We start from the raw sequence: 63,391 nt of genomic DNA on the forward strand, positions 1-63,391 counted from the left end.
ATTGGCTAACAATTAATTAATGGAAGGTTCGTTTTATCAATCAAACCTCAGGGCCTAAGAGTATCATTTTAGAAAAAGACTCAGCAATATTACTGGACATTATATAATTTTATTATATTTTATTTGAATCCAAATCTGATTCCAAGTTCCAGTACTATCACAAACATGGGGTCAGAAAATGAGTACTTTGAGGATTCCTTCCTGCCAAAGTAACAAGATGCAAGGTGCTAAACAAGGTAGGGAGACTTCAAAAGGCGACTTATTTTTCTTTCATTCCAGTAATGAATTTACATGTATATCCAATCGTAAAATAAGTCTATTGGCACATCAATTCCTACTTGCGCAGTTTTAGCAATCAAACGTAGTGTCAACTGTCAAGTCGCCTAGCTATACAACGCAATTCAGCGTGCTGGTTTCATATTGATGATCTGCCATAGGTTTCGCTGCTTCTCATGGTACCAATAATTAAAATCCTCTTTGTTCTTTGACAGCTGATTATTCTCAAACCCTTCACTCTGATAGTGAGATTCAAGCCTTGCCCAAAAATCAAAACAAACAAACAAATAATAACAATTGTTCAGTATGCAGAATGATGAACAGATGCTGCCAATTCTGCTAGCTGTTTCCGGCCAAGATTGGATACAAGATCCATGGACAGAAAGAGCTTTGGCAGATTGGTAAACTCCTCCTCAAAACTCCAAATCGCCTGAAGTTTCTTTCCTTCATATTCTGCTGCTTCAGCCTCTGCAAGGAGAAGATTAGCTTCTTCCAGGTCACCCAAATCAAAAGCAGCAGATCTTTCAGAGGAAGCAGCACCAGCAATTAATCGTAGCCTCTGGAATCTAGCCATTGCCACCTCCTTTTCCTTTGATGAAATCAATCCTTCAGTTTTCTGCAGTCTGCTAATAGTGTCTCTAATGTTTTCCTCTAGCTTCGCAAGCTCAGATGTGGCTCCTTCCATTTTACTCAGCACACCTTCTTTTTCAACACACAATGTCTTCGCCTCTGCAGATATCCGTGCTGCTTCTTTGAAGTTTCTTGCAGCAGCAGCAACTTTCTTCTCTGCTTCCAGCTCTGGAACTCTTTTATCAATGAAGAAAATTCTATGCTTGACAGACGCGATTTCTTGCTGAATGCTTGACTTTGTTGATGATAGTTCCTAAACACAGTATGAAAAAAATATTAAATAAAAACTTGTCACACCATTAATGGTCGTGAAGATAGTCAATTGGAAGATGTTAAAGTTTCAGCAACTTGCATTGGTAATAAAACAATGAAATACAAGATACAAATATGAACGGACATAAATGACACAAAAGGGAAGGCCCTCTGTCCCTCGGATTAGTTGGGCCCCTAAAGGGACCTGGATTCCACTGGTTAATGAAAAAACAATTACACAATGTCAATAAAAGAAGAGATTCAATAAATGTTTTAAAAAGTCAAGGCGTAAAGTGAGGCGTTTTAACCTAAGCATCAGGGCATAAGCCTTTTGAGAATTTGTTTTCTAGATAAAAATATGAAATTAATTATATATTTTAAAAACAAGAAAAAATTAAGAAAATAAAAAATATAATGTAAATAATAAAAATCATATATATTTCGCATACTACTTGTTGGCCATTCAAAAATTGCTAACTTGAATGCATGACATAAACCATGACGAGACAGCTATACCATTACAAAGTTCAAACTATTTTCATGATCTAAGAATCTAAGATATATTTTGGAAAGGACGAGGCTCAAAAGTTTTAGAAATAAATTCATATTACGACATTCCTTTTATACAAACAATTAGTTAAAATTTTCAAAATCAATTCTAACTTGAGAATCACACACCCAAAATGCATAACATGATTTTAAATCATGGTAGCAGGTAATGTAACATAATGAAAACGAGTGTAGCAGGAAGTGGGAGTGGCAGATGTTGCATAATGGGAAGCAGTGTAATGGCCGTAAATTTTTTTCAAACACACACAACCATATGCATATTAGTGTATTGCATGTCTTAAACTTTTAACCCTTCTTAGAAAGAGTTTTAGTGCATTTAAAATCCTTTAGTTCAACTATTTATGTTTGGCAAGGGCAAGAAATTTACCTTTGTTTTAAACCATCACTGGCAGAAAAATTAAGTGTGTCTGTGTGTATTTATACTATTTCATTATTCTTATGAGTGATAAATTCTTATGTGTGATAAATTAAGTAATAAAACAAAATACATTCATTAATCTATTAAATACATAAAATATATAAATTATAGAAATATACAATAACTAGAAAAGAAAAGAAGGCTGAAGTTGAAAAATATAGATAAATATTAAATCGCTTATATTATCAAAATAAAATATTTTATTAACAAGTTAGTTTTATTAAATTGTTAATTAATGCATCTCTTGTGAGTATTTAAAAAAATAGTAAATTTGCATCATTACCAATCCCCATTATAAGTTTTCCCCTTATCTCCACATAGTATATTGAGAATGATTTATGAAAGGGGGGAAAAACAAAAGTGAGAAGAAAAAAATATAAAACAAAATAATAATAATAATAATATTATTATTATTATCATAACAGTCCTGTAGTGGTTATCTATGCCGCTACAGCTGTGATTTTCCTTCCCACCAACTTCGTTGTGTGTAACAGTAGTGGGAACCAAAAAACCCGTGACATAACAACATACATAATGGTCGTGGCCACTACTTAAAATCATGATGCGAAGCCTCAACTAGAAAGGCATGCCTTTTGTAAAAATGCACGTCTTAGTACATAATGCATTAGCTTTTTTGGAATTTGGTATTTCAGATTGAACCTCAAGGCATTTTAGGCTTGCATTTGCCTTCAGGCGAGCCTCGATTGAGCCTTTTAAAACACCACATTAAATTCATAATGCAATAATGTGGCCATTAATTGACAGTTCACTCATTTTTATGACAGACATTGGCAACATGATGGCACTGACGGTTGTCTATAATTTTGGTGATTGCATTGATGGTCTAAAATGTGGTTACTTTTAGGAGCTCCATGATAGTTTCTTTGACAACCAGTAGGAATTTGTCACAAAACAAAAAATTTCTTAGAAAAGGAAATCTGGGATACATGGTCTTTCCAAGAATCAAAGAATTGGGACAAGAACGGAAGCCCACATAAGGTATCAGGTTGAAAGATCCTGCTAGTGGTTTATGAGATGTATGTTTTAGGATGATATGTGTATTACTATGTGAATGACCATAAACATCAAATTAAATTCCAACTGTTTCCACTTTTCAAGTGGCACCAAAATTTTAGAAGTAGAAATATATAAAAATAAGGAAATGAAACATTACATGTTAGAATCCATTGAGTGATAAATTTACTGAATACACACACTGCAAAGACTTCACCTTCTGAAGGACTGAGAAGACAGCAACAAAACAATCCAGCTCATTGAGCCTTAACTTGCCATGCTTTCTATAGTCAGCTAAACTTGTACATCAGAGATGTGATGGCTTAAATTTTCATAAGATAACGTTCTGTGTTAGAATTTCTATATATTGATCTGAGGGAGCTCCCCACGTAATTTAAGGCGAGGAGCTCAGTGTTCGGATGGGTTTGTCCAGGTGGTGAGGATTTGACAATCCTTGGTAAGAGAGGGAGAAACATACTCAAGATATGTGTCAAAACACTCATGAATGCACTAGGAGCATTACACAACCCAAAGGTAATCACTCATGTAATCCACCATTTTAAAGGCAGTTCCACTCATTCCTAGGTCTAATATGTATTAGATGATACCTCCTATGCAAATCAGTCTTAGAGAAGCATTTGAGAGCCACCTATCTGATCTAGCACGCCTCAAGCTTGTATATAAGGAACCTATACTTGATTATAATTTTGTTGAAAGCATGACAGTTTATGCACATCCCCCACAAACCAACCTTTTTTTGACATCAACAAAGCAAGGATGCACATAGACTGAGACCATCTCTAATGAGCCCTTCTTTCAAGAGACCCTCTGCTCTCATTCATCTCAGCTTGGCCCCCTGGGATTCATCCTTTAACAAGGCTGGGCAATGGTGATACCGTGACTAAATCTATAGCATGTCGGATCTCTCTCATAGGTGGTAAAGCATCAAACAATTCCTCATTTACCATCATACTACATGATGGAATTCATCTCACAAGTTGTGGAACTGAGAGGAAAGTGCAACCAAAGGGCATAATTGTGCGAGTCAATAAGGGAAGTTGGTTCAACCACCACAGCTAATAACAACTGAGATTCTAGAACATCTCACTCAAAATCCTTCCTTGTCGCAAGGGTAAGAAAGAGCTGACTAGGAGGCAAAGTTTTAGGTGCAATGGTTTGTCTTATTCCTCAAAGTTTTTAGCACAATAATCTTGCCCTTGTACCTAAAATCATACATGTTTTCCTTTCCATGATTAGTAGCGTCCATGTCATCAATCTAAATCTAGGGACAGCCAAGCGACACGAGCAACATCCCTTGGAAAAACATCCTCATAAATGCCTAGTTGGATGGGGACCAAGCATCTCTGTATCACAAACAACAAGGTCTTATCCAGCCAAGCTATCCTATATGATTTGGATGCAGGGCATGTTCCAATTTCATTTGAGGAACTGCATACTTGGACATATTCAAGGAACAGTTTTACCCCCACATAGGGCTGCAAAGAAGCTGAGTTGACCCAAGCTTCACCATGTTCAAGCTTGTTCATTAAATTTTTAACTAAGATCAAGCTTGAGCTTGAGTAGAGCCAAGATTTGTTATGCCCAAGCAGATCTGAGTTTTACTATGCTCAAGCCTATCCATTAATTTTTTAATAAAACAATGGAGGTCAAGTTGGGCTTAAACTAAGCTTCCTATGCTTGCTGCCAAGCTTTGGTAATTTGAATTTAAAGTAAGCTTATTTGATAAATATGTAAAATGAAGCACATAAACACAAACATGGAGTCGTGTAGTGACGCTAACATGTCGATGTGTCCTATCATAACTACCATAGCAGCTTCTTGAGGGTGAACAAGGTTGCAACTTATGTCTCTTAATTCTTGGAACTCAAAGTAGAGAGCTAGGGCTAGGTTTATCGAATTGGAAATTTAGGGATGGGGAGATAATTAAAAATGAAAACCAAAAGAGATTTAATTTAAGTGGCTTGTGAATTGACATGTTTATTTTCACTTCTATTTGGGCCTTTAAATGATCAATGAGTTCTTTTACTTTTTTTTTTTTTTTTTTTTCCTTTCTAATTTTTTAATGTTCTCACATTTTTACATATTTTTTGGAAGGTTTTGGGTTTAAAATTATATTTGGGTAAGAGTGGGATTGCTACTAGTAATCTTAGTAGTGTTAGGTCTTTGCAATTAGTGCCCTTAGCTGGGTGTGGCATTCTTGAGTGGCTGTTGCCTTATTTAGGAGTTTCTTTGGGGTGTAATCTTGGGTCAATTGGATTATAGGATCTGGTATGGACAGGGTGTCTAAGCGTTTAGATGGGTGGAAAGGTGCATTATTTTCTCTACATGGCCGTATCACTCTTATCCAAGCTCTCTAGTATCTCTCTTTATTTTTTGTCCATTTTAAAAATTCCAATTGGGGTGGAATTGAGAAATTGATGAGGGATTTCCTTTGGTCAGGGGCATGGTCTTAAATTTCCACGAAATTGTCGAAATTTCCAATTTCCGTCACCCTCAAAATCGAAATGACAATCGATTTCCGTCTTGCATAATTTCCGTTGAAATCTCAACGAATCATCCGAAATTTATCGAAATCTCAAAATTTTAGCAAAACTTGTCTAAATTTTAACTATACGATGAAATTTCGTCATATTCAATGAGGAATTTAGGAGTGAAGTGAAATTTCTATCTTAATTTATTTTATCGAAACAAAAGATTATTACAAGTGCTTCTGAAATTATATGAAAAAATAAATTTACGGTAACATTTTATTTAACCATTCATGTCTATATTATCATTATTTGTACAATAAAAAATATTTAAATGATTTATGAATTTCATTTGTATAAACTGAATATATTTAATGTACATTATCTTACAAATATGTTTGATATACATACTATTTTACAACTTTTCCACCTCATACAAAACATAGACGTATTTAATTTGTAAAATATTAGTTCTAAAACTTATATTATTATGTTTGTTAACCATTTCTAAAGTTTCACAAAGAATTCCATGTTTTATTACAAATTTACGTTATTTTTTCAAATCGAAATCAAAATCGACATCAAAATCAAAATTTCCGTCGATGGAGCTTCGAAATTTGAGTCAAAATCAAAATTTAAGACCTTGGTTAGGGGTAGGGGAGAAAAGAGAACATTTTGTTAGTTGGGAGGATGCGTGTCGTTCTAAGGTGGATGGTGGTTTGGTTATTGGAAATTTGGTGTCTAAAAACAATGCCTTATTGGGTTAATGGCTGTGGTGTTTTCCCTTAAAAGAAGAATTCTATTTGGCACCAAGTTATAAATGTAAATTTGGCTTTCATTCCAATGTGTGGGATACTAGTTGGGGTTTAAGATGTTCTATGGGAATCCTTGGAAAAGTATTGCTCAGATTTATCCTTCGATTATTTCTTACATAAAATATGTTGTGGGCAATGAGTCTCAGATACCCTTTTGCGAACATGTTTGGGTGGGGAATTACGTGCTTTCCAATTCATTCCCTTGTTTATATAGTCTTCCTTTAGCACATAATAATGTCACTACTTTAATTCTACTACTTCTTGGGATTTTCATTTTCATAGGCCTTTTAAGTGATAAGGAGTTGGGAGGAACCATCTTCTCTGTTGGTTCTCTTGGAGAGCTGCCATTTCTTATATGAGAGGGGCAATAGGAGTTGGGGTTTGTATTCCTCAAGTTCTATTCTTAAAAATCTTTCTTTGAGCATTTGACCAAATCTTTTAAATCCTTTCCCTTTCATCATTTTATATGGAAAGCTAAAGTCCCTTCTAAGATCATGGGATTTCGTTGGTTGTTCTCAATAGAGTTACCCCCATCAATCTGTTGCAGAGTAGGAGGCCTTTTAAAGTGTAATCTCCGGATGTTTGTTTCTCATGTTTCGGTAGCACAGCATCTGCTTGGCATCTATTTTACGTTGTCTTTTCTTTTGGGGGATCTAGAATAAGCTATTTTCTGTTTTCCGGAGACTTGGATTTGCTAGGTTTCAGTGGAGAAATATCTCTCTCTCTCTTTTACAGGTTATGGAAAGTGTGGTGAGAGGTTAGTCTAGTGGGCTTGTGGCATCTTTGCAGTTTTATTGGGAAATTGGATGGAAATGAATGCATGTATCTTTTTTGGAAATACGAACTCTGGTACTTTGCTTTGGGATAGGATTCAGTACTTGGCTTCTCTGTGGCATTTTGCAACTGGCAGTTTTAAAGGGGTGCCTTTCTTCTATCTTCAAAGAGACTGGAAGGCGGCTTTATTTTGATTATTTTCTGGTCTAATCTTTTTCTCCTATTTGAACATTCTTTTTCCCCTTCAATGAATATATCTTCTCTCTCTCTCTCTCTCTCTCTCTCTATATATATATATATATATATATATCTTGTACGAAGAAATAAGACAGAATATATGAAATGTAATTTCAGTAATAATAAGAGGAATATTGGAGACAAACTTAAACTTGATAATGAAGAAATAAATAGCACTTGTAGATTTCAATACCTTGGATCTATTATGCAAGCTGAAGGAGAAATTGAAGATGATATAATGCATAGAGTTAAAGTAGGTTGGGTAAAATGAAGAAGTGCTTCAAGTGTGCTCTGTGATCGTAGAATACCCTTAAAATTGAAAGGAAAGTTTTATAGGATAGCTATAAGACCAGCTATGCTATATGGATCGGAATGTTGGGCGAGAAAGAAACATAATATCCAAAAAGTAAAAGTTGTCAAGATGAGATTCATGAGAATGCTTAAATGAATGAGTGGTATAACATTCAAAGATAAATTAAGGAATGAACATATTCGCGGCAAGTTAGGTGTAGCTCCTGCCTCCTATAGAAGATAAGAAAAGAGAGGGACGACTTAGATGGTATGGACACTTGCAACGTAAGCTACATAGTGCACTAGTGAGGAAGAGTAAGTTAGTTACTTTGGAGGGCAATAGAAGGAGTAGGGGTAGACCTAAAATAACTTGGGAGGAGATAGTGAGTAAGAATTTAATATCCTTAAATCTCTCAAAATAAATGGTCCATGGTCGCATAAATTGGCGGAAAAGGATTCATATAGCCGACCCCACCTAGTGGGACTTAAGGCTTGGTTTTTTTTTTGTTGTTGCTGTTGTTGTTGTATACTGTACGAAGAATGTGAGTATGGAAGGTATCATAGAAGGGCAGGAGGTTCTCTTTCTCCCTAGTTCCTGGCAGATGTGGGACAAGGGAGCTTCCGTGGATTGTAGTGGTGCCAGCACAAGCACAAAACAATCACATATTCAGCAGCCCTTCGTGTGCGCATTTCAATGCCTTGTCCCACATCAATTATTTTGTAGGTGGGAATCCTTCCCCTTTCCTATAAAAATCAAAGTTCTCCCCTCACTTCTCTTGCAACAACCAAGTGAGCCCATCGTCACTATCAGCTTGGGCCTTCAATGTTGGGCGCAAACAACAGTAAAATTTTTTTTAATGATCTATCCAAGGTCAATCAAGCCTAGAAACCAATAATAAAAAATAGACGAACCTTAAAAAATATCGGTTCCTTCCCTTCCTTCCCCAGCTTTACAATTCAATATTGGTTTTTAAAAGAGAACCATTTTATTTGATTCGGTGCTCAGTTTATAATTAAACCAAAATGAATTGAACTAATTACGCCTCTAGTAGGGTTTGACCAGGGCATTAGGAAGCAATGTGGTTGTTTTTTCTGACAGCTATCACATACAATGCAAACACACCTGATCAGGTTGCAAAAGAAGGTCCACTAATCCTACTAGTCATAGGATGCTGATCAACTCCAGCACTACTAATCCTACATTTGGTTTGTAGAATGTTTATTTCTAGAAATAGATTAATTATAATAGGTTAGCTACAATTAGTTATACAAAAATTTAGGTTTACTATAAAGCAAATAACAAAGCGAAACAATTTATGAGTCCATAACAAGGAATAGACAAGGAATAACTATTCTCACATTTCACCATGAGAATGTCTATTCCTTTCTTTTTACGTGTTGAATGAAATAATAAGCAACACATGAGGAATAGATATTACCAACATTTCCGAAATTTTCAATATATTCCATCTTGTTCGAAGGAATAACTATTCCGTGAACCAAACTAGCTGTAAAAGTGAAAGGAGCAGATCTGCACCATCTTGCTAGACATAGAGTGACACTGATAATACTATGATTATATTATTTGGGATATCACACATCTAACCTTCGTTTAGTTGTTGGAATTAACCCAGGAATGGAAGTATAACAGAAATGGAACTGATGGTGGAATGACTACCAAAATGGAATGAAAAATAAATCCATTCTAGACATACCCCTAAATCCATAACTTCTGCCCTATTTTTCCATTGCTAAAAAATTTATAGATTAAAAAGAATTACAAATTAGCTTCAAGCCCTAATGACAAGATCCATTTTTTTAACAAACCGTTCCCATGGCAGGTCTCACAAAAAAAAATCCAGTTGCCATGTCTTTGTATCTAAGAACTTGGGAATAAACATTCTACCATGATTAACTGTAATGATAAACTTGGGTACAAGTATATTTTGCCTCTTAATTTTTCCTATATTTTCTTGTATTTTAACAAAGGGGTTTTGAAGTTCAATTCTTCTGTGAAATAGTAACTAGGGTATAGAGTTTCAGCAATTTGAATAGAATGGAGGGCGCAACTACTTCAACCCTAATTGGGTTCCTCATCATAATCTATTCTTTAACATAGAGAACAGAAAGCCCCAATTACAGATTTTTTTTTTTTAAGGCACAATTTAAGAATTTCTTGTTCTTTAAATGAATATCTTCTGGTTTTCATGGGACTTGTGAAATTCTCCTCCTTTAATTTCATTCTGGCAACTAGTAGAATAGGAAACTCATGTTATAGCAGATCAGAATAGATGGAATTGCTACAATTTACACTCTTCTCACATAACTATCTAAAAAATAAAAATAAAAATAAAATGAAATATTTGGTTGCTTCACAAACTGCCTCTTCTTCTTGCGTATAAGCGCTTGAGAGCCTTTGGCTAAGGGCCTAAGGCATGGGGGAGTTGAACGAGGTTCAGAGGAAGGCATGGATTTCTTAAAGGTAGGTTTAGAATTATATCAATTTTACTAGACGTTATGTTGGTCTTGTGAAAAAAAATCTAGAATGGGTCAGGATTCCCATGGGTAAGTGGTCAAATCACAATTCCCACAAATGGGAGAATAAACATTCTATCTAGAATGTGATTCTGGTCACTAGGATGTTCACAAACTGCCAACCCATTCTGCCCAGCCCAACCTGATCCAAATCATCCGCAAAGAAACAATTTTGGAAGTGTTTGGGTTGGGTAGTAAATTGGAATTCTGCATAAACTGAACACTGGGGTAGGGTGATGGGTCTAGTGTGCACAACTAAAATGAATGAAAGAAAGAAGGCTGGAAGCTGCATATTGCAGCTGCTACTCGTAAGGCCAAGGTGCCTTAGCAAAACTCTTTCCATTTGTCATGCTTATTTTCAAGCTGGATGAGATCAAATTAGAAATAGTCATTGCATGCCCAGTAGCATTAGCTTTGTCAACATGCATAGGCCAAATTTCACTTCCTATTTCCCATTGATCTTGCTCATGTTTTGCAAAATCTCAATCTCACTCATACTCTTCCATGTTGTTTGTTCCTTCAAAAGAATAAAGCTATACTGCCAGCCCGACCCAGCCCACTGAAGTACCAACACAATCCAACCAGAATTTGATTTTTATTTGGTTTTTTTCTCAAACCATCCTACTCGATTTGGTTGGAAGCTTGAGCTAAACCTGAACCAAGAACAGCTTTTCACATTCACGTGACATTTGGTTCACAAAATCAGGGCCAGAGAAATCAAAATGCAGATAAGTCATTTTGTTCCCTAAATCCCCATTGAGCACCCCATTTGATAGCATTGTAGTTGTCTATTTACCCGTAGGAGCCTCATTCCATCTCGGCTTATTTTTTCACAAGACCAACTCAACATCTTATTAACTGAAAATTCCAAATCCACCCTTACGAAATCCCCATTCCTTCCTCTCAATTCTCACAACTCCCTCACTCCCTAGTAACCAAACACGCTCAAGAAGAAAAAGAAGAGAAGAGGTAGTTTTCATGGTGACCACAAATTCTTTTTTTGGAGATCTGCTACAGGAACAACTTGTAAATTGGGGAAATTCCATTTAGTCCAATCTGCTATGATAATTAAGATCAGTTGCAAACTGGTTAATGAACCACAAGAAATTCTGAAAAAACAAGATGAAAATCCTAACAGAGCAATTTATTTTTCTTTTTAATATGGAATTGGGGCCTTTTAGTTCTCCATGTGAAAGAAGAAGATAAGGAACCCAACACAAATTGAAGTTGTTATGGAATTCAAACTCGGCACGTGCCTTCTATTGTATTCTAACTATTAGAAATTTCCTAGGGAATCACCCTAGTTACTATTTCCTATATTCACAAAATAACATAAGTTGTTCATTTTCAACCACTTGTGAAAAAGCACTTTTTTAAGAAAAGTACTTATCTAAATAAGTATTTATAATAATTACTAAACAGGAAAGTTGAGTCATAAATATTGTTTGGTTGTGTAAAAATAAGTACTAATCATAAATACTCATAAATAAGTGGTGTTTGGTTAGTTACTTTTATTATAAATGTCGTATGAATTTAATAATATTATAATTAAAACTCAACAAAAATATATTATAGTCAAAAAAATAATATATGGTCATGAAATTATGCTAATAATATTATTATTAAATAAAATAATATTTTATTAAAATTTTAACTATTTTCTAATTAACAAGTTAGTTAATATTTATGTTACTAAACACTTTAGTATTTTCTAATTAATATTTTAACTAACATTTTAAGCATTGTATAATTAAAAATTAAATAAAATTTTGATTAAAAAAATTCTAATTAGCATCAGAAGTATAACTAACAATATTGTTAACCAAAAACGTAACATAAATTAAAAGTAATTAACAATAACTAAACCTAAAATGTTAATATTTGTTATTTTTTATATTTTTTTATAGCAAAAGAAAATTTCATTAATAGGAAAAGAATTTATAGGAGGGGAAATAACATATCTCTCGATAAAAATCTGGGACAAACAAATTGTTATGGGAACCAAATGACAGAATGTCAATTAAGACCTAAATTTTGATTTCAACCATCTACAATTTTGCAAACTAAATGCCAAACTTAGGGCTGTGCAAAAGTCGGTTCAAAAAGACTAAACTGAACGAACCGAATTACTTTGGTCTAAACAGTTTGGTTTTGAATGTAAAACAGCTCAGTTAGGTGTTATTTTTTTTAACCAAGTATTATTCAGTCTGGTGGTTGGTTTTGGTTTTCAGAAAACCAAACTAACCGAAACCGTATAAAATCAGCAGAGTGGTTCTTAGTCCGACAGTCCAGTACCTTTCTCCTTCCTCAACCTTGGCTCCTCATCGGCTCATTCAGCTTAGTCAGTCTTGGATAATGCCAAATTGCTCAACCTAGTTTGAACCATATTCACAGGTAATAATTATCTTACAACATTTTGTGGTATCATGTTTTGTTATATGATTCTTTATAAAGCAAGATCATGTTTTGTTTGTTTTCTAGTTAAATAAGATGGTCTTAACAAGTAATAATGCATGCTTGACACTTGGCACTTGCAATTCATGTTCATCATTGCTGGAAATTTGGCACTTGCAGCTATAGGAGTCGTAGTGCTAGCATTGCAGGGAAACTTGGTCAGTACGGTTTTTAACACCACCGAACTGACTAGTTCAGTTGGTTTGATGATTGATTTTTAAAGCAATTTGGTTTGCTTCGGTTTTCTCCCCTACAAAACGAAAAAAATTTCAGTTCTTAAATTTTTTTTACCAAACCGACTGATTGCACAACCCTAGCCAAACTAGTGTTAGGAAGCCGAAGGAACCTCTCATTCTCTACATCTTTGTCATAGGCTACCTCAAAAGCTAAATCCAAGCTCTACCTTTGGATTCCAAGCTCAAAGATGTTTATGAATTTTGTAATAATGAAAGCTTTTCACCCTCAAATATGACATCTTCAAAAGAGCTTATGAAATTTTTCCACATGATTGAGTCAGTAAAGGTAAATTGCTTTACCAGCCCAACAAGTGTTGCCTGAAGTAAGGAGGGAGACACTTCTCTTTCAACTTAAGCTTCCTTTCAGTCCTAGAAGTAACTGGATATCTGCATAGCAGCTTTAAATTTCTTTGGATTCATTGCCAATACCTCTTGGCAGATGAGGTACAGGTGAGGTACTATAAGTTGACATGAAGTGGAAGCATGCTAAATGAGGAGCCTAATGGGGACTCAATAATAAGAAAGACATTACAATTTAGATGCCAAACCAAGGATAATGATAATGACAATTCACTTGCTGAGTTGGCATAGCAAGATTTATGTTGCAAGTCACAACCATCTTATTAGCAAACTGTCTTGCCCAAAACTCTCAGAATAAATTTTTCCATAAAAAATAAAATGATAATGAAAAGCAGCTATTCTAACCCCCTCCACAGCTCCACGCCCCTTCCCCAATAAATAAATACCAGAAAAAACGCCAATCTCAGAATTTTTTGAACATTTGATTAGTTATGTAAGACTATTAGACTGCATATTTCAAGCAACTTGTGTGATGTGTTCGAAGAATAGTGATGTGTTCGAAGAATAGTGTCAGACAGTCAGTCTTCAAATTCGATCAGCAAAAACCATGGATTGTAACCCATGGAGCTGCAGGCTTCTTAAAGTGCCAAATCTGACATATTTTCGTGGTTCTAAGATTACAGAAGGAAAATAGTCTGCAAGAAATATTTGAGCAACTCTTTTATCTCGCAAGTGTTTAAAGAAGTGAATGCAAGTCTTCAACAACGTTGTATAGCAGGGCTAACCTGTAGAGAAGATCTTTCAGCAGAAACCTCCTGTCTGAGCAGTTGAACATCCTCGGAAAGCCTCTCCTCAGTTTTCAAAAGCCTCACATTATCCTCCCTCGACTTCAGAATAGATAAAAGAAGACTCCTCCTTAGCTCAACAACTTCTTGGTATTCTTTTGCTTCATCTGCAGAAACCCTGGCAAGTTCCCTAAGCATTGCCCTTCTATCTTCTTCCTTAGAAAGCAAGTCATCAATCTCACTCTTTTTCATTAACAAAGAGACACTCTCCAGCTCCATCTGAGAAAGGCATGATTGCAACTTATCATACTCTGCATCAATGCTCAACTGTGTCCCCTGAAATCCAGAGAGAACATCCACAATCCTATTCTCAACAGCTTTAATGTTAGAATCATTTTGAGCTATCTCCTCTTCCTTCTCTTTCACTAAAGCAAGTAATTTGTTCAATTCATCTGTCAGTGTATCTTTTTTCTTAAGAAGATATTCTGTCTTTCTCCTGTCATCCTTGATTGAATGCTCAATGGAATCATTCAATACTGAGCGTGCTTCATTTATTAATTGTGATTCAATTTCCAATTCCATCTTCTTGAGCTCCACGGCTTCAGTTGATGAAAGCCATTTGTCTAATCCTCTTGAAGACACTGTTTCTGCTTCTTTCAAGATTAAATCCGCATCTTTTGCTGCATCCTGAAAAATTGAGACAAAGTTATCTCTGATTAAGCTAAGGCCATGGTAGTAAAGGATCTAAATTACATAAAGATACTTATGTGATAGAGAAGCATAATGTATAAATTTTAGAAACAGATGTCAGTACAGTGAGCAGGCAAAATATTGCTGAATATGACCAAATTCTTTTTTTTATTATTATTTTTATCTTCATGATATAGAGGATTGCTTGGATGAAAGGAGGTCCAGTGGTTACCTTTTGCCCCTAAACTGCAATTTATGATTAGATGGTAGCCAAATCCAATAAAAATGGTGCTTCTAGTACAGGATTATCATATGTTTATCATCTCCCCGTGAGTCAATTAGAAGTATAGAATAATAGAACAGTGTATTTACAGGTTTAAAAAAAAAAAAACTCCCATAATTCTTAGATAGTTGCAATGTAACCCTTTTATTTTAAATTCGAGCAATGCCCCACCCTTTTATGTATATCCTTCGTGCAATGTCCACCCCTTTCTCCAAGATAAAGACAAGTGGCCAAAACTTCTCACCAGCATATCTGATGTCTGCAACAAGGTACTAAAGCATTTGAAAAGACAACTGTATCCTTATTTACAAATAGTATAAGAGAAAAAAACAGATTTTTAGGTCTGCACAATTCATGGGATTGTTGTTAGTTATGAAAACACCATTTCCTTTCTTGAAAGTTGACCATATAAATAGTACAAGTAGAGAACTTGATGAAAACTTGTATTCGTCACAAAAACCTACATAACCATAAATGCATAATACTACATGCAGCATTTAATTGCATAATAGCCTCAAATTGCATCTTTCTTCACGTGTCTCTCTCTCCCCATACTCCGCACCCTCACTTAGCTACAGAGACAACAGCCTGGATTTAATCCTGTATCAAAAAAAGCTTCAGAAAGCAATCTGGAGGGCTTTCTCCAGGGATTAAGGAACTCAAGGGACTGCATAGTGGTAGCGAACTATTCAAGAAGCAGGTCTCTGGCTGTGTACTTCACAAAGTCAAGATGGTTAGAAAGGCTATTGGGGTGGTGTCTCTTGATGGATTTGAGGATAAAGCAATGTGTCCTTTTTAGGACAAAAAAAATGAAGGGAAACATAAATATTAAAAGAGTCTTGGGCAGTAGTAAGAAGTAAACAAACAGAGAACTGAAAGGGCTGGAATTCTCGGTTAATGAGGACAAGAATGGAGTTAGTTAATTCTCTCTTAAATACAAAAGAGAAATGGACTTGAGTACTGGGGAGTTGGTCACTGATGTTAGAAACATAGCAGAAGAGGCTACTGATTTCTCTTAAAATCTGTATAGTGAGGAAGATTAGGAAAGGCTAATGATTGAGGGATTGGAGCGAATCCCTATTTCGGATACACAAATGGTTGGTGAGGTTTTTTGAGGAGGTTAGGGTGGTAGTGTTTAACTTGGAGAAAGGCCTTGAAGAAGTGGAATAGGGGGGCTTTTGGAGATACTAGAATTATGAGCTGAAGGATTTGGTTTTTAAGGAAGTTAGCAGTTGGATGCAATAGTGAGCCTTGGATCAACAGTAAGGTTGCTCCTGTGTGACCAGTTGGTCACGAGTTTTAGTCCAAGGAAACAACCTCTCTAGATAAAAGGAGGGGTAAGGCTGCATTCATTGTGACGACCCTCCCCCTACTAGCAAAGTGGGGAGCCTTGTGGTCCAAGAACACTTTTTCCTAGGAGTCAAGGGCAAAAAACTAAATTTAAATGGGTTAAAGAGGGGGATCCTCGTTCCAATTTTTTTCACAGGTTCGTGAATAGGAAGATGAGAAAGAACTTGATTACAGAACTGGATTTGGGAAGGGTGAGGTTATTTCAGATCCTTGACTGATTGTGTCTGATATCACTAATTTTTCCTCTCTTTTTTTCAAAACTTTTACACTTAGGAGAATGCTTGCAGGCCTATGATCGATGGGTTAGATTGAAACCCCATTTCCGGGGATCAAATGTTTTGGTTGGAAAGACACAAAAGAATGGATAGCTGTTTTTGGGATGGAGAGAGATAAGGCTTCAGGTTTGGATTTTAATATGGTTTTTTACCAAAATTGTTGGAATGTGATTAAGGGTGATTTGCTGAAGGTGTTTAATGAATTTTAATGGAATGGGTTTTTAAGTAAGAATATTAATTCCACTTTCATCACTTTGGTTCTAAAAAGAGTCGATCTATGAAGATTGCTGACTTTAGACCTATTAGGTTAGTGTCTAGTGTGCATATGATAATTGCTAGCTAACAGGTTGATTGTTGTGCTTGATAATACTCTTTCAAAGGCTCAAAGTAAGCTTGTGAGGAGTAGCCAGACCGTGGATGCTACTTCGGTTGCTAATGAGGTAGTGGAAGAGGAGGAATGAGAGGAAGATTATTTTTAAATTGGACTTTGAAAAACCTTATGATATGGTTAGTTAGAATTTTTTGGATAAGATTTTTGTTAAGAAGGGGTTCTAGGATAGGTGGCATTCTTGTATGAGGGGTCTACTTGTCAAATGTTTTCTTTTCTGCATAGTGAATGGTGAACCCAAGTCTTGGTTTGGTGCGTTAACGGGTGTAAAACAAGGGGATCCCCCAATCTCCTTTTTTGTCCCATCTTAAGCTTTTTGAAGATACTGTGTTCTTTTTAGGTGATTATTACTCATCTTTTTTTGAAGATCTAAGATACAACTTGGAAGTGACAAATGAAGATAAGATTAAAAATAGGAGACTTATTCGCAAAATTAGAGTCCTTGAAGTTACAATGACATTAAAAAAGATGAAAAGTGGGAAATCTATATGACCGGATAAAATACCAATTGAAGTTTGGAAATGCTTAGGGATAAAGGAATTATTTGGTTAACTAATCTATTCAATAATATAATAAAAACCAAGAAAATGCTAGAAGAATGGAGGAAAAGTACATTAGTACATTTCTATAAAAACAAAGCGATATTCAAAACTGTAATAACTATCATGGAATTAAGATTATGAATCATAAGGTGAAATTATAAGAAAGGATTATTGAACATAGAATAAGATTAGAAACGAAGATTTCAGAAAATCAATTTGGTTTTATGCCTGGGAGATCAACAATAGAAGCTATTTGTCTTTTAAGAAGTTTAATGGAAAAGTTTAGGGAAAAGAAGAAGGACTCGCATACGGTTTTTATTGACCTAGAGAAAGCTTATGATAAAGTTCCTAGGGAAGTGCTTTGGTGGGTATTAGAAAAGAAGGAAGTTTGCAGTGGATATTCAGAGGTCATTAAGGATATGTATGATAGAGTAGTGACTAGCATTAGGACCGTATGAGGAGATTCTAGAGAGTTTCCAATCACAATAGGTGTACACCAAGGTTCTACTTTGAGTCCTTACCTTTTTATTTTAGTAATTGATGAAATCACTAGGAATATCCAAAACGAGATCCCTTGGAGTATGTTGTTTGCAGATGATATTGTGTTGATTGATGATAGTAGGAGTGGGGAGGAATCTAAGTTAGAACCTTGAAGAGCCACATTAGAGTCTCAAGGGTTTAGGATAAGTAGGAATAAGACAAAATATATAAAATGTAATTTCAATAATGTAAGGAGTAGCAACAGAGAGAATATTAAACTGGATAATCAAGAGATTAATAGCACTGATAGATTTAGAAATCTTGGATTTATTATGTAAGGGTGTGAAGGGGAAATTGAAGAAAATGTAGTGCATTGAAATATTGAATTAAAACAGGTTGGGTGAAATGGAGGAGTGCGTAAGGTGTGTAGTGTGATCGTAGAATGCCCTTAAAATTAAAAGAAAAGTTTTATAAGACGGCTACGAGAGTAGTTATGCTATATAATTAAGAATATTGGGCAACGAATATTGGGCAACTAAGAAACAACATGTACAAAAAATGAAAGTTGTTGAGACGCGTGTGTTAAGGTGGATGAGTGGTTTTACTTTAAAATTTAGGTATAGCAACGATTGAAAACAAGATAAGGGAAGGGCAAATTTGATGATTTGGGCATTTGAAACAGAGGCCTAGTAGAGCACCAGTGAGGAGGAGTGAATTAGCTATGGCTTCTAGCATGAGAAGGGGTAGGGTTAGGCCTAAAATAATAACTTGGAAGGAGGTAGTGAGGAAGGATTTAATAACCCTTAATCCAATAGAGGAAAATGCTTTGGATCGGATGAATTGGTGAAAAAGAATTCATGTAGCCAACCCCACTTAGTGGGACTTAAGGCTTGTTGTTGTTATTGTTTATAGCTCTTCTTTTTTGAATACCTTTAATTTGTTTTTTTTTTTAAATCTTTAGGCCGGTTTATAGGCTTAAAATAAACTTGGGTAAGAGTAGTATTGTTGCTTTTAGTATGAATAACAACCAATGTTTTAAAAGGCAAAAGCATCAGGCAAGACATTTTAAACTTTAAGAAGCAAAACATAAGCTTTTCAAGAATTTTATTTTTAGAAAAAAAATACGTAAACAAATTACAAGAAAAATTAAGAAAATCATAAATATAATGTTAAAAAAAATCAAACTGAATTTGCAAACTGCTTGTTGGCTAATCAAAAACTGCTAAGTTGAATTCATTATGTAAATCATGACGAGATAGCTATAACATTACAATGTTCAAATTATTTTCAAAATCTAAAATACAACTATTGATTATTTAGGAAGGTTGAAATTCAAGAGTTTTAGGAATCAACTCATATTATGGCATTCCTTTTGTACAAACATGGAGTTAAAATTTCTAACCAACTCTAACTTGAGAATCACACACCCGAAATGGAAAGGCACAAAAGGTGTGCCTTTTGTACAAATGCGTAAGCCTCAACATGTAATGCATTAGTATTTTTGGGATTTGGTATGTGAGATCAAGCCTCAAGGCGTTTTAAGCATGCCTTGCCTTGAGGCAGACCCGTAATAAAACCAATTGTTGCTAATACCTTCTTCCCAGTTCCTTTTCTCCTTCTTCCATAACCAGAGCTTGGAGAAGGAAGAGATGCAAGGGCCCTCTGGAAAATGTGCTCAAAAATCCAAAATAGAATCCAACCATAACGGCCGAATTGATTATCTTCATGCCTAAGGATACTAAATTATCTAGTAAAAAAGATTTAAAAATCATCACAAACAAAATAGGAAAACTCTATTTTGAAGACTCCATCAAAGATTTAAATTTTTTCTTTATTTTATTCCTCCGTTCATTCATATTTTATATGTTCCCATTTCAGATAGGGAGTTGGGTAAATTTTCATGTGATTCCATAAGCAGAATATAAAAATTCCATAATTAATCCAACTTTTTCAATAAATGGGAAATTTAAAATGCTTTGGGATGGAAATGGGGGAATATCTACAATAGTTGGGTTTAAGTTGCAAGGTAAATTGATTATACATTCATTCACTGCTCTTGGATTAGAAGCCTCTCAAATGTCCTGGTTGGCCAGTTATGTGTTACTGCTATGACAATGGGAGATGAGTTTTGGCTTGGAGAGGCATTTTCTCAAGCAAAGAAAGAAAGTGGGAAGAAGAAGGCCTTAACTTGATCCCTTTTATCATTTTTTGATTGCATGGATTGAAAGAAACAGAAGAACTTTCTAAGGATCAGCTACAACGCTGTCAATTCTCAAAGATAGATGGCTTGCCATTGTCACTAGCTGGTTTAGTGGACTGTACATGTGGGTTGATTTTTTGGGCACTTTGTATGGTATGCCTTTCTTCTTTTATTATTCTTTTTTGCAAATGGATGGCAACCCCTTGTGTTACAAGCCAAGCTTGTTTAGGACATTATGCTTGCCTGTGAAGGTGTGATGTGATCACTTGTCTTGTGTGCATAGGAAAGGTTACCACCATGTAACTAGTATATGTTTCGTCAATTAAGGGTGTCAATGCCTTAATGTAGAAAGGGAGTATGACTCCTTGAACATTTTGATGTTTCTAAGTACGACACAGCTCTTCACAAGGTGTGAAGTGTTCGGTCCATGACACCTCAGTTTCTTTTAATGAATTGTTTATTTTGCCAATTAGACAGGATCAGTTGTTTCATATGGCCAACTTCAAAAAATAAAATAAAAATAAAAATGGAAAGCAGGTTTTTATCAGGTATGGTTGATGAAGATTAAACAAATAAAATTGCAACTATCTCGAGAATCAAGAGGGACCTCTCCATCAGAGTCACTTTTTATTGTACTATTTTGCAAGCTTAAAAAGGTGACAAAATTGTCTTCTCCAAAGATTTTATAATTAAACACACAACATAAGCAATTCTGGCAACTTTTCCAGCTAGATGTTGCTCCTGTAAGAACAAAAAACCAGGGCGCTGCTCAAATTCTGAAATGAGGGGTTTGCAACCATCTCAACAATTAAGGGATATTTTTTTGGTGGGGCAAAACCCTCCTTATTTAGAAATAGAAAGGTATTGTGTATTAGCAGGCAGCTCACAGCAGCAGTTAGTTGTATTAGCTGTTAGCAGCAGCAGCATTCCAGTTGGCACAGCAGCAGCATTACAGTTAGTTGTTAGCAGCAGCAAAGCAGAGCAGCAGCAGTTAGCTCACAGTTGTAGCTTAGTTATGGATTTGTTAATTTAATTCTTGAGTTGTTAGTTCAGTTGTTAAATTAGGTTATTGAATTGTTGTATATATACCCTGTTGTAAGCTACTCTTTGTATATGAATAAAACAGGAGTACTTTAATAATTTTGATATGGTATCAGAGAAGATCTAGATTCCTTCCGTATTCCTTCTGCATCTTCCTTCTTGAAGCTTTCTTGAAGCTTTCATGGCTTCCACCAATTCATCTTCTTCCTCTTCTACTTCCTCAAATTCATCTGCTGTGGATGATTTTGTTAATCCCTATTTTCTGCATCACGGAGATAGCCCTGGTGTTGTTCATGTTACCACACCACTCACTGAAACTAACTACCATACATGGAGTCGCTCCATGATTACCTCTCTTCGTGCTAAAAATAAGCTTCCATTCATTGATGGTTCTCTTCCACAGCCTGCCATCAATGGTCCTCTTCGGTTCGCATGGGGACGCTGCAATTCAATGGTCATTGCATGGATCACCAATTCACTGTCTAAGGACATTGCATCCAGCGTTCTTTTTTCCGATAATGCAAGAAATATATGGCTTGATCTGCAACAACGATTTTCCAGAAGCAGTGCACCATGCGTCTATCAACTGAAGAAATCAATTTCAAATCTTTCTCAAGGGCAATTATCCATCACTCGGTATTACAGTCAATTGAAGCCTCTCTGGGATGCGCTTCAGACTTACCGCCCTCCTCCCTGCTACTCTTGTTCACCATCTTGTTCCTGTGGAGCACTTCAGAAAGTGTTCGATCGTGAGCAGTTCAACCATATTATTCAATTTCTTATGGGATTGAATGATTCCTTTTTGGCTATACGAGGACAACTGTTAATGATGGATCCCCTTCCTACCATTAACAAGGCCTTTTCTCTGCTCCTTCAAGATGAAGGTCAACGCCAGCTTACATCGGCTTTTGCTCCGATTTTTGACTCTACTGCCATGGTTACAACTGCTTCACCATCATCAACTGTTTCAAAGTCTTCCAAGAAAGACAAGCCTGTATGTTCTAATTGTGGAATTTCAGGCCATACTGTTGATAAATGTTACCAAATTCATGGTTTTCCGCCCGGATTTAAATTCACTAAATCCAAGAAAGAAAATCCTTCTGCAAATCAAGTTGTCTCAGATGTTCCTTCCTTACTTTTTACTCAAGAACAGTGCACTCAGTTGTTGGCTCTTCTTCAACCTTCACCTCCGCCATCTTCAGCTTTGGTTGCTTCCACTGTTCCCACTGGTAGTTCTTCCCTAACCTCAATGTATATGACAAGTATATCTTCTTCAACTTCACCTTCTATCTTTGTTTCCAAATGTTCTTCTTTGACTTCTTGGATCATACACGGGAACAACTGACCATGTGGTTAGTGACGTTCACTTCTTAACTTCCATTACTTCTTCAGTTCAATCCTTTGTTAATTTGCCAAATGGAACTCGTGTTGCTATGACTCATATTGGAACTGTTTATCTTTCATCTTCTTTAGTTTTACATGATGTTCTTTGCATTCCTTCTTTCAAATTTAATCTCATTTCTGCCAGTAAACTATCATCCTCATTAACATGTTGTCTCATTTTTTCTTCATCTTTTTGTTTCATTTAGGACTTGCAGCCGTGGAGGATGACTGGACTGGGCTGACTATCTAATGGCCTCTATTATCTACTTCCTTTCTCAAATGGGAGTCATTCTACTGCATCTATTGTCAATTCTTCTTATTCAAATAATGCACACCAATCGTTTGATCTTTGGCATCAACGACCAGGTCATCTCTCTTCTGATTGGTTACATTTGCTATGTGATTGTATTTCATTTTCTACTTCAAATAATCATAATACTTGTAATGTTTGTCCACTTGCAAAACAACATAGACTTCCATTTCAACATAGTCAATTTGTATCCACTTTTATTTTTCAATTGATTCATGCGGACATTTGGGGTCCATTTGCAACTCCTTCATTACAAGGTTTTCACTATTTTCTGTCTATCGTTGATTATTCCCGATGCACATGGATTTTTCTTATGAAATCTAAATATGAGACTCGTATGTTACTTCATTCATTTTTTGCTTTAGTTAACAATCAATTTCAGACCACTGTTAAGATCCTTAGAACTGATAATGGTCCAGAATTTAATATGTCTGATTTCTATCACTCAAATGGTATTATCCATCAAAAATCTGTGTTGCTACTCCTCAACAAAACTCTGTTGTGGAGTGAAAACACCAACATCTGCTTAATGTTGCAAGATCAATTCGCTTTCAAGCTCATCTGCCATTACCTTTTTGGTCTAACTGCATTTTAGCAGCTGCCTATATTATAAATCGCACACCTACCCCTCTCTTATCAAATAAAACTCCTTCTTATTCTCACATGAGGGTTATTGGTGCACTTTGTTTTGCTTCTACTCTTCCTTCCAATCGTCATAAATGTGATGCTCGTTCTCATCGTTGTATATTTCTTGGCTATCCATTCGGCATCAAAGGTTACAAACTGTTTGATTTACAAACCCATCAAATCTTTGTTTCTCACAACGTTATTTTCCATGAGCATGAGTTTCCTTTTGCTTCTTTACCTTCTGATTTTCTTACAAAACCATCACTTACTAATGTTGTTTTGCCCACTCCTCCAACGGATGCTTCTTTTGATCTTTCCTATTTTTTCATCAAACACTCCACCTTCATCAAACTGTTTGCCCTCATCTTCCCCTACCTCATCTGATTTTCCTTCTGACTCTAATTCTCTTCCTCTTTGACGTTCAACATGCATAAGACAGCCACCTTCTTATCTTCGTGACTACCACTGTTCTCTGGCTAGCAATTTTAACTCAGTCCTTTCTCATCTGATGGGGACCAGCAGCCCTTACCCTTGTCCTTCGCCGACATGGTGACACGTGGACGGCCACCCGATGTCAACATTGGGTTATAATTCTTGCAGGTATACATGGAGTATCTTGAAAATTTTCAGCATGAGAAGACCAGAGTTGTTATGCCGACACAAGTCCGAGTTCAAGACCCATGTGGGCCCCAACAGTCATGTGGGCCCCACACAGCTCCATTGGGCCCCACGCAAAATTGGGCCTACTTTTGTTTTATATTTAATTTTTAAACATGCAAGACAACTTGCTTGCATGTGCTTGTCCTTAGTTGTGTGTTAGTAAGTTGTGCTTAGTATTTAATATGTCTTGTATGTTGGAGTGTTGTAAGTTGTGTGAGTATTTATTATGTCTAGTAAGTCGGTGTCTTTATTATGTGTCTCTCATGCTTGTGTGGGAATTGTTAGTCGTTTAATGTCTTTGTCCCCCCATGTTAGCTATATATACCCCTTCATTGTAAGAACTATGTAGAGATTAAAGTGATGATATTGAAAGGATTTTCCTTTGCTGAAGCTTGTTATAGCTTTGTCCCATCCTTGTGATTGTGTAGTGAGAGGTTACGTCGTTCTCTCTGAAGATCAGGTGGTGAGAGACCACTAACCTATCCAGCAACTCCATCTCCATATCCTCCCTCCCTCACTCTCACGGCCACCACCAAAGTTACATCCACACGGCCAGCACTTTCATATATACCATACGAACACCATCAATCACATGAACTTGCTTCTCACCACTCTAGGGAAACAAACAATACTCCAAGAGAAAAGACACCACCCTTAGAACGACCTCCCATTCATCCTCCACCAAGACCACATGCTTCTAGAAGATTTCAGCGTCATGACCCTTATGTTCCACATTGGAATGAAGAGGATTATGATGAAGAGGAATTCCAACCTAGGAGACCTTTTCGTAGGGACAATCATGATCCAGAAATGGATGTCATGAAGAGAGTAAAAATTGAAGCCCCTACATATGATGGTCAAATGGATCCAAAGATTTTTTAGGATTGATTAGCTGAAATGGATTTATACTTTGACTAATAAGGTGCATGATCCACACCGAGTGAGGTTTGCAAAAATGAGACTAATCGGGAAAGCTAAGCTTCATTGGGTAAATGTCGAAAGACAAGAAACTCGCCTAGGTCATAGGCCTATAGAACATAGGGACTTGATGAAAGAGAGATTGACAGAAAAATATGTCCCAATTTCTTATAGGGAACACCTCATGGATCAGCTCTATAGAAGACAAGGTAGTATGAGTGTGATTGAGTACATGAGCAAGTTTGATGAGCTATCCATTAGATGTGGGGTAGAAGAGAGCATTAACCAACAGATTTCTGGGATTAGGATTGACCTGAAACCTGAACTTAAAAAAGAGCTGTTCCCCCATCACATTGACTCCCTTGAGCATGCCTTTAACTTGGCACATGATTATGAGTAGGTAAGTAAAGCTCAATTGGGTAGGAAATTTGGAAACACCTCCAATGACACTAACCAAAGAAAAGCCACATCTTATGAGAAGACTAGACCTACCAACACGGGTCAAGTTACTTCAAGAGGTAGCAATCCCACTGTCCAGCAGCCCTTGGACAAAGGAAAGGCTCCTACGAATGGGTCCTCCAAACAAATGTCTGGAAGTGATGTGTGCTACAAGTGTCATAAAAAAGGCCATTTTGCCAAGCAATGCCCCACTAGGAACTTAGCCATTGAAAGAGAGGAAGAAGAAGAAGATTTAGGAGTAGAACACCCTTACATTCCCGAAGAGGATGCTAGTGAGGATGAGTTATCCATAGAAGAAGAAGAAAATGTTACTGTGAATGTTATGCGATCTATCATGGTGACACCTCGAGAACAAAAGGATTGGCACCGAACTTCTATTTTTCATACTTATATCAAGTGTGGAAATAAGAGTTGCAAAATGATCATCGATGGTGGAAGTTGTATGAATGTGATATCAAAAACAGTTTCAGAAAAATTGGGATTGAAAGTTGAACCCCATCCCAATACATATAAAGTTGCTTGGGTGAATGCAGCAACCATGCCCGTAAGTCATAGGTGTCTAGTCCCTATCAAGATTGCGGACTATGAAGACGAAATATGATGTGACATCCTTCCCATGGATGTTGCCCATATTTTATTAGGAAGACCTTGGCTGTATGATTTTGATGTATCACACAGTGGTAGAGCCAACACCTATACTTTTAGGTGCAATGGAAAGAAGATTGTCTCGAGTCCTCTAGAGCCCAAGAAGGACAAACAAAACAAGGAAAAGAAAAGTTTGAAAAGAAAAGAGAAAGTTGGAACTTCTTTGCATGTTCTAAGCAAGAAGCAATTTGAGCAAGAGAGTAAGGAGACACAGGTTGTCTATGTTGTGGTAACCAAGGAAAATGACTCCTCTACTCTAGAACATGAGACACCACAAGAAGTGTCACCTATACTTGCTGAATTTGATGATGTTATCTCTGAACCTCCAAATGAGTTACCCCCGATGAGAGATATTCAGCATGATATAGATCTTGTTCCAGGTTCATCCTTACCCAATTTGCCTCACTATCGAATGAATCCTAGAGAACATGAATAATTGAAGAGGCAAGTTGAAGAATTGAGAAGGGATTTATTCAGGAAAGCAGGAACCCATGTGCATTGACAGTAGAGCCATTAACAAAATCACAGTCAAATATAGGTTTCCTATACCCAGGTTAGATGATATGTTGGATCCAATGGTTGGTTCCAAGATCTTTTCCAAAATTGACCTTAAGAGTGGATACCACCATATTAGAATCAGACTTTGAGATGAATGGAAAACTGCTTTCAAGACTAAAGATGGCTTGTACGAATGGTTAGTGATGTCATTTGATCTTACCAATACACCAAGCACCTTTATGAGAGCGATGACTCAGATTTTGAGACCCTTTATTGGGCATTTCCTTGTTGTCTACTTTGATGACATCTTGATTTATAGTCGAACAAGGAAAGAGCACCTAGATCACTTAAGAAGAGTGTTAGAAGTTGTGAGAGAGCAGAAAATGTAAGCAAACATGAAAAAGTGCACCTTCATGATTCCTCAGATAATCTTTCTAGGATATATTGTATCTGGGAGTGGAGTTTCTGTTGACCCTGAGAAGGTCAAGGCTATCCAAAATTGGCCTACTCCCAAAAATATTCATGAAGCACGAAGTTCCCATGGGTTAGCCACATTCTATAGAAGATTCATTAGGAATTTCAGTACCATCATGGCACCCATTACCAATTGTCTTAAGAAATGAGAGTTTTTGGGGCCTAAGGCTGCAAACAAAGCCTTCTTAGACATTAAGGACCGGATGACCAAAGCCTATGTGCTACACCTCCCTGATTTTCAAAAGCTGTTTGAAGTAGCTTGTGATGCTTCTCGTGTTGGCATAGGAGGGGTGTTGAGTCAAGAGGATCATCCTATTGTTTTCTTTAGCGAAAAGTTGAATGATACTAAGCAGCGTTACTCTACCCATGATAGGGAATTCTATGTTGTGGTCCAATCCTTAAGGCACTAGAGACACTATTTACTCCCACAGAAGTTTGTTCTCTTTTATGATCACCAGGCCCTTAGGTACCAAAGCACTCAAAAGAAACTAAATCATAGGCATGTAAAGTGGATTGAGTATATTCAGCAGTACACTTTTGTGCTTAAACACCGCACCGGTGTTGAAAATAAAGTTGCTGATGCTTTGAACCGAGTAGTAGCCACTTTACAAACTTTGGAAGTAAGAGAAATAGGCTCCGAGAGCATCAAGAAAGAATATTCTCAATGTTCGGATTTCTGTGACATCTTCTCTGATTTGTTACAAGGACTACCCAGATCCCATCCAGATTATGTGATCCATGGAGGATTCCTATTCAAAGTAACAAGGTTGTGTATCCCCTCTCCGTCTCTACATGACCAATTGATATGGGAACTGCACACAGGCGGTGCTGCAGGTCACTTTGGTAGGGATAAAGCCATTGCTATGGTAGAGGATAGGTTCTTTTGGTTTAGTTTGAAAAGGGCTGTCGTTAGAGTTGTATCTCATTGTGGAACATGTCAATCTGCAAAGGGTAGAAAGCAGAACACTGGTCTATACACTCCTTTACTAGTACCCCATACCCCTTGGCAAGATATTAGCATGGATTTTGTGTTAGGACTCCTTAGAACTGCTAGGAAGAATGATTCTGTGTTTGTTATCATGGATAGATTTTCCAAAATGTCTCATTTTATTCCATGTAACAAAACACATGATGCCTCAAAAATTGCATCCATCTTTTTCAAGGAAATTGTAAGATTGCATGGTCTTCCCAAGACCATTGTTTCTGATTGGGATGTAAAGTTTGTCAATTACTTCTGGAAAACTTTGTAGGCAATGTTAGATACTAAACTTCAGTTTTCTAGTGCTTATCATCCCCAAATTGATGGCCAAACCGAGGGTGTCAATAGGAGTTTAGGAGACCTATTAAGATGCTAGTAGGTGAGAACATAGGTTCATGGGATTTGTGTCTTCCGATGGCTGAATTTGCGTTCAATAGCTCAGTAAATAGAACCACAGACCTCAGCCCATTTGAGGCTGTCACTGGTTATCAACCTAGGAAGCCAATAGATCTTATTCCATTACCTTCACAGGTTAGAGTGAGTGAACAAGTTGATGCATTTGCTAAGCACATACATGACCTACACTCTGAAATAAGCATGAAGATTAACTTAAACAATGAACATTATAAATCTAGTGCTGATATTCATCGCAGGTTACAAGAATTTTCAAAGGGTGATATGGTTATGATTCGTATTCGTCCTGAACAGATTCCTGTAGGAAAGGTAAGAAAATTGCATGCTAAGAAGATGGGTCTTTTCAAAATTTTAAAGAAAATAAGTTCTAATGCTTACATGCTTGATATTCCTGTTGATTTTGGCATAAGCAATGTTTTTAATGTTGAGGAACTAACCCCATTTCTTGAAGCATCTTCTTTTGTGGAGCCCTCCAGTTCTAACCTTGCAGGTGATCCCACCCCGTTCTCCACTCCTCATAAACCTCACCTTTACCCATACCCAAGAACCGTGATGAAATTGAAGAAATCTTGGATTACAATACAATGTTCACACCAGCAAGTTTATACCAAAAGTTCTTGGTCAAGTGGAGAGGTAAACCACTTTCTGAGGGTAGCTGGATTTTGAAAGAAGACCTCCTTCGTCTTATCCCGGAATTGTACTCCCAGTACTTCACTTTTTATTCTTCGGGGAAGAATTCTTTTGGGCCCGGGTGAGATGATGGGGACCAGCAGCCCTTACCCTTGTCCTTTGCCGACATGGTGACGCGTCGACGGCCGCTCGATGTCTACATTGGTTTATAATTCTTGCAAGTATACATGGAGTATTGTTTTTATGGCAACTCGAACTAGAAACTGTTATCATGGCCGTAAGACTGACATAGACCGTGATACCCTTCTAGATGACCTTCAAGCCCAAGTTCAAGTCTTAACTCAAGACTTAACTCATGCCCTTGCTAGGATAGAGAGGCTGGAAACTAATTTAGTTCCTGACCCAAGTCCAGAAAATCCCGTACAGCCTCGTGAGATTGAACATGAACTTGCTTCCCACCACTCTAGGGAAACAAACAATCCTCCAAGAGAAAGGACGCCACCCTTAGAACGACCTCCCGTTCATCCTCTACCAAGACCACATGCTCTCAGAAGATTTCAGCATCATGACCCTTATGTTCCACATTGGAATGAAGAGGATTATCATGAAGAGGAATTCCAACCTAAGAGACCATTTCGTAAGGACAATCATGATCAAACTCTTGGTAAATCAGTACTTGTTTGAACCTTTACTAAATCTTGTTAAAGCCCTATCTTCAATTTCTGAAATTTCATATTTGATAAGCCTTTGCATCCATAGACTTCAATATTTCAGCTTGCTAGCTTGAAATCAATTGTGGGATATTGTTGTGCTAAACTTAGAATTTTATTCTTGAAATATTGAAATAACATCCTTGCTGCATCTAACTTAATACCTTTGTGAAAGAACCAATTGGGACAAAATTTTGGACAGCATCATACACCCTTTCAAAATTTCCCAATATGTGAAATGTCCTCTGATTTATTGTGTTTATGTTTGTTAATCTAATTCTTAATTTAAAGTGTTTCGAATGTATGTGCTTGTGAAGGTTGAACCACAGGACATAAGCCACCCTTTCTCGTCCTACATCATCATCTTCACAGCTCAGACCCACCGTCCTCAGGCAACCCGTATTCTTTATCTTCTGTTTTATCATATTGCAATCTTTCTTTAGCCTATCATTCTTTTGTTTCTGTTCACATTGAACCACAATATTATCATCAAGTTGTTCAAATTGCTGAATGGCGTGATGCCATGGCTGCGGAGATACGTGCACTTGAGGAAAACCAGACCTTGTCACTCACTTCATTACCCCCTAGTCACAAACCCATTGGCTGCAAGTGGGTGTATCGTATTAAGTACAATTCAAATGGTTCTATTAAACGATTTAAGGCTTTATTAGTAGCAAAAGGCTACACTCAACAAGAAGGAATTGATTATTTTGAAACGTTCTCTCTGGTTGCTAAACTGATTTCAATATGTTGTCTCTTAGCTGTTGTTGCAACCAAAAATTGGTATGTTCATCAGCTAGATGTAAACAATGCCTTCTTACATGGCGATTTATCTGAAGAAGTCTATATGAAATTTCCTCCTGGTTATGGGACTAAGGGGGCGACTGATTTGGTTTGTAGACTTCATAAAAGTCTTTATGGTTTGAAGTAGGCCTCAAAGCAGTGGTTTTCTAAGCTTGCTGCTACTTTACTTGCTTATGGATTTCATCAGTTTAAGTGTGATTCATGTCTTTTTATTCAAACTTCTGCTTCATTGTTTTTTCTGCCCTTCTGGTATACGTCGATGATATTATAATTGCCAATTCTAGTATTGATTCTATCACTACCATCAAACAATTTCTTCACTCAGCTTTTAAGATCAAGGATCTTGGTTGCTTAAGATATTTTTTGGGGCTTGAAGTTGCTCGTTCCTCCAAGGGATTTTTTCTTTGCCAGCATAAATATACATTGGATGTTCTGCAAGATACTGGTTTTCTTGGTTCTAAATTAGTTTCTTTTCCAATGACTCAATATCTTAAGCTGTCTCAGTTTGAGGGTGATCTGCTTTCGGATCCTTTGCAATATCGATGTCTTATTGGTAGATTGTTGTATCTCATGATTACTAGACCTGACATTGATTTCACTATTCAAACACTTGCTCAGTTCATGGATAACCCACGGTTACCTCATCTTCATGCTGCTCACCGTGTGCTTCAGCATCTTAAATCATCTCCTGGACACTGGACAGGGTCTTTTCTTTCCTACTCATTCATCCCTCAACCTCATTGGTTTTACTGATTCGGACTGGGCTAGTTGTCATGATTCTTGCCGATCAGTTACTAACTTTTGTATCTTCCTTGGTAACTTACTTGTCTCATGGCGATCTAAGAAACAAACTACTATCTCTCGGTCTTCTGCTGAGGCCGAATACCGTGCTATGGCAACTACTGCTTGCGAATTAACTTGGCTTGTCACCTTACTCAAAGATCTTGGTGTTTCAGTGTCTTTGCCAATTTTGATATTCTGTGATAATCAAGCCGCAATGCACATTGCATCTAACCCTGTTTTTCATGAGAGAACGAAACATATAGACATTGACTACCACTTGGTTTGAGACAAAGTTCGGGCTGGGTTTCTCTATCTTCTTCATGTTTCCACTCATCATCAGTTAGCAGATATTTTTACAAAGACATTACGGTCTAATGCTTTTCATTATCCTTTGCGCAAGCTGGGTGTGTTGAATCTTTATTCACCACCACCATCTTGGGGAGGAATATTAGCAGGCAGCTCACAGCAGCAGTTAGTTGTATTAGCTGTTAGCAGCAGCAGCATTCCAGTTAGCACAGCAGCAGCATTACAGTTAGTTGTTAGCAGCAGCAGCAGTTAGCTCACAGTTGTAGCTTAGTTATGGATTTGTTAATTTAATTCTTGAGTTGTTAGTTCAGTTGTTAATTCAGTTATTGAATTGGTGTATATATACCCTGTTGTAAGCTACTCTTTGTATATGAATAAAACAGGAGTACTTTCATAATTTTGATATTGTGAAATTTTATCAGTAGCAAATAGAACCTGGTTGATAGGAACAAGAGGAACAACGATAGGACGCTAACAAATAAAATAAACCTGGTGGCATGGGTATTCACCGCAATAAAGCATCTTACCAATGCGAAGTTTTCCAACAAAGAAGCACACTCCTCCTCCGCACCAATCTGGCATTCCAGAGCCTTCTGCATATTCGAATCAATAGCATTCGAATCTGCTTCTGCATCTCTCACTGCATTTAGCAAAGCTTGTTTCTCCTTCTCAGCAGCTGCGAGGCCCTCGCTCAACTTTTCTGCCGTCTCAAAATCTTCAGCCTCGCAGGCATCCTCCAGTTTCTTCTCAAGTTCTCTGTACTTTAGGGATGCTAAATTTAAATTCTCGGCAGCTTTTCTCTTCCTCCGTGAACAATCCTTCCTCTTCAGCGAAACAGAAGCTGCCATGTCCCGGGCTTGCTTCAGCTTCTCGTAAATCTGTGCCTTAATATGCTCAAATTTCATCTCGGTGGGAGCACTTGCCTTTGGTTCTTCATTTTGTTGTTCATCGGCTGTAAGCGGTGTTGAATCTGACACAAGATCATGGTTAGGCAAGGCATCCCGATCAAAACTAGCCTGAGAACAGTCTTTGTCTTGAAGATCATAGTTGGGCAATGCATCGCGATCCACGCTAGCTAGAGAACAATCTCTGTCTTGGAGAGTGTCATCTAAGAATTCAACGGTTATCGCTGATGCCGCGAGAGAAGGTGGATGATCATCAGGGAGTGAATGATCATTAGGGAGTAAGGCGGCAGCAGCGGTGGTGTCTCTACCGTATCCAATCCTTATACCAGGTCTCCTTTTCTTCCTTGAAATCTGTCGAGAAATGGAGGGAACATCTGATGTTGCTGTTGCTGTTGCTGCTGCTGCTGCTGCAGTGGTAGTCGCGGCCATCGTGGTAGGATTCTGGATGAGTGAGGAATGGGAGTCATGGGGTTGTGGTTGTGGGCCTTCTGCTAGGGTTTGGGAGGAAGTGATGAGCGTGAGATCGGAGAAGAGATTCTCCTCGACAGTTTCGGCGAATGGAAGTGGTGAGGATGATGTTGAAGTAGAAGCATCGGGAGGAAGTGGAATTGGATGAAGATGATGTTCATTGTCTGCGATTTGGGCAGGGTTAAAAAGGGTCATGCCCTCAAACAGAGAATCCATTCCCCGTTGCTCGTTCTCCTCCTCCGCCGATGCCATCAAATGATGATCCCCAAATTTGGCCGAACAACTACACTGCTGTTTTATTTTTATGGCAAGAGGGAATTTTTTTCCAATTTTAATATTTTTTATGAAAAATTATTTAAAAACAATAGAACCAACTTTTTTCCCCATATTGACGTGTATAAAAAAATCAATAGTTGAGCCAGCATTTTTTAAGTAAAAATCTATCTAATGACTTCTAATCAATTTTTTTCCTTTGCCATCGTCAAATAGAAACTCAAACTCCTAACTAATTTTCGCAATTTAGCTTGCTTTGCAATTTGAGGACTTGAGTTTGGCAAGACCTCCAATTCATTCAATTGTGTAAAGACACGACAACTATCACTACTTCTCACTATTATCTTTTGCTACTTCATCTACTAGAGTTTTCATGTTGATTTGATAATGTTAGAATATTTTGATTTTATGCTTATTTTATTATGATTTGATTCTTTATATTTATTATCTTTTTATTATTGTTTGGTTTCATTCGCATGTAAATAGGCCCTCTATTGTATAGTTTAGATATACTGAAATATACAAAATTTCTCTACCCAGTTTCTTTCTTTCTTCATGGTATCAGAGCTACAAACTTGTGACCTATAGGATTTTTCCAGTGTTCTTCCGGTGAATTTTCGGTGTTATTTCTTGCGATGGTAGCCACTGTTTGGAGTTCTTTTTAGCCTTTTTGTAGTCCAATTTGGAACAATAAGTCTAGAAACTATAACAACCTCAAAATTTATATCATTTTTTTCCCTTCATATCATATATATATTAACTGTTTTGATACCCTCTGCTTTGAAACTCAGGTCTGTAACATCCCAAACCCTTAAACCCAAGTCCGACGCGTTATACTTGATAAAATCCCTGATAATCCATAATCAACATATATGCAGCGAAAAACAAAATATAATCTCCATACATATGATACTATAATACCAGAGTTTACTAATTTTTATCTATAATCCAAAATAACTAATCATCACCTATATTCTCATATATACACATATCTCCAAAAATATTCAGTATTCACAATCACTAGTATTTACAACTAAAAATTTCCTCAGAAGACTTAAAACATAAAACATAAATTTTATACACCCTAAAATTAACATAGAAATATATCCTTTTCTTTTTCTATTTCCCAATAATGTTATAAAATTCTCGAGCTCTCTAAGTTTGATCTCGAGGAAATCCTAAAAAAGATAAATTCATATTCGGGTGAGACACATCTCAGTATGGGAATAAACAATATATTAAAACAGTGTGTGGCTCACTAAATATCATTTTAGTAACATTTGCAGACCTTTATCATAAACACTAAAATCATTTTCTGAACCTAATCAATCACATGCAAAGATTTAACCCACGAGATTACCCAAGGATATGGGTGATTACCCGCCCATATAAGTAGCACCCATCTGCTCTGATACTTAGGCAACCCAAAGGTCACAGCTAAAGCATACCAGGGCACTCACCTTACTCAGTAAGCCCTCAAGTGATAAATTGATTTCGTACTCACACAATTCATACAAAAGTTTACCGATGAAGGCTCCCAAGAATAGAAAAATCCACCCGCCCATACAAGTAGTTTCTCTCTGCCCTAATACGTTATGCAGCCTACTGCTACACTTGATACAACCAGAGCACTCGCCTTTCTCAGCAAGCCCTCGGGCGAAGAGTTTGTCTCGCCCAAACGTAACATGTTCTACTAGCATAAATACTGCTAATACCATAATACATTATTCTTTCTGTCATTGTTAAACCATTCACCTATGTTCATATTCATAACTTTAACATTTCACTTCATTTCACTTTAAATGACTCTTTCCCATTTTACATTGTTCACATTTCACATTTCACATTTCATTTCCATTTCATTCATTTCCCTTTTCATTTCATTTCATTTCATACCCAGCATCTTTCAGAGTTTTACCCAGTATTTTTCATCTGTCATATATTTATCCAACATCTTTCAGCTGTTTTACTCAAAATTTTTCAGCTGTTACACATTTACCCAGCATCTTTAAACTGTTTTACCCAGCATCTTTCAGCTGTTTTACCCAACATTTGTCAGCTGTTTACCCAACATTTTTCAACTGTTTACATGGTTGCATTAACACACATAAGCAACATAGTCAATATCATGTTTTATTCACAATGCATTACTTAACCTATATCTCATACATTTAACATATATTTGTACAGAATCTCATGCCACACAGTCTAGCAATAAAATTCATACATTACCTGTAAAATAAGCCAACCAACATTTAACATTTATATACTGAAAATACCTTTCATTTCTTATATAATTATCCTAAAAATATTTTCCCACTTTCATCAGTTCATTTTCGCGTATACATATCTAATAAACAGCCCTAAACTTGGAAAAACATAATTTAAATGGTTGGCATTTTAAACTCATACCGAGACATATACATGTATATATAACACAGTTCATTTTTCTATTAAATTCCTAAAAATTTTGATTTAATATATATTTTTTCCCTTACCTGGTTTCTTAAATTACGCCAACAAAGACCCCAAAAAGATGCATACGGCACTCACCCGGACCCTGAAATTAAAAATTCTAGTTCCATGTAATTAATCTTGAATAAAATATTATTTTAAAATTGTCTAAACCCATAAATTCTAAATAAATAAATATACCCTTAAATATAGTCAAATTACCAAAATTTTCGAATCCCACTCTTGCTTTGGAGTGGAGCCTAGAAAACTCCAATTGGAATTGTGATGACCTGCTCAATTTCCACATAATTTTTTTTATAAAAAATAAAAAAAAATCAATATCACCATTCTCAGCAGATCATATTACACCTGAACCCGTGGGTACCAGGGATAAATCAGAACACAACACGAAAGCCTAAGTAGCAGGAAACATATAATCACAATATTGTTATACAAAACTTCCATCACATACTACAAATACCAGAGTCACTATACCACTGTATTTCCATATATATACATCCCAAAAATACAAAATCTAGGGATATTTCCCGCAAAAATCCAATTGTCCCTACCAAAGCTTACCCTTAAAAAGGGCAGACAATAGCTCTAATTCAGCGAGACTTTTCCCGCTTTCCTATGTGGGGCTCCTGAAAAGTTTATAAAATCTTGGGGTGAGACACCTCTCAGTAAGGAAAATAAACTAATACTAGTGTGTGACAACATGAGTATTCCCTATTGTATATATACCATACAGAACATATTCAATAACTGTTTTGTCAAATTTGGGAAAACATATATATATATCAAATCATGGCAGAACATATTGCATTTACATAAGCATGTTTCATCTCATATAATAATAATAACATTAAAACATTTCTGGTAGGTTAGCTGGCTATTGTCATGTATTACCCCCACATGACTGGATTGTGTAGCCCGAAGGCGGGACCTGACAATGGTTGGCCGACCATTGCCAAGTCAACAGTACAGTTTGTAAGTCCAATGGGTCTACCTGACCTAGTCCGTACACCAGGGGCAATCACACACTTCTTAAAAACCACATTGACCATACAATTTCACACCACTCCGTACAGCGGCATTAACACAAATATCATGATCACGAAGACCATGGACACATAGCAATGGTACCGTACAAGTGCTAGCTTAGACCAAGCCAACCAGGTTCTGATATCATATAACATATACTGAAACTGTGATACACTGATATCTCATATCATTAATTTTCACATCAATCATATCATTTTGCATATGTACGTATATCATGAAAATCATCGGTCTGTATGCCAATATTACACATTTTATCTTAGCTCGGCCCATATGCTGGCAAACCATAGCACAACTCGTACGCTGGCAAATCACATCATAGCACGGCCCGTACGCCAGCAAATATATCATAGCATAGCCCGTATGCTGGCAAATCACATCATAGCACGGCCCGTACGCCGGCAAACATATATAAAAATCTCGGCTCGTACGCTAGTTTTCCCATTATAAAAATTTGTTTTATAATCTCATTCTAGAAAACAGTAATTCATAACATTTTATACTCATGCCACACTGAACAGATTTTCCGCATATTTAACATACCATCATTTTAACCATATTTTTCCAAATATAAATCATATATAAATATATTCATTTCCTTGAAATCAAATTCTATAATGATATACATACATTTTTCATAAAATACTAGCTTAATTTATCCCTTTACCTGATTCTTGAAAAGCCCCTAAGAAAACTGTCCTGCACCTGCAGGGTTCCCAACTCAACACCCTGAAAATGAAAACTCACAGTACTAAACTTCAATATTTCTACATGTACATCACTTTCTACAACTGTCAAAAATCCAAATATTAAGTAAAAAGTCTTATCCTGAATTTGGGATCATTTCCACTTTGCTTTCACCAACGATCCGCTCCGGCATATTTGGAGAGAACTTCCCTAGGAGCGTCGTGGTGACTTCGGATTATCGATCCGGCGTAAATCTGGCCCGAAATTGGTGAAAGAAAGAGGGAAAACCGAAGGGGAGAGAGAGAGGAGACAGTTGGCTCCGTTTGTAAGTTAAAAATCAGATTTTTAGTATTTATAGAACTAGATTCGTCGATGAGTCACGTCATTCGTCGACGAAGTCAACTGCCTCCTTCTGTTTCCGATTTCCATTTCCCTTTCTTTTATTATTTAAATCCCATTATTATTCGGGTCGTTACAGGAATTTTACTTATGTCAAAATGACGACGATCACGACTAGGACCCCATGGTGGTACCTGATCGTCGATTCAACAGCAGATTTAATAAGAAATTAAGAAATTAGGGAAAAGTTGTCTTACCCCAGGAATGGTGTCTAAGCCACTCCCACGACAAATCTGCTCCAGTAGAAATGTCGGTGTTGAAGTTAGGAATCCAACGACACCTTTCCTTTCCCGATCGGTCGAATATTCATTGAGAAATAAGGGGAGAGAGAGAAGCAGAGACGGAGAGGCGGAGAAAAGAGAGCGTGAGACTGAGAGACGGCTTGCAGGAAGCTTCTTTCTGAAGCTTCGAGCTTTCTTTCTTTTCTTTTTTTTACTTACTTTACATATAACATAATAATATTATATTATATATATATATATATATATGTGTGTGTGTGTGTGTGTGTGTGTGTGTGTGTGTGTGTGTATCATATTATTTATTTAATACATCAAATTTAATAATACTTAATTAATTAATTAATTCATAATAATTTATCTTTAAAATTTCTATTTAATTAATTTAATAATGTTTAATTAATAAATTAATTAATTAATAATTACTCTTAACTTTTTTTTAATTAAATTTTTTTTTCGGGTTATTACAAGGCTTGTATACCATATTCATACCTACGTAGCAGAAACATAAACCATACATCCGTACATACTATACATTACCAGAGTTCAGTATATTCAGACTATAGTCATATAAAATAACTCTCTCTCGAGTAATACCAATCCCAAAAATACAAAACTCACCCTAAAACCAGGGCTATCAAGAAATATTTCCATCTACGAGCATGGTCTGCTCGCCTAACTGGATCACCTGAAAAATGTTAAAGTAATGGGATGAACCAACGCTCAGTAAGACGAAATATGTTATTGCTAGTGTGTGGCAAATGAGTTACAATACTATGAAAATCTATTACTATATAATCATGTATAACTGAATCTGTAAATACAATACAAGTAATATAACCACCATTTTTCCATGTTGCTTAACATATATGTACTTTAGGTTTCTACTCAAAATACTTCTAATATGTATATAAGTATATTTTCGGTCTCTGTAAATCTGTATATACATGATAATAATAACTGAAAACTTCCCTGTGGATAACTGTGTGTTATGATTTAACCCCTTATAACAGGGTTGTGCGGCCTGTAGGCGGGATCTACCCTAACTAGGCAACTAGGAATAAATCATTATACTCCATCAGTCTGATCAACCCTACTCAACGCATATCTGATGGGGAGCCTATCCACTCGCGGGCTCTATGCGATTGACCTTTATACCACGTATTATCTGAATAGGTGGTTGCACTCTATATACTATATGTAGCTATGGTACCGTGCTCTGTAAACTGTATAGTCCAACAGGGTCTGATACTATATAATACATCTCTATATACAACTATCAGTTTTACCATGATTCTGTAATAACTATATAAACCATGACGCTGTGATAAACTGTATCTGTATCAATCGTATTTATGAAATAAACTGTAAAACTGTATGTCATGGTACTGTAAACTGTATCTGTATCAACTATATAATCATAGTATTCTGTAATTACTATAAAATATTTCCTCTATCTGTATATTTTGTAAAACATAACTCTGAAAAATACTATAAAACATGTCTCTGTACTATCTTTATATTCTCAAGCCACATAGTAATTTTAAACATATTATACATAATGGATAAACTATATTAATTTATGCTGTGAATAATAATCTGGTATAAATATATATACTATACTGAAAATCATACTAAATTTGCCTAGCATAGCATATTTCCCTTACCTGATTTCTGTAACGGGTCCTACACCCGCAGGGTTCTCCACTCAATACCCTGAAAACAACATTCGTCAGAACAAAATATCAATATTTCTTTACTTACATCATTTCCTACAACTGCTAGAAGGCCAAAAATTGACTAAAAGGTCTTACCCTGATTTTGGGGAGAAATTCGACTCGATCCCACAGATGATCCGCCCCAACAGACTTGAAGAGAATTTCGCCATGAGCGTTATGGTGGCCTTAGATCATCGATCCAGCAACTGACGGTGCCGAAATCGAAGAGAGAAGAGAGAGAGGCCGTAGGAGAGAGAAAGGAGAGGATTTCAATGAGATTTTTGCACAGGAAAATGAGTTTAGCACTATTTATACTGCGGGATTCGTCGACGAGCCACGTCACCTCATCGATGAGTCCTGTAGAAAGTTCGTCAACGAACCTACACCCTCGTCGATGAATTTCAGACTTCCAAAAATCCTCTCTTGGCACATTCTCGTTGACGAGGTCCTGAAGAACCCTTGTCAACGAAACCCCTGTGTTTGTCGACGAGGCTTGGGAAATTTCTTGGAATTATTACCTCCAAAATGCAATGTCGTCAAGTCGGCTGTGTAGTGACCCGAAGAATAATAGTATTTTAATAATAAAGAGGGAGAGAAAATAGATATAGAAACAGAAGTAGGTCGTAGACTTCGTAAACGACATTGCATTTTGGAGATAGTAATAATTTCAGAAAATTGCCAAGCTTCGTCGACGAACACAAGGTTTCGTCAATGAATGTCTTTAGATTTTCGTCGATGAATGTCTTTAGATTTTCGTCGACGAACACAAGGCTTCATCAATGAGAAAATGCCGAGAGATGGATCCGGGCTACTCTGAATTTCGTCGATGAATATAGGGTCTCGTCAACGAATTTAATGAAGGACTCGTCGACGAATCTGGCCTTATAAATAGTTAAAAACTGGATTTTTATCACATTTTCACTCTCCTCTCTCTCTTCTCTCTCTCTTTACGTCACTCTCTCCCTTCTCTCTTCGATTTTGGCCTCGCTAGTCGCCGGATCGAAGATTTGAGACTACCATAACGCTCCTGGCAAAGTTCTCTATACGTCTGTCGGAGCGAATAGTTGGGAAAATGAAGTTGGATTTCATCCCAAATTTAGGGTAAGGCCTTTTAGTCCCTTTTTGGCCTTATGACAGTTATAGGAAATAATATAGGTAGAGAAATACTGATATTCTATTCTGGCAAATATTATTTTTAGGGTGTTTTGTAGGAGGCCCTGCGGGTGTTAGGCTAGTATCCCATATGGGCTTTCCAGTAGTCTAGTAAGGGAAATATGTTATGCTAGATATTTTTAAAACATTATACAGTTTATTAAATGATGAAAATTATGTATTAAAGTATGGTGTGACTTGTGAATATGTATATAGTACGGGGATATGTTTTACGATATTTCAGTATCTTGATTTTATGATATTTCAGTACCATGATTTTATGAATCTCAGTACCATGATTATACGAATATCAATATTATGATTATGCAATTACAGTGTTATAATTATACAGTTCTCAGATTTACAGTACAGTTTATGCAGCATTAGGGTTATTACGATTACTTCAGAATCATGGTAAATCAGATAGATATGTATAGAAATATATTATATGATATCAGACCCTGTTGGACTTGCAGCTACAGAGTACGATACCGTTGCTACAGATATTATGTGACTTTATGAGTGCAACCACCTATGTAGATAATACCTGGTAAGGTCAATCACCTAGGCCCTTGAAGAAGTTGGGCTCCCCATCCAGATATGGGTTGAGGTGGGCAGATTGACCGATGGAGTATAGTGATTTATTCCTGGTTGGCCAGCCAGGGTAAATCTCGCCTACGGGCCGCACAACCCTGTCATGAGGGGGATAAGTCATAACACACAGATAGCCACAGGGAACATTTTCAGTTATTATTACGTATGTATAGATTTGCAGAAACAGGGACATACTTACTTATACTAGAAGTATTTTGAATAATAAACTCCAATACTATTAATGTTAAGCAATAGGGACAGGGGTGGTGTACTTTATCACTTGTACCTTATTTATATACTCAGTTATACATGTTTATTTGAAAACAGATTTTCATGATTTATTAGCTCATTCGCCACACACTAGTAATAGCATATTTCTTTTTATTAAGCATTGGCTGATCCCAGTGTTGAATTATTTTTCAGGTGATCCAGGTAGGCGAGCAGACTAGGCTCGCAAATAGAAGGGCTTCAGTAGTGCCCTGTCAGTGGAGAGTGAGTATATTTTTGGGAATAATTTTGTAAACCCTAGCTAGTTGAGGGTATTTTTGGGGAACAAATATATGTACATATTTTGGGGAACATGTAGTACTCTGGTATTGCGTGGTATTGTATATATATATGTTCAAATGATAATGTCTATGTGATTTATGCTTCTCACTGCTTAGGTTAATGAATGGGTTTGCCCCCAGTATGGTATCAGAGCATGTAGAATATTATTGTATAGTATAAAAAAAAATATATGGTAATTAAGCAAGTCGTTACAGGCTGCATCCTTTTGTTACTGTTTCCCTTTTCCTCCTTCTTTATTATTTAAATATCATTATTCTTCGGGTCATTACAGAAACATATTCGCAAGGTGCAGGACTTCCCTCCTATAAAGGAAGCTCCGCCATTACCTGCCTCACGCGTTGCCGCTTCTCTCTGCCTTCCTCGACTGCACATTGTTCCGGTAACTATTTGTAACACCCCGAACCCTTAAACCCGGGTTTGATGCGTTATATCTGATAAAATCCCTAATAATCCATAATCCATAATATATGCAGCGGAAATATAACCATAATCTCCATATAACATAATACCAGAGTTTACTAATTCTAACTACCAACCATAATAAATTAATTATCCACCAGTATTCAAATATATACATGTCTCCAAAACATTATCCACTAATACTAGTATGTTTCACAACTATCCTTTCACAACTGAGTTAAAACATAAAGATATAAAACATAAAATATACATATAAGAATTAACATAAAAATATACCCTTTTCCTTATATCTTCCAAAAATGTTATAAAATCTCGAGCTCTTAAAGCTCGATCTTGAGAAATCCTAAAAAAAAATGAATTCATATTCGGGTGAGACACACCTCAGTAAGGGAAGAAACAATATATTAAACTTAGCGTGTGGCCAACATGAGATAGATAGATATCATTTTTATTTCATTTGCAAATCATCATATAACATTGAAATCGTTTTCTGAACCTAAACAATCACATGCAAATATTTAACTCACGAGATTACCAAGGATAGGGGTGATTATCCACTTATACAACTAGCACCCCTCTACTCTGATACTTAGGTAACCCTAAGGTCACAATTAAAACATACCAGAGCACTCACCTTACTCAGTAAGTCCTCAAGTGTTAAATTGATCTCGTACTTATGCATTCAACAATAGTTTACCGGCAAAGGCCCTAAGGATAGGGAATTCTACCCGCCCATACAAGTAGGTTCCCTCTGCCCTAGCGCGTTATGCAGCTACTACCACATCTGAAGTTACTAGTGCACTCGCCTTACTCACCAAGCCCTCAAGCGAAAGGTACGCCTTGCCCAATTGTAACATGTTCTATGTACATACATACTTCTCATATCATAATACATCATTCTTTCTATCACTATTTAATCATACACATCTGTTCATATTCATGGCTTAACATTGCATTGCATTTCACTTTAAGTGACTCTTTCCCATTTTACATTGTTCACATTGCACATTTCATTTCCATTTCATTCATTTCCTTTTTCATTTCATTTCATTTCATTTCATATCTAGCATCTTTCAGCTGTTTTACCCAGCATCTTTCAGTTGTTTTACCCAGCATCTTTCAGCTGTTATACATTTACCCAGCCACTTTCAGCTGTTTCACATTTACCCAGCCACTTTTAGCTGTGACACATTTACCCAGTTACTTTTAGTTGTTTTACCCAGCATTTTTCAGCTGTTTACTCAGCATTTTTCAGCTATTTATATGATTGCATTAACACACACAGGTAACATTGTCCATATTATATTTTATTTTCATGGTTTTACTTACTTAGCCTGCATCTCATACATTTAACATATATTTGCACAGATTCTCATGCCACACAATTTAACAATAAAATTCATATGCTGTCTGTAAAATAAGGCAACCAATATTTAATGTTTATATACTAAAAATACCTTTCATGTCTTACATAAATATTCTAAAAATATTTTTTCACTTTTATCAGTTCATTTTCACATATACATATCTAATAAACAGCCCTAAACTCAAAAAAAAAATATAATTTAAACAGTTGGCATTTTACCAATACTGAAACATATACACGTATATATAACACAATTTATTTTTCCATTAAATTCATAAAAATTCTGATTTAATATATATTTTTCCCTTACTTGGTTTCTTGAACTACGCCAACAGGGACTCCGAAAAATACCTGTGGCGTTCACCCAGACCCTAAAATTAAATTCCTAGTTCTAATAAATTATTATTGAATAAAATATTATTTAAATATTTCCTAGGGTCATAATTCCTAAATAAATAAATATACCCTTAAATTTAGCCAAATTACCAAATTTCTCAAATCCCACTCTCGCTTTGGAGTAGGGGCTAGAAAACCCCAATTGAAAAATTACCTACGTCAAAATGATGACAACGACGATTAGGGCCCCGTGGTGGTGCCTGATCGTCGATTCAACAGCAGATTTTATCAGAAATTGAGAAATTGGGAAAAAATTATCTTTCCCCAAGAGCAGTACCTAAGTCGTTCCCATGACAAATCCGTTCCAGTAGAAATGTCGGTGGCGGAGTTAGGAATCCAACGGCACCTTCCGTTTCCCGATCGATCGAATATTCATCAAGAAATGAGGGGAGAGAGAGAGGCAGAGACGGAGACGAAGAGTGGGAGAAGAAGAAAGTACAGAGAGACTGAGAGAGAGCGAAGCTGAGAGATGCAGGAAGATGGAATTGGATTTCAAATTGAAATCCAATCCATCTTATTATCTTTAATATATATTATTATATTATTAAATCTTTTATATATATATATATATAGACATATACTTTAACGTATATAAATATATTATAATAAACTAATATATATATATATATCTTTATTTCAATTTTTTTTTTACTATTCTTTTATTTATTTAATTAATTTAATAATATTTAATTAATTCATTAATTAATTAATAATTACTCATTTTGTTTTCATACTATTTTTTTTATTTTTTTATTTAATACATTAATTGAATAGTGTTTAACCACTTAATTAATTAATAATTTTAATAAATTATTTTTTTTTAATTTTTTTTCGGGTTATTACACTATTCCACTGAGGTGCCACCACCGTTGGAAAGCCCATTCAGATAGGAGTTTAACGCCGCCGAAATTGGAGTTATTCGATGCCACACGCGCCCCCACACGTCGCTTGAAAATTTTGGTGCGCCGCTCACGTGCCGTCCTGCTGTTGCACGCGCCCAAGCCTTCACAAGCTGCCACATGTCTCATTTTGCACGCGACATATCAGCCTAGCTACCACGTCAACCCTATCCTCCATGTCAGCCGCCACATCAGCTGCCACGTCAGCACTTACTGTTGCCTGGCGGACTGTGACCGTTGACTTATGCCAATATTGATAGTTCACCGTTGACTTTAAATGAGTTCCCTGTTGACTTTACTGAGTTGATCGTTGACTTTGGCTGTTGACCAACATTGACTTTTGGGATTCTGGTGTTTTATTGCTCAAATTTTCGTCCTAATTTCATTTTACGATCTCTTTTTGCATTTAAAGCTTCAATATGTCTCAATCTGCATCGAATCTTGATTTGATTTTCCGTCCTATTGATGTGATATTGGATGGATCCAATTATAGTATGTGGGCTCAGAATATGGAGGTTTTCCTGAAAGGACGTCGATTGTGGCTGTTAGGGATTTATACTTAAAGACATGCTTTATGTAATCGATTTTAGTATTTATTAATAACTTCAGTTATTCCATTTTAATGAGAATCTTTGTGAACAATGTTTGCCTAACATTATTTATTTAATGATTATGCATGTGTGTCTTTTATTTTATATAGTAGGTGATCTAGTGTGTAGAGTACGACTTATACACAAAATATTAGATCATCAGTTCTTATAGAATATAAGTTTATTGTTCACAATTTTAAATGAAATTGGACGCACCATTAGAAAGACTATAACACAAGGTTTTAATAGGTTTGTCTTGACTAATGGATATGGTACAGTTCCAACTCCTTGTGCTAGTACACTTTGTGTGTATTGAATAGGATCGTCTTGGGGTAATTATTTTTATATTGACTATATAAAACAATTAATACCTCATGGTTATTATGAGTGCTTATGATCTTAATCCTGATATGATTATTGGACATGTGCATATAGTGTTTATTACTTAGATTCATATAAGAGTGAGATTCTTTATAGGTAAAAAAATTCAGTGAGTTGAGCGATAACATTATGTGTATGGTGAATATTAATTATTGATGGAATCCACGTCCCGGTATCAAGATTGATGATACCCCTTGAGGAAGCTTATAAGTTTTGATTGTGTCAAACCCTGCAGGTGGACTTTGAATCTGACACATCAAATAAGTTAAGTGGAAGGTCTCAGGGAATTAATAAGCTCCACAATGCCGAGGATCAAATCTGTAGGAAGTAAGAAACCTTCCACCTCATCTCAACCCTCCGAAGATCCATCCATTGAGCAATGGCTTGTACCCTACACGACAAAAGCTTTTACCGCAATCATCTTAGTACGACAGACCCAATCCTAGGTAAAGTACTTGATGCATCCTTTTTCACATTTGATTTCTCGCAAATTGTTTCTTTATTCGAAGCCCTAGGATGGAAAAATTTTGTTCTTTATCAAGCTAAGAGACACTTCCCGAATCTTAACTAAATTTTCTACGCAAATTTTGTTAAAGAAGAACACAGACTTTCGGCCAAAGTGATGGGAAAATCTATCTCTCTCACTCCCGAATCCCTTGCTAAAATTTTTAAAATCACCAATGGAGATTTTGAATGTCCTACATTTGGTACGTCTTGGATTCTAGAACAAGATTTCACTCCGGAAGAATTTCTTCCTTTGATATTAGATTCCGAGCCCATTTCTTTTAATAATCCTCTACTATATAAACATTTGAATCTTCAAGCTCAAATTTTGCAAAAAATCATTACATATAATATTCTCCCTCAATCTGGATCCCATGCATATATCTCCTATGCCAATTGTTTTATTCTCTGGTACTTGCTCAAGGGTAAGAAACTAGACTTACCAAGCCTTATACTTAAATGGATGCTATCACGTGTAGAGGTACGATGAGTTACCCTTCCTTTTGGAGGCATCCTAAATATGCTTTTTGCAAAACTCCAAATATCCTCTTCTTTTGATTTCTTTGTCAAACGCACCCATTATGACATTTTCAATTCCACAACTCTTAAATTAATGGGGTATGAAAAGTATGAAGATGGATGGATTCTTAAGGGAAGCGGAAGTCAAGTACGTCAAACTCCTGTTATCGTTCCTCCTGTATGTTTTAATCCATTCTACCAACAATTCACCACCTTCAGCCAAAACATGCAAACAGGGCTTCAATCCCTTCAAACCAACTTTTCATCTCCTCAAACTAATTACTCCTCACTTGATGACCGTTTAAATCGCACCGAGAAACACTTAGCCAGTTCCTCTCGTCCTACTAATCCTATGGATATCAGTTCTGCTCCTGTTAGTGATGATGGACGTGATGATGAGGACTCCAAAAATGGAGATGATGATGATGATAAGGATGACACAGAAGAAGAGCATGAAGAACGATGACTCGGGAGAAGAAAAAGGGAATGCAGTTGAAGAAGAACATCATTCCGATGGTGTTTCTTAAAAATCTGACATTTGTAACTTTTTGCTTGTATTTTGGCTCATTGTATGAAAAAACACTTTGTTTGGTAGCTTTGCCTTTATGATTTATTTTTTTCCCCTTGTTTTTGAATGATGTCCAAAGGGGGAGAGGTTATGAAAAGCAAAGATAGAATATGATGTGTATGGAATGTTATGATGTTTATGATGTATGGAGATGTTATATTTATGATGTGTATGGAATATGGAATATTTATATTGATAATGAGTATAAAATATGAAATATTTATGATGAACATGTTAAACAATGATGAACCTTATTTGACTTTAAGCATATTGTTATCTTTGACTTTGAGCATACTGAACATTTCCACATGCTATACATATTTGATGTCACATGTTAAAGCATGCTTATAATAAGGGGAAGCCTTTTCATAGGAACCCTCATCTTTGCTCCTTGTTTGTCATCATCAAAAAGAGGGAGATTATTGGCCTAACTTAATCAATAGCGATTCTGAATCTTTGAAGAAAATTATGAACAAATAGAGCCTTGTATTTGCAACAAAAAAACAATAAATGTTATTTCCAAAGATAAAAATAATCTTAATAGATTTTATTGAAGAAACAAAAGGTACAACACTTAAAAGAAAATATATTGATAAAATATTGGAACAAGAGGAAGAAACTAAACCAATCTTTTATAATTTAAAATAAATAATTGAGAAAAATAATAAATAATTACAAGACCGTGGCTAAAGTTCTTCAAAGTGGATTTTGTTGGCCAACTATGTTCAAGGATGCTTTGACTTTTTGTAAAGCTTGTAAACTTGGTAAAAAATTAGGGGGAATCATTAGGAAAAACATGATGTCTTTGCAACCTATACTAGTGATTGAAATTTTTTTTTGTTGGCGTATAGATTTCATGGGACCATTTCCTTCTTCTTATGACTATTCATACATTTTGCTTGTCGTTGATTATGTTTCTAAATGGGTTGAGGTAGTCCCTTGCAGGACTAATGACCATCAAGTGATTATAAAATTTTTGAAAGAAAACATTTTTGTAAGGTTTGGCATACCTAAAGCCATAATCAGTGATCAGGGCACACACTTTTGCAACAAACATGTTTCAGCCTTATTGAAGATAGTATCCATCCCAAAATATCTACTGCTTACCACCCTCAAACCAATGGACAAGCTGAACTAGCAAATAGGAAAATTCAAAATATCCTTGAGAAAACTGTTAACCCAAACAAGAAAGATTGGTCTTTGAGATTGTCTGATAGCTTGTGGACTTATAAAACAGCTTTTAAAACCATTTTGGGCATGTCTCCATATAAATTAGTGTATGGTAAGGCTTGTTATTTGCCTATAGAGTTAGAACATAAGGCGTATTGGGCTATTAAGCAATGCAATTTTAACATTGATGATGCTGGTTGTGTGAGAAAATTGCAGTTATCTTAATTGGATGAGCTAAGGAGGGATGCTTACAACAATTCTAAATTGTCCAAGGAAAGAATGAAGAACTTCCATGATAAACACATTTAGCGTAAGACTTTTGAGCCTGACCAACAAGTGTTATTGTACAACTCTCGATTGCACTTGTTTCTTGGTAAGTTAAGGTCTTAGTGGAGTGGACGTTTTGTGGTAAAGAATGTTTTTCCTTATGGTGCTGTAGAGATTTTGAATCCAAATAATGTTAATGTTTTTAAGGTTAATGGTCAAAGGCTCAAGCCTTTTATCTCTAACTTTGCACCTAAGGAATCTACTCTACATATGCTTGATCCCAATTGGTATAGTTTTTTTATTTGTATTTTTATTTTTCTCATTGTTTTCTTTTGTTCTTTAGTTGTTATTTCTTACTCCCTAGGATTGTGTTCTTTTCAAAGTTGTTCAGGTACTTCTTTTTCCTCTGTCTTGTAATTTTTCCTTTACTTCTTTGTTCGTCTTACAGTTGTTTTGCTTTACTTTTAATTGCTCTCTTGGGTAAATTCTTTCATTTCTCCTGCATCATTGAGGACAATGCTACATTCTAGTTGGGGGGTGGAAGAGAATTTACTCTATGGATTGCATGCTTTAAATATATGTTGGTTTACCTTGGGAAAATACTGTTATGGAGCTCAAAGCATGCTAAATTCCTCATTTGTGAACGTTACATACCATTTTTTTTATTTTTATTTTTAGGATATGGAATATGTAGGATGTAGTGCAATCAAAGCTTAAATTAAAAGAGATTTTTATCCATTTCACTTAGTTTCAACCAAGGGAAGGATGTTAAGAGTCTTGCTACACACACTACACATGTTAGAAAACTTAGAATGACTACCTTAGACCATTTTTGGTTGATATGTACTTTAGTTGTTTGGGACTCTAATGAACCATATCCTAATAGCTTAGAAAAGAAAAGAAAAAAGTTTGAAGCAAATGAAAATAAAAAATAAGTCAGGGATTAATTGTAAGAAGGAAAAGAGAAAAAAGAAAAAGAAAAAAAGAAAAAAAGAAGCAATTGTGTATTGGAAAGGGCTACCTATTACCGGGGTCCTAACTAAACAAAAAGTAGGTACCTTATAGTAGCATGACCTACTACCGTTTCTAACTAATCAAAAAAGTGGATGCCTTTTAAAGTGTAATAGTGTAAAAACCACCAATACAATGGTTTTGAATTAGAGTAAGACCATGCGGTTGTCTTCGACTAATTGATTGTGATTGAAACTGTTAATGTCTATTGGTAGTCAATCTTGGAATTTCAGCCTTATTCTCATGACATGTGAGCTTTGTTACTGTAACAACCTATTTAATTTACTATATAATTAATCATATTCAATAAAGTCAACCTGAACCTGTGGGTAACGGGGATACACTTGGCATACACAACGAAAACTTAAGCAGCAGTAAATATAAATTACATCCATCATACCATAGAATACATAATACTAGAGTTAACTACAATCTACAATAATATTGTACTCATATACAATTCCCAAAACATCCAAAAATATATCTATGATCCCACATCAAAAATCTCTTGATCCTAGTTCAAAACTTACCCTCCTAGCGGAGTAGCACAACTAACTCAACAGCGGCCTCGCTCCGCCGGTTTTTCTGGGTTTTTAAAAATTTATTTAAGCTGGGGTGAGACACTTCTCATTAAGGGAAAATAAACTAAATACTGTTGTGTGACAACATGAATTTTTAATGCTATTATAGATTTATAGTACATTTTGCATACTAGAAAACATTTATCATATAATAACTGCATAAACATATATTTCATATTTCTAATAAATCATATTGTTTATGAAATGTTTGCTATAGCTAATAATACTGAAATTTACCCAGGATGTATATCTAGCTGATGTCATGTATTACCCCCCATGACGGGTTGTGCAGCCCGAAGGCGGGACCTAACAATGGCTAGCCGACCACTGTCGAGTCAAAAATGTCTGCAAATACGATGGGCCCGCCACACCCTGGTCTGGATTGTCAAGTGGACGTCTACAACTCTACACTGAAAGCCACATCGACTATCCATCTCCCACCCCCTCTACTTGTAGGGGCAGTTAGCACAAGTCTGAAACATAATAATCTGATCTGTATAGCTACGGTACCGTGCTCCTGAAACTGAACTGAACTATCATCTGGGTTCTGATAATATATAATACATGATAATGTTGTAATGCCCCGACCCCCTAAGTGGAACCGGAGTGCTACTAATCCATTCATTTACCTGATAATCCACATTCTAATATCATTTATGCAATGGAAAACATAACTACAATCTTTCAACAAATATAATACCAAAGTTTTCTAAATCTATCTACATTCTAACATAAATCATACATCCACCTGTATTCACACACACACACACACACACACACACACACACACACACACACATATATATATATATATATATATATCTAAAACATTATCCTCAAATACCAGTATGTTTCACAACCATCCATTACTCAGAAGACTTAAAACATAAAACATAAAACATAAAATATCTACATCCCAAAATATTATCAAAATTATACCTTTATCCTCAAAGTTGCTATCACAGCTTGAGCTCTCTAAGCTTGATCTCGTGGAGGTCCTAAAAAAGATTAGTTCATATTCAGGTGAAACACATCTCAGTAAAGGAAGAAACAACATATTAAAATAGCGTGTGGCTAACATGAGGTAAATAGATATCATTTTAAAAACATTTGCAAATCATTAACATAACACTGAAATCATTCTCTGAACCTAATCAATCACATGCAGAGATTTAAGACATGAGATTACCTAAGGATAGGGGTGATTACCAGCTCATACAAGTAGCACCCTTCTGCTCTGATACTTAGGTAACCCAAAGGTCACTACTGAAGCATACCAGAGCACTCACCTTACTCAGCAAGCCCTCAAGTGTTAGATTGATCTCGTACTCATATCGTTCAACAATAGCTTACCAGCAAAGGCCTTAAGGATAGAGAAATCTACCCGCCCATGCAAGTAGGTTCCCTCTGCCTTAGTGCGTTATGGAGCTACTGCCACATCTAAAGCTACTAGTGCACTCGCCTTTCTCAACAAGCCCTCAGGCGAAAAGTTTGCCTCCCCCAACCGTAACATGTTCTACATACATAGATACTTCTAATATCATAATACATTATTCCTTTCTATCATTATTCAATCATACACATTCGTTCATGTTCATAGTTTAAGCATTGCATTGCATTTCACTTTACGTAATTCTTCAACATTACATCATTCACATTGTCATTTCATACCATGTCATTTCATTGTTATTGCATAACATTTTCATTTCATTTCCTTCGTACTACGGCTAGTCTTTAGCCATCATCAGTTAGTCTACAACTCCTTTTAGCTGTCATTACTACAACTCCTTTTAACTGTCATCAGTTAGTCTATGTAGAAACGTGCTAAATCTGCTAACATGGTTGTCTTTCAGTTGTCTTACATTTACATGGTTGCATTTAACATGCACAAGCAACATAGTTCATTACATATTTTATTATCAATACTTTACTTACTTAGTTTGTATCTCATACATTTAACATATATTTGCACAGAATCTCATGCCACACAATTTAATAGTAAAATTCATACATTTTTCTCATAAAATAAGTCAACCCACATTTAACATTTATATGCTGAAATACATTTTATTTCTTACATAATTCCTCAGAAATTACTTTTCACTTTCATCAATTCATTTCTACATATACATAGCTAAATAAGTGGTCATAGGCTCATAAATCATAGTTTTACATGGTTAGCATTTTAATAATTCATACCAAAATATACATATATTATAACATAATTTAATACCTTTAATTTCATAAAATCTGCTTTAATATATAATTTCCCCTTACTTGAATCCTTAAACTATATCGATAGGAATCCAACACAGATGCCTGCGGTGCTCACCCAGACCCTAGTTCAAAAACCCCAGTTTCATTAAATTAATCCTAAATAAAATACTATTTAAATATTTCCTAGAGCCATAATTTACAAATGAATAGTTATACCCACAAATATAACCAATTTGCCAAATTTTCCAAATCTCACTCTCGCTTTGGAGTGAGGCCTGGAAAACCCCAATTGAAAATTTACTCACGTCAAAATAATGACAATCGCGTCTAGGACTACGTGGTGGTGTCCGATCGTCGATTTAACAACATATTTAAAGAGAAATTGGGAAAATGGGAAAAATTTACCTTTTCCCAGGATTAGTTTCTAAGTCGTTCCCACAACAAATTTGCACTAGTAAAATTGTCGGTGGCGGAGTTAGGAATCCAACGGCACCTTCCGTTTTTCGATTTGCGGCAAATACGTCGAGAAATTGAGAGAGAGAGAGAGAGAGAGAGAAGGAGACAAAGGCGAGCGTGGGGGGGGGGCGCTGTTTCGCAGTGCTGAAACGGAATTCCTAAAGGTTTTAACCTTCTGGAATCAATTTACACATATATGAAATATAATAATAATAATAATAATAATAATAATAATAATAATAATAATAATAATAATAATAATATTATTATTATTATTATTATTATTATTATTATTATTATATATTTATACTTACATATTACTTAATCCTCATATATACTTATACATACATGCATATATATATATATATATATATATATATATATATCTTATTTCAATTATTTTTTTTCTTTCATACCATTTCTTTTTATTTATTTATTTAATACATCAATTTAATAATGTTTAACTAACTAATTGATTAATAATTTTAAATAATTAATTAATTTTATTTATTATTTATTTATTATATTTCCTAATTATTTTAATTTTTTGGGTTTTTACATAATGTACAGTTTAACGTAAATAGATTGATAACATTTTCTGTAATAACATGAATACATACGACCTTGTGCCGGTTACTTTCACATCTGCGGTCTTGTGCCAAAATCATAAATAATACACGGCCTTGTGCCGACCATCAATCATGGTCTTGCGCCATACATTTCATAGATAATGATCTGAAAAAACATGTTATTTATCATGGATTATAAAATCATAATGTATTACATTATTCCATAATTTCTGAAAACATACTTCAACTATAAAATTGCCTTAACATAATACTTTTCACATAAAATAATATTCATGCCACATAATGCTAAATGAGACCATATATTCTATACTGAAATCAAATTTTCTGGCATTTTATACTAATACATACATTTTAATATAATAACAGCATTCTTCCCAAATAACTATTTTCTCAATAATACTCAAATGTAATACATGCTTTCTGAGCATAAATCTACTAGTAATTAAATAGTAATTTCATGAAAAAGTGACTGCTTTAGTTTATTCTCTTACTTGATTTCTAAAAAGAAACCCTCTAAAGTATACTCGTCCTGCACTCGCAGGGTTCCCCGTTCAACACCTTGAAATCAACATCTCTCATAACTAAACTTCAGTATTTATTCATGTACAACATTTCTTATAACTATGGAAAAACCAAATTTCGAATAAAAAGCCTTACCTTAAATCAGGGATGAATTCCAAAGTAGCTCCACCAACGATCTACTCCGGTAGGTTTGCAGAGAACTTTCCTAAGAGCGTTGTGGTGGCTTCAGATTGTCTAACTGGTAAGAATCTGACCCTAGATCCTATAGAGAAGGAAGGAGGAACGAATGGAGGAGAGAGAGGGAGGTTGGTGAGTTGAAATTCAGTCAAAAAATGAAGTTTGGGCTATTTATACACTAGCCCTCTTCGACGAGGTCAAGAAGGCAATTCGTCAACGAACTCTCGCCCCTCGTTGACGAAATTCAAAATCGCCAAAACACCCTCTCGGTATCTTCTCGTCGACGAGACACGTGCCCGTTGACGAGTCCTTCATGTGCTCTCGTCGAAGAGTCCCCTGTGTTCGTCAACGAGACTCTATTTAATTATTTTTTTAATTCCTTTTTCCTTCTTCTTCCATTATTTAAATACCATAATTCTCTGGGTCACTACAATTACACTCCATTATCTTGGTTGTTTTACTAAATGGTGTATAAATCTCTCAGTTGATACGTAACTTGAGTTAATCTGTGTCCTGTGTTCCTAAACTCATTAAGAATATTTCATGGCATGTAATTTTCATAAGTATTGGAATTTTAGTTGCTTCTCCCTTGGTTTGAATGCATTCACGTTATTTGTTAGCTTGGGACTAGCAAAACGTTAGTTGGGGGGTGTGATTACGCGCTTAAATTGCGTAATTAGGTGTTTTAACTCATGCATTAAGGTTTATATTTTTAATTAAATGCCTAATTATTCTAAATATTTTAACATCGTGTTCTATTTATAATATTTGGATTTTATTGAGTAATTTATGATTTTTTTGTATTTTTTATTGCAGGGCAACTATTGGAAGCTAAAACTAACTTACTTTGTAATTTAAGCGTAACTTTCTCATCCAAACTCCGATCAAGGCAATTAAAAATTCTATGGAAAGCCGAGAGAGTGTTCTAAAATTTTTGTGTTTTGAGTTTTGAGAGATTCGGGCTGTAGAAAGGTCAAATTTGAGTTTAAATTTGCTGTACTTGCACAAGACAAGGAAGTATGTGGGCCTAATATATTACACGTGAGCCATGAAATAAAAGCAAATTATATGAATAGGCTTAAGAAGGGTCAGCTGGAGAGGAGTCTAAAGGTGTAGCCATGAATGTGTGTGAAGCAAAGTAAGCCCAAAAGTAAACAAAACAAAAAAAAAACAAAATGTGTGTGGGCCGAGTCCTTGATGTGACCCGACTATGCAAACTAAAAGCAAAAGAGCTTGTGTGTATGTGAAGGGCATCCTTGTGTGCTAGGCTTGAAGCAAGAAAAGGAGTGTAGTAATAAGGGTAGCCGGGTATGTGTGCTTTGTAGGGCAAGAAAGGAAAATGAAGGGTTAGCAAAAGAAGGAGAAAAGTCAAGAAGGGGGAGCTAGGGTTTTTGTAGGGCTTCTTTTTATGTTTTTTTTTTGGGGGAGAGTTTTGAGGGGACTCTCCTGGGTTCTTGTGCGGCAGAATAGAAAAAAACACAGTAGTCGTAGCTGCTGTGTTGGGGGAGCTCACGGCCTCTTCTCTCTCTCTCTGTCTCTCTCTCTCTCTCTCTCTCTCTCTCTCTCTGTCTCTCTCTCTCTCTCTCTCTCTTGTTTATTTAAATAGTTTTGTTGAGTTAATATTTATTTTTCTTTGTCATTCTCCTTAGATATTTTAATGTGTTGTTTGGGTTGTTTATTAATTGAGTATTCATCTTTTATGTTATTGTTGGGTTTATCATTCTCTCTCTCTCTTGTCTTGTTGCTTTAATGTTATTTAAATACATTGGTGGAATAATTAATGTTAGACTTAAATACTAATTTTTACTTTGTTATTGCAGTGATTTATTAGATTAATTTAAGTTCTTATCTTTTAGTTTGTTAGTTTAAAAGCTTTAAGGTTGAAGTAATTTGTTGCTTTACTTTGTTGTCTTTTCTTTTATCGGTGGAATGGGTTATTGTGGAAGTTGTTTGACCCAAAAAATTTGGATTGCAAACATGAGTGGCTACTTTCCATGGTTTACTAGTTTTCTTATTATATTATTGTTAAAATTTTATTTGGCTAAAACCGAAAAATTGAAGGCGTCGTTGATAAATCGCTGGCTCTTATTTCTTGTTTTGTTGTTGACGTTAGGCACATCAAAACCTTGATTTAATATAGGATTTTCGTTAATTAATTTTTACATGAAATTCGGTTGATGCTTAATGAGAGTTTATATTTTCTTCCGTTTGGATGTAGAGAATTTACTCGAGCTTTAGTATAAAAATTTCATCTTATTAATGCCTTGATTGGATTAACAAGAAGAGGAGTAAGGCCTAGGGAATTAGTAAACGGTGGAAGCAAAAAAAACGTTGAACCCGTAACAGGAGTGTTTGGTAAATTGTTTCAGTTAATCTGTTTAACTTTGGCTGCGTTATTAGATTTATATTTTTGGAAAATTGATAAAATTTCAGTCTCATCTTGATAGTTTACTCAATTATTTCCCATTTTGTTTACTATTTGCAAAAACATAAAAAAAAAAAAAAAAAACCAAACAGATTATCACACCACATTTTATAGCAACAGGATTTCACTAAACTTTCATAAATACTTTAATACTCAGTGGTCCATGTGGAATATGATCTTGTACTCATCCTTAATACAACTTGACACTCTGCACTTGGAAGCACAACTCATAACGAGTCAATGATAAATCATTTTTTATTTAGATAAATTATGTATTGTTTATATGTATATCACGAAAAATACTCATGTTGCCACACACTGATATTGGTTTATCTCCCTTATTGAGAAGTGTCTCACCCCAGCATTACAACCATTTTAGGAAATCCAAGTAGGAGGGCGGATAGAGCCTCGCAGCAGTAGAAGTGGACTGAGCTACCCTATCTGTAGGGTGAGTGGATAAACTAGGGTCAGATGGATTATTGGGTTATGACCCTAGGATAATTTTTGGTCTTTTGGGATGTACGTATATGTATATGACGGATTTATTAGCACTCTGGTATGGTTTTTGGTGTTTTATGGCATGTATGTAATTTTATGTTTTCCGCTACTTAGGTAGCAGAGTTGAGTGACAGATATATCCTTGGTACCTATGGGTCTAGGTTGATCACGACTATGACAGCTTAGCAGGATTATTATGTATGTTATTATGTGAAAAAGGAAAAAAATATATATGGAAAAATAGGCATGTCATTACAGTTTGGTATCAGAGTTTAGGTTGCTAGGTTCTGTAGACTCTAGAGTGCAACGGAAACAATACCAGAGTATAAGAGAAAGGATTTCAGGTTTTGTTCAGCAGTCTGGAGGCAGGACTTCCGTGGTAGTTTTTGTATCTTTCCTGGGGTGACAATTTCAAGAAAATCATAGTAAACTATTGTCGGGTTGTGTTTCTGAAGTGTAGGACTGAATCTTGAATTAAAATAGGGATTTTAAGGTAGAGGGATAATATGAGTTTTTGTTAGATATGTAAATTATAAGGATGGGGTCCCTAAGCTATGTTTATTGTTTTTTTCAGGACGGACCCGTGCAGTGGCAGTGCTTATGCCAGTGGTAGTGAGGGTGTATGGCCCTCAGGGGCAGGTGGCGCTGATTCAGATGCAGTATTACATATTGTGGCTCAGTAGGTCATGACTAAGATCGCACGGAGCTCCATAGAGTAGGGAGGCCCGTCTGCAGGCCACAAGTGCACGATAGAGAAATTTACCAAGATAAATCCTCCGGCATTTTCAGGAGGAACAAATCCTACAATCGCTGAAAATTGGATGCAGGAAATAGAGAAAGTTTTGGCAGCGCTGCAGTGCACGGAGGATAGAGGGTTTTATTTGCCACCTATAAACTGATAGGAGAGGTTGAAAGATGGTGGACTATGGTAAAATTATTGGAGGAACAGAGGACAGTGCCTATAACTATGATTTGATGCCAGTTTAAAGATTTGTGCTTCGACAGATATTTTTTGGCCGCTATCAGGGAGGCCAAAGTGAAAGAGTTTTTGAATTTGAAGCAGGGACAATAGTCAATCCAGCAGTACGCGGCGAGGTTTATAGAATTTTCCCACTTCATCCCGTACATCATACCTGATGAGGCAAAGAAGGTGAGGCAGTTTGAAAGAGGTCTGAGGCGAGAAACTTATAAGCAGATAACAGTGTTGAAAGTGTAGGACTTTACCAAGTTGGTAAACAGAGCAGCTGTGGCTGAGGCCAGTGATCGGATGGGTGCAGAGGAGCAGGGACAGAAGAAGAGATCCACACCTTCAGGCTATCAGCATGGATCTAGTAGGAGCCAGTGGAGGAGAGGTAACTATGGTAGGGGACAGAGGCAGGAGACGAGAGGTCGTGAGACTCAGGGTATGCAGATCTACACAGTTTGTCAGACATATGGAAAGAGACACTTGGGAGAGTGTCGAGTAGGGAGAGGCATTTGCTATCGCGGCGGTGTACCGGGACATTTTATAATAACCCAAAATTTTTTTTAATTAATTAAAATTATCAATCAATTAATTAATTAAACATTATTAAATTAATGTATTAAATAAACAAGTAAAAAGAAATAGTATGAAAAAAAGTTAAGAGTAATTATTAATTAATTAAATATTATTAAAATAAATAAATAAAAGGAATAGTAAAAAAAAATTGGAATAAGATATATATATATATATATATATATAAGTTTATTATAATATATTTATATAAGTTAAAGTATATATGTGTGTGTGTATATATATAAGATTTAATAATATAATAATAAATATCATTTATATAGGAAGCCTAAGGAAGTCTTCCTCACGAAGGTGTTCTTTGCATCTCTCTCAGCCTCTCTGTTGCCTCTCCGTCTTCGTCTCTCTCTCGCTTTCAATTTCTCGACGGATTTGTGGCGGATCGAGAAACGGAAGGTGCCGTTGGATTTCTAGTTCCGTCGTCGACATTTCTACTGGAGCGGATTTGTCATGGGAGCGGCTTAGGCACTACTCCTGGGGTAAGGCAGTTTTTTCCTAATTTCTCAATTTCTCGTTAAATCTGCTGTTAAATCAACGATCAGGCACCACCACGGGGCCTTAGTCGTGATCGTCGTCATTTTGATATGAGTAAATTTTCAATTGGGGTTTTCTAAACCCCACTCCAAAGCGAGAGTGAGATTTGGAAAATTTGGCAAATTGGTTATATTTTAGGGTATAACTATTTATTTGGTATTTAAGGGCCTAGGAAATATTAAAATAGTATTTTATTTAGGATTAATTTAATGAAATTAAGATTTTTGATTTAGGGTCCGGGTGAGCGCCGCAGGTATTTTTCGGGGTTCCTGTTGGCGTAGTTCAAGAAACTAGGTAAGGGAAAATTATATATTAAAGCAAATTTTATGAAATTAAAGGTAATAAATTATGTTATAATATATGTATGTTTTGGTATGAATTATAAAATGCCAACCATGTAAAACTATGATTTCTAAGCCCATGACCACTTATTTAGCTATGTACATGTGGAAATGAACTGATGAAAGTGAAAAGTGAGTTTTGAGGAATTATGTAAGAAATGAAATGTATTTTTAGCATATAAATGTTAAACGTGGGTTGACCTATTTTGCAGGAATATGTATGAATTTTACTGTTAAATTGTGTGGCATGAGATTCTATGCAAATATATGTTAAATGTATGAGATGCAGGCTAAGTAAGTAAAGTATTAAGAATAAAATATGTTATGGACTATGTTGCTTGTGTATGCTAAATACAACCATGTAAATGTAGGACAGCTGAAAAACAGCCATGTTAGCAGATTCTAGCACACTTTTGTGTAGACTAACTAATGATAGTTGAAAGGAGTTGTAGACTAACTGATGATGGCTAAAGACCAGCTGTAGTACGAAGGAAAGAAATGAAAATGTAATGTAATGGCAATGAAATGACAAATGTGAATGATGTAATGTTGATGATTACATAAAATGAAATGCAATACAATGTTTAAGAACATATGTGTATGATTGAATAATGACTCGTTCTGAGTTATGCTTCCAAGTGCAGAAGTGTCAAGTTGTATCAAGGATGAGTCCAGGATCGTATTCCACAGGGACCACTGAGTATCAAAGTATTTACGCAAGTTTAGTGAAATCCTGTTGCTGAAAAATGGGGTTTGAAAATCTTTTTGGTCTTTTACGATTTTGAAAACAGTAAACAAAGTGAGAAAAGGTTGAGTAAACTATCAAAATGAAACTAAAATTTTATCAATTTTCCAAAAATGTAAATCTAATAACGCAACCAAATTAAACGGATTAACTAAAACAATTTACCAAATACTCGGGTTACGGGTCAATGTCTACTTGCTTCCATCGTTTATTAATTCCCTAGGCCGTACTCCTCTTCTTGTTAATCCAATCAAGGCATTAATAAGATGAAATTTTATTACTAAACTCGAGTAAATTTGCCACATCCAAACGGAAGAAAATATAAACTCTCATTAAGCATCAACTGAATTTCGTGTAAATTAGTTGATGAAAATCCTAGATTAAATCAAGGTTTTGATGTGCCTAACGTCAACAACAAAACAAGAAACAAGAGCTAGTGATTTATCAACGATGCCTTCAATTTTCGATTTTAACCAAATAAAAGTTTAACAATGATATTTTAGGGAAACTAATAAACCATGAAACGCAAACGACATCGACCCACAACCCGAGTTACCGAACTTAGCCACTCATGCTTGCAATAAAAAAAACAAGTATGGAAATCCTAGTCTACTTAAGCAAGTATCAAAACTCACGCTAACTAAAGACAATAACTTTGAACACGAAATTAAAACACGCACTAATAAAAACTCAATCAAACACATACGTAAAACAATAAAAATCAAACCTTTAACAAAAAAATTACGAATAAAAATAATTAAATTAAAACGAATAAAAATTCACTACTAAAATTACTTGAGAATTCAAATAAATAATTGAAATACAATATCATTCAAGATCAATTTTTTTTTCCAATTAACTTCAATAAAAACATTAATCATAACCAACTTAATAATAAGAGAAGAAATAAAAGAAAAGCAAAGGGAGAGAGAGATAGAGAAAACAGAGGATGGGCGGCTGTGTTCACGGTTGCTGTGGAAGAACCGTGAGGATCTGCTGGAGAGGGCAGCTGCTGGTCTGCTGAGTTGCTACTGTCTTCTGCTGAGTTGCTGCTGGCCTCTGCTGTGGTAGTAACAGAGGAGCTGCTGGAGGGGTGAAAATCTGGAGCAGACAGCAGAGGAGCTGCTGCTGTGCGGGCTGTAGCAGGGTGAAGATGGAGGGAGGCTGGCTGTGGCTCTGCTGGGTAGGAGTTGCAGCGGGAAGCAGGGGTTGCGGGTAGGAGTTGGTGTAGGGGCTGTTGTGAGGAAGAACAGAGGAGCAGGATAGAGAGGCCAGCGGGAAAGAAAGACAAGAAAAAAAACTAAGTAAGAGAAAAATAAGATGAAGATGATGAAGAGGATGAAGAGGAAGAAGAAGAACAAGGAGCGTGAGAGAGCCCCCACGGGCTGCCTTTTTAAAAGAAGGAGGAGAAAGAGAATATTTAAAGGGGATGGGGAAAAACCCTATGACCCGGATTACCCAACCCGACCAGGCCATGCATGGCCAGGTCACATCAAATACCCATTCATATATATTTTTTTTTCTCATTTTATTTGTTCTCTATTCGTCGCAAATTCTGCTCTTCTGGAGCTCGTATCTCACAAAACTCAAAACACAAAAGTTGTAGATAATCCTTTCCTCTTTCTCCAGAAATTTGAATTGTATCAATCGGAGCTCGGACAGAAAAGTTATGTATGAAATACGAATAGGTGTTGGTTTTGATTCCCGGGAATTTTCCTGCGACAAAAAAATTACCAAAACTTCATAAATAGTGCAATAAAGTTCAAGAATGATGATTTTGACATTTTATTAAAATATTGGACAATTTTGGACATTTAATTAAAAATATAAACCGAAAAGCCCGGGTTAAGATGCCCAATTAAGCAGTTTTGACCCGTAATCAAATAATGACAGAAAGAATAATGTATTATGATATTAGAAGTATTTATGTATTTAGAACATGTTACGTTTGGGCGGGGCACACTTTTCGCCTGAGGGCTTGCTGAGTAAGGCGAGTACACTAATAACTTCAGATGTGGCAGTAGCTGCATAACATACTAGGGCAAAGGGAACCTACTTGTATGGGTGGGAAGATTTTCCTATCCTTGGGGCCTTTGCCGATAAGCTATTGTTGAACGGTGTGAGTACGAGATCAATCTAACACTTGAGGGCTTACTGAGTAAGGTGAGTGCCCTGATATGATTTAGTAGTGACCTTAGGGTTACCTAAATATCAAA

The 63,391-nt window shown here is 36.0% G+C and overlaps 1 protein-coding gene across 1 annotated transcript; it reads right to left on the minus strand.

Moving 5' to 3' along the window:
• Positions 1–243: 243 nt before the first annotated feature.
• LOC131161390 (uncharacterized) lies at positions 244–33,569 on the minus strand. Its single transcript, XM_058117130.1, has 3 exons — positions 32,453–33,569; positions 14,077–14,763; positions 244–1,159 (listed from the first exon to the last, which is right to left on the minus strand). Exons 1-3 carry the CDS (start codon positions 33,548–33,550, stop codon positions 578–580), a joined length of 2,367 nt encoding a protein of 788 aa, XP_057973113.1. The 5' UTR covers positions 33,551–33,569; the 3' UTR covers positions 244–577.
• Between the last annotated feature and the right edge of the window lie 29,822 nt (positions 33,570–63,391).

The sequence above is a fragment of the Malania oleifera genome, chromosome 8 (assembly GCF_029873635.1).
Source record: "Malania oleifera isolate guangnan ecotype guangnan chromosome 8, ASM2987363v1, whole genome shotgun sequence".
Lineage (NCBI taxonomy): Eukaryota > Viridiplantae > Streptophyta > Magnoliopsida > Santalales > Ximeniaceae > Malania > Malania oleifera.

Coding starts and splice junctions, on each gene's coding strand:
- LOC131161390 (XM_058117130.1), bottom strand. CDS start 33,550: ATGGCATCGGCGGAGGAGGAGAACGAGCAACGGGGAATGGATTCTCTG. Junction 14,764..32,452: donor TGTTGGAAAACTTCGCATTG/GTAAGATGCTTT, acceptor TCAATTTTTCAG/GATGCAGCAAAAGATGCGGA. Junction 1,160..14,076: donor CTGAAAGATCTTCTCTACAG/GTTAGCCCTGCT, acceptor TACTGTGTTTAG/GAACTATCATCAACAAAGTC.